This window comes from Nicotiana sylvestris, chromosome 6, assembly GCF_000393655.2.
Source record: "Nicotiana sylvestris chromosome 6, ASM39365v2, whole genome shotgun sequence".
In the NCBI taxonomy this organism is placed as follows: domain Eukaryota; kingdom Viridiplantae; phylum Streptophyta; class Magnoliopsida; order Solanales; family Solanaceae; genus Nicotiana; species Nicotiana sylvestris.
The window spans coordinates 5,466,961-5,539,049 of NC_091062.1; the positions used below are offsets into that span (position 1 = coordinate 5,466,961).

General features: G+C 40.3%; 2 protein-coding genes across 2 annotated transcripts; one reads left to right on the top strand and one right to left on the bottom strand.

The window, feature by feature from the left end:
- The first annotated feature begins 22,371 nt into the window (after nt 1–22,371).
- On the top strand, nt 22,372–23,016 carry LOC138870213 (uncharacterized). The gene is made up of 2 exons (XM_070148005.1): nt 22,372–22,652; nt 22,770–23,016. The coding sequence occupies exons 1-2, from the start codon at nt 22,372–22,374 to the stop codon at nt 23,014–23,016; spliced, it is 528 nt and encodes a 175-aa protein (XP_070004106.1).
- A 3,663-nt stretch (nt 23,017–26,679) lies between these two features.
- On the bottom strand, nt 26,680–27,255 carry LOC138870214 (uncharacterized). The gene has a single exon (XM_070148006.1). The coding sequence runs from the start codon at nt 27,253–27,255 to the stop codon at nt 26,680–26,682; it is 576 nt and encodes a 191-aa protein (XP_070004107.1).
- Nucleotides 27,256–72,089: the final 44,834 nt, after the last annotated feature.

Genomic DNA, 72,089 nt, shown 5'->3' on the forward strand with positions numbered 1-72,089 from the left:
ATAAACCTAGTATAACAAAACTTCATGCCGGATCCCTAGTAGGAGCGCTTATTTGCATCATGTTGCATTTGACATAGGGGACTCAACACAAGGGTTGGGTTCGTCTAGGACAGGCAACCTGAAATGAAAAGACCATCCTGCTGCATCCCATTTGTTTTGCGCATTTATTTGCTTCAGTTATGCGTGCTGACCGGTTTCTAAAAAAAAAACTTAAAAAAAAAAAGAAAATAGCAGCGTAGGGAGATAATTACTTATTTTTTGGAAAAATAAAATCAATGTCCAAGTAGTATCAAAACCTCGCCGGAATTTTCTTAAACAAAAAAAAAAGAAAAGAAAAAAAAATGAAAACAAAATTTGTCTTCTAGTTTGATTTATTAAAAAAAAACATATAAAAAAATAAAATTTTTTAAAAAAAATGGGTATGTATTTAAAAGTAAAAAAAAGGGAGAAAATTCAAAATTCAAAATGTAGTATCTCTTCAAAAGATTTTCGAAATTGCAAAAAAAAAAAGTTTTAAAATTCATAAATATTTCCTTAGTCTTTTTTCAAAAAAAAAAATACAAAAAAATCTAGAAAAATAGTTTTTCTTCCTTTTCTTTAAAAGATTGTAGTCAGAAGGGGTTTAGTTTATTTACTTTACGCCTGATCGGACCGAACTACACCGGTTTGATTCTCACCGGATGTGAGATACGTAGGCAACCCCTATCGGGTTCAACCCCACCTTTTTGCTAAGATAGCCAAAACCAATAAACAAAAAAATGTGTCAAAATAAGTCGAGTGATGCTGTTTTGTCATAAATAGCCGAATGTTCCCAAAAGGGACGCCGGAAGACTGACTTTGCATAAACAGCCACTTTTTGGGTCATGTTTAGGATCTTGTCCAATTGACTCACACAACCTTAAAATCTTCATCCCCGAAGTGCTGAAAGGCCGTGTTCGAAAATCTGATCTTCCTTTTGAAAAATAGTCGAAATATTTTTTTTTAAAGTCACCTTAACAAATATGCAGGATGAGCACGATGCAAAATGAACACTTTTCGATAATGACTAAAATCCCTGTCAAGTTACGGCTATGGTGGAATGATTTAGGTGCTGAGGGGCAAGGTGAGGTCAAGAAATATCTGAAAAGTCTCACGGGTTTATTGGAAATCCAGCCTCGCGGAATATCATAAGAGCTTTGGTCATCTACTGGGACCCGACACACAATGTTTTCCACTTCTCCGATTTTGAACTCACCCCGACTCTAGAAGAAATGGCTGGGTACATCGAAAATGCTGAACTTCTGTTAAGGCAAAAATACCTGGTCTCCCCAAGAGCTGTCACGGTACATCGATTCCTAGACTCACTAAAAATACCCAGGACGGTCCGCAACCCAGATTTGGCCGCCGGTTTTTGTAATCCGTGCTTCATATACGACAGGTATGGTCATGTAGGAGGATTCAACAATCCGGTTAACAAGATATGCAGCAAAGGTAGTCGTCAGAAGTGGGATAAGCACAGACGGGTGGCTTTCATGATAACATTTTTGGGCCTTTTAGTATTTCCAAGGAAGGATGGGAATATTGATCTGAAAATATCCGGGGTAGTCAGTACTTTGCTCACCCAGAACGATAGCACTCTCACGCTATGGTGGTATCTGATATCTTTCGATCTCTCACAGCTTGCAAAGCCGGGGGAATTTCTTCGAAGGTTGTAACTTGCTGCTACAAATGTGGATGACTGAACATCTCTGCCATCGTTCCGAGCTCTTGAGCCATGGTTCCTCGGAGAAAACTTGCATAGAAGAATTTTACACGAGAACCAAAGAGATCAGTCTGCCCAAAGGAGTTATGGCATGGACCTCATTCTTTCAAGCTCTTACTGCCAGCCAAATACAGTGGACACTGGGATGGCTGCCTGTTGATGAGGTCATATATATGCCAGCAACTAAAACTCATTTCCTACTGATGGGACTTAAGAGCATTCAACCTTACGCGCCCTACCGAGTCTTGAGACAGCTCGGAAGATACCAGATAGTACCACACAAGGAGGATCTTAGTGCTCAAACAATTGAGATAAGTCCTGACGGACAATTTCCTGAAGCAAAAATCCGCCAGATCTGGAATGAATGTCAATATTTGAAAGCAGATACTTGCGTGCGGGATCGGGCAAAAAGTGAAACGGCACCAGGCTACCTTACATGGTACAGAAGAGAACTCGAACATGAAAGGCCGGCTAAAAGACCCCACATCCTGAATTTCGCCGAGTCATCCCAAAAGCAGTGGGATTGGTTGGCGAAAGAAAGAGGCTATCATACCGAAATCAGCAGGTTGAAGCAACAAGTGGAAAGCCTGAAATATGAGCACAACGTGCAAGTTGCTACCGATCTGGGAGAACATAACAGGTTGACTCAGGAAAACGAGATGCTTAGTGCCCAGATCAAACAGATGAGGATGGATGCTGATAAACAACCAAGGAGTCGATCAAACGAGCAGTTGATAAAAAGGTTGAAAAGTGAAGTCAGGGAATGGCGAGATGGTTTAGAAAAGTCTGAAAACGTCATGGCAGAGCTCAGGGCACAGTGGGATACAAGAGTAGATAAGAATCGCCGATACTTGCATCAATTGAAAGGCGACCACGAGAAAACTGTGGCCAAAATGAAGAGAGAGATGGCTGCACTTGAGTTTAAAGCAGTTAATCAGGCCAAGGATTTCCAAATTGAGAGCAGATACTGTTACGACTTGTTAGCCCAGATGAAGGTAGAAGTGCGACAACTGAAGGATCAGCATATACAGGATTCTCAGGTATTCAAGATGTGTAGTGATCAGATAAAACGCCTGCTCATAGAGAAGAAGCAAACCAGAGATAAGATCAGGACCATTGCCCATGCCATCATCAGGCGGTGTCTACGGTGCGAGAACATGACCAGCATTATCGTTCTCTCGGCAGTTATGGGTTATGTCAAGCAGACCATGCATGAGTTGGAACAACTTGAAAGGGATCTCACACCTAGGACCACGGTGAGGCCGAACGATGCCCCGCGAGCACCAATTTTCAAAACCATAATGTATTCATAGGTCGAGTCTGTATCTTAACATCTTCTGTCTATCTTTCCGCATCAGGGTGTTTTAGTCTGTTTGAGTCTATGTTTATTTTCAAGGTTTGCTCTTCCTTTTTCAAAAAATGTTGGTTGTAATAGACCGTTTCAGTAATAAAAGGTGTGCTTCTGTTTTTCACTCATTTGTTTTTGAACTACGTAATGATCTAATTCGCATGGCATCGTGATACGTAGGCAATCCTCATCGGATCCGGTCATATTTTAACCACAAAAAATAAAAGGAGAAATAAAAATATAATAAAAAGAAAGCCGGAATGACGCATGCTTTCGTCGCAAACATGTAGGGATCCACTTAACTGTATAGGCGCATCATGACCCAACGTGAGATTGCCTATCTGTTATTTGTTTCGAACTAACCGTTCGTTTGTCGTTGAGTTCCTCCAGGTTTTAGAAAAGGCGGTTGATTTGGTGAAAGTCTGGCCTCACACTCATACTTCACGAGGTCGAAAGGGAGTGTTCAATTACCTTTTGTTAAGTTAGGAGGCAGTGCTCACACTTATTTCACAAGGTCAAAAGGAAGCATAGAAATGTCTTCAGAAATTCCTTTGCCGACAATTCCTGTTTCCGAGGAGAGTTCAATCTCGGCCGTCCTCACGCCCGAGTCCGCAACTGCGGAGGAAAATAGAATCCTGTGGCTCCGCATGTTGGAAATGTTGGATGATTGGAATAACGGAAAAGAGCCACCAAGTGTCGTCCCTGGATTCCCTGAGTTATTCTCTAGGACAAGCGGGACTTCTAATGTCCCCATAAGCTATTCTGCTACCCCATTCGGGTATCCAGCCATTTCGGCTTTCTCTGCTGGATCGCCCTCTGATTCTTATCCCTGAGTGTCAACAACGGATGTAAACACAAACATCTTTACTGCACCACCCTGCCCGATCACGGCACAACCTGCTACATACAAGCCAAATTTTGACTCATCCTCGTTTACATTCCAAGCACCATCTTTCTCAATGGAACCAACTCGGTTCACCACCAGCACTCATCCTCCACAGCCTCAGTGCGAGTTCGCACCTGGGCAGGATCAGAACCCCAAAATTGCTGAACAAGATGAGATGGCCAAAAGAATGAGAAGCCTTGAGCAGAGTTTGAAGAACATGCAAGGTTTGAGCGAACAGAAGAGCGTCTCCTATATCGATCTATGCATGTTCCCTCACGTGCACCTACCAGTGGGTTTCAAGACCCCAAAGTTTGAGAAGTACGACGGGCACGGTGACCCCATTGCTCATCTCAAAAAATATTGCAACCAATTGTGGGGAGCCGGCGGAAAAGAGGAATTTCAAATGGCATATTTCGGGGAAGGTCTTGTAGGAATAGCCTCAGAATGGTACATGGACCAGGACATATCCCGATGGCATATATGGGATGATCTCGCCAGAGATTTTGTGAGACAATTCCAGTATAACATCGACATTGCACCAGACCGAAATTCTCTGTCAAACTTGAAGAAGAAACCTTCAGAAAGCTTCAGAGAATATGCTATTAAGTGGCGCGAGCAGGCGTCGAGGGTGAAGCCTCCCATGGACAAGATAGAAATGGTCACTACTTTTCTCCAGGCTCAAGAGTCTGACTATTTCCAAAATATGATGTCAGCCATGGGAAAGCCTTTCGCAGAAGCGATTAAGATTGGGGAGATGGTGGAGAATGGTCTGAAAACGGGTAGAATTTTGAGTCAGGCAGCCATAAGGGCAACCTCCCAAGCCATCCAAAGTGGGTCCGGAGGAATGGCAAGAGGAAAGAAAAAGGAAGAAACGGCCATGGCAACATCAGAAGCAAGGGAATATCGTAATCCCAGGCCCTGTTTTCCAGAAAGGACCCCACAACACTACTACCCCCACCCAAATGTGGCATATGCTCCTCAACCCTACATGGTCATGAACACCCAGCCTTATGTCCATCCACCGCAGCAAGCCAATCGAGGCCAAGCTCCACCTCCCAGAAATCAGCCTCCCTACCGCAACCACTATAACCCACAACCTCCTCAAAATAACTTCCGCCCTCAGGAACCACCTAGAAGGCGAACTTTCACACCCATCGGTGAACCATACTCTACTTTGTTCCCGAAGCTAGTCCAGTTGGGTTTCCTGCAGCCGGTCCCTCAGACAAGGCACAATCCGGCATCACCTTCTTACAAAGCCGGTGTTAGGTGCGCCTATCATTCAGGAGCAGAAGGGCACGATACCAACGACTGTTGGGCTTTGAGAAGGGTGGTCGAGAATTTAATAGAGCAGGGGAAAATAGTGCTAAGGGATGAGGAGGTCCCAAACGTGACTAATCATCCATTGCCAACTCACAATAACGGGCCGCTGATTGGAATGATTTGCGAAGACAAAGAATTTGACCCTACTTTGAAAGCTATAATCGCCATCGTCGATGCAGGGAAAAAGCCTGAAACAGCCCAGAAGCTAGAAAAAGGGGGAAAGAAGGTCAGTACTGTGAAGTGCGAGCCTGAAAAGAAGGTGGAGAAAAAGACGGTGCCTGTGAAGAATGGAGTTCTTTACGTCCCGCGAGGTCAAGCGGAGAAGACGCAGAGTTTCGAAGTCAAAAGGGCAAGGCCAATGTACGTACCAAAAGGGGCTTATGTGGTCCGGGGAACGATTCAACCACCTCGGCTGAATGAGCTAGTGGTTATCGGACGCGTGCCACAGAAGCCGATGACCAACCCGTCCACAGTGCCATGAAATTATCAGAGAACGTTGGTCACGTACAAAGGTAGAGAAGTCACGGGAGAACTTCCGGAAAATACTTTCATTGGAAGGTATTCGAACAGCCAAGAGATAAACAACGCCACACAGAGACGCTTCCCACCAAAGAAGCCTGTAAGCGTTGAAGAAGCGGAAGTTTTCTTCCAACAGATGAAAATGCCAGACTACGAAGTGGTAGATCAACTACGCAAGTACCCTGAGCAAGTGTCCATGCTATCTCTGCTGATGAGGTCAACCGAGCATCAAAAGATCTTACTCAAGACCCTGAACGAAGCATACGTACCAGTTGAAACCTCGGTTGAACAACTAGAACGGATGACGGAGAGGTTCTTCGTCGTTAACCAGGTCTCTTTCAGCAAGAACGATTTACCCCCAGAGGGAGCGGCTCACAACAAAGCCTTGCATCTAACAGTTAAATGCGAAGACTACTACGTCAAGCGGGAAATGTTGGATGGAGGTTCAGGTGTTGACATTTGTCCGCTCTCCACGCTACAGAGAATGGAAATTGGGACCCGAAGAATCCGCCCCAATAATGTCAGCGTGAGTGCTTTTGACGGCATCAAGAAAGACACCCTTGGGGAAATAGACTTGGTGTTGACCATAGGATCAGTGGAGTTTGAAATAACCTTCCAGGTGCTTGACATGGATACGTCCTACAATTTTCTCCTCGGCAGACCTTGGATTCATGCGGCAGGAGCTGTGCCTTCCACTCTTCATCAAATGGTGAAGTTTGAGTACGAAGACCGGGAAATTGTGGTCCACGGAGAAGACGAACAGTCTATTTATCGGGACCCATCCATCCCATATCTTGAACCAAGGGAAGGGAGCGAGCACACAGTCTATCAGGCTTTCGAAGTTGTGTTAGCAGAGCAGTATGAAGAGGGAAGACCGTGCCCCCAACCTTTCTTGTCTAACGCCTCGATCATGGTGGCTAAAGAGATGATCCCGCACAGATTCAGGCCAGGGAAAGGGCTCGGACGAACATTGCAAGGAATAACGGAACCCATCACTTGCCTTCCGCCAAGAAACTTTTTGGGATAGGTTTTCAACCCACTCCAGAAGATGAGGAATGGGCAAAGAAGAGGAAGAATGGGGGATGGAAACTGCCTCGGCCACTGCCGGATTTATATGAAACCTTCGTCGGACCAAGATACACTGAAGAAGAAGACGATGAGGTTTTCACGGCTGAGGAAATCGAGGAGATATGTGGGGCAATGAGAGAAATGCTCTACGAGGCTCACATGGTTCAACCAGGAGAAGGCACCAGCACCGCCGAAATGCTATATATGGGGCCAAACGCCAAACTTCGAAACTGGGAGGCCACGCCATTCCCGACTAGGCAGAAGTCCGGGTAGACCTGTCCTGCCACCTTTCCTGCATCACGAGTTATCTCCAGGATATAACTTGGATGTTTTCTTCCCTTCAATTGTTGTTTTGAATTCCTGAGTTGTAAACATTTGTTGTCTTCCAAATTCCGAAAAAAAAATAATAAAAAAAAATCATCATCATTGTTTTCTCATTTTTTCCTTTGTTCTGATTTTTGTTATTTTTTCTTTATCTTTTCTTTCAGTTATAATAATGCGGCTTTAAATATGATATGCTTGCGAACTTCACGCCCAGATCACAACGAGCTATTTAATTGTGAAATAATGAACCCAGAACCAGAATATGATGAAGAAGAGGCTTTTAGGGAAATAAACCAAGAATTGGAACACTTTGAGAATAAACCTAAGCCAAATCTGAATGACACCGAACCGGTTAATTTAGGAACTCCTGAAGAAATCCGAGAGACCAAAATAAGCATTCACACGGACGAGAAAACGCGAGACGCGATAATTCAACTCCTTTTTGAATTTAAAGATGTGTTTGCTTGGTCATACGATGACATGCCAGGACTAGGTGTTGATCTAGTGGTTCATAAATTGCCAATTCACCCTGATTGTCCTCCAGTTCAACAAAAGCAATGAAAGTTCAAAACTGAGGTCAGTGACAAAATTAAAGAGGAGATCACCAAACAGCTGAAAACGGGAGTGATTCGGGTAGTCCAGTATACAACATGGTTGGAGAACGTAGTTCCAGTGCCGAAAAAATATGGGAAGACTCGGGTATGTGTGGATTATCGAGACCTGAATAGAGCGAGTCCCAAAGACAGCTTCCCACTGCCCAACATCCACATCCTTGTTGATAATTGCGCCAAACATGAGATACAATATTTCGTAGATTGTTACGCTGGGTATCATCAGGTGTTGATGGATGAAGAAGATGCCGAGAAGACTGCCTTCACTACACCTTGGGGCACTTACTGTTATCGGGTTATGCCATTTGGTCTGAAGAATGCCGGGGCAACTTACATGAGGGCCATGACTGCCATTTTTCATGACATGATGCATCAGGAAATAGAGGTATACGTGGTTGATATGATAGTCAAGTCCAGGACGCAGGATAATCACATCCAAGACTTGAGGAAGTTCTTCGAGAGATTGAGAAAGTACGATTTGAAGCTGAACCCAGCCAAATGCACTTTCGGAGTCCCATTGGGCAAGCTTTTGGGTTTCATAGTGAGCAGGAGAGGCATCGAATTAGATCCAACAAAGATAAAATCTATCAGGGATCTACCTCCCCCAAGAACGAAGAAAGACGTGATGAGTTTGTTGGGCAGGTTAAACTATATCAGTCGATTCATTGCCCAACTAACTAGCACGTGTGAGCCCATATTTAAGCTGTTGAGGAAGGATGCAGCGATCAAGTGGACGGATGAGTGTCAAGAAGCTTTCGACAAAATCAAAGAATATCTTTCAAATCCCCCAGTTTTGGTCCCGCCAGAGCCAGATAGACCCTTGTTCTTGTACCTGACAGTTTTGGAAAATTCTTTTGGTTGCGTCCTCGGGCAACATGACGTGACCGGAAAGAAGGAACAGGCGATCTACTACTTGAGCAAGAAATTCGCCGGCTACGAGGCCAAGTACACTCTGCTGGAAAGAACGTGTTGTGCTTTGGCGTGGGTCGCTCAGAAGCTGAGACATTATCTCCAAGCTCACACTACTTTCCTCATAAGCAGGCTAGATCCTTTGAAGTATATATTTCAGAAACCGATGCCTACTGGAAGACTGGCCAAGTGGCAAATCTTGCTTACTGAATTCGACATAGTCTATGTCACCCACACGACAATGAAAGCCCAGGCATTAGCAGATCATTTGGCCGAAAATCCAGTTGATGAGGAATACCAGCCGTTGAGTACCTATTTTCCAGATGAAGAAATAAACACCGTAGAAGTAGTCTCAGAAGACACTCATGTTTGGAATATGTTCTTTGATGGGGCCGTAAACGCCAAAGGTGTAGGAATCGGGGCAATTTTGATTTCGCCCTCCGGTCAGCATTATCCTGCCACAGCTAGACTGCGTTTCTTTTGCACGAACAATACAGCTGAGTATGAAGCCTGCATCATGGGCATGCATATGGCAATCGATCAGGATGTCGATGACTTACTGATTATGGGAGATTCTGACCTGATTATCCGGCAAGCCCAAGGTGAATGGGAAACTCGGGATGTCAAGCTTATTCCTTACCGACAGGACGTGGAGGACCTCGGCAAGCGTTTTAAATCAATAGAGTTCAGGTATATCCCGCGGTGTCACAATGAACTAGAAGATGTGCTTGCTACCTTGGCTTCAATGCTACCTTACCCAGGCAACGCCTACGTCGATCCCTTGGAAATCCAAATCAGGGAAAGACACGGCTACTGCAACACAATCGAGATAGGATCGAGTACACAGCTATGGTACCATGATATCAAGAGGTTCTTAAAGACACAAGATTATCCCGAACATGCTACTGGAGATCAAATGAGAACCATTAGGCGACATGCAAGTGGTTTCTTTTTTAGCGGCGAATTGTTGTATAAGAGGACCCCGGACCTCAATCTACTAAGATGTGTTGATGCCGAGGAGTCAAGGAGGATCATGCACGAAGTACACGCAGGAGTGTGCGGACCTCACATGAACGGGTATGTTTTAGCAAAGAAAATCCTTCGAGCAGGTTATTACTGGATGACCATGGAAAAGGACTGTTTTAGCTTCGTTCGGAAGTGTCATCAGTGTCAGGTGAACGGTTATTTGATTCATGCACCTCCCACGGAATTGCATCCCATGTCTGCACCTTGGCCATTTGTTGCTTGGGGCATGGACGTCATTGGTCCGATTGAGCCGAAGGCCTCAAATGGACATAGATTTATACTGGTTGCCATCGACTACTTCACAAAATGGGTAGAGGCTGTCACTCTCAAGTCGGTCACTAAAAAAGCTGTAGTGGATTTTGTACATTCAAATCTTATCTGCCGTTTCGGCATTCCTGCAACTATCATCACAGATAACGCAGCGAACTTCAATAGTCACTTGATGGGAGATGTATGCAAGCAGTTCAAAATAACTCATAGGTATTCCACTCCTTACCGGCCCAAGGCCAATGGCGCTGTAGAAGCAGCAAACAAGAACATCAAGAAGAGTTTGAGGAAGACGATCCAGAGTTCCCGACAGTGGCATGAGCAGTTACCGTTTGCATTGTTGGGATATCGCACTACGGTACGCACGTCAGTAAGGGCAACCCCTTATCTTTTGGTTTATGGAACCGAGGCTGTAATACCAGTAGAGGTAGAAATTCCTTCGCTTCGAACCATTGTCGAAGCAGAAATCGAAGACAGCGAATGGGTTAAGACTCGATTGGAGCAGTTGACTTTGATTGACGAGAAAAGAATGGTTGCGGTTTGTCACGGGCAGTTGTACCAACGAAGAACGGCTCGTGCTTACAACAAGAAAGTCCGACCCAGGAATTTCAAAGTGGGTCAACTGGTACTGAGGCGCATTCTGCCACATCACCAAGAAGCAAAAGGGAAATTTGCTCCAAACTGGAAAGGCCCATACATCATCAGGAAGATTTTGCCAAGAGGAGCATTGTACCTAGGTGATATTGAAGGAAATGATCCCGAAACAGCGGTGAATGCGGATGCAGTCAAAAGATACTACGTTTGAGTGACACCCCAGCGGTCCTGACACATTTGAAATGATGAAGGTTTATTCCCACTACCCCAAACATTATCGACTCTCGCTACAAGCCCTTTGAGCCGATCACATTTCTTTGGCTATCTTCGAAAAAAAAGAAAAAAGAAAAAAAAAAACAAAACAAAACATTGATCGATGCCTGAACTACGTCTGACTTGATTCCGAAAGGATACGTAGGCAGCCTCTCTCTGAGGTTCAGTCACACCAACAATAAAAGTCGTAGTATCATCTACTTTTCTTTACCAAGCACAAGCCCTTCGGATCAATTACCAAAGGTAGGGGGGAAGCCAAGAAGTGTCACGAATGGAGGCAGGTACATTCCGAATTGAGAGAGTTAAAATGAGAGAGTCTTGTCGGTGAAAACCTTCGGGCACCGCAAGGCGACGGGAGTAGAGAAACCAAATGAGAGAGCTTGTTTAGTATAAACTCGCAAAGAGTGCTATCAAGCGACGACAGGAAGAGAAATGAGAGAGGTCGACCCGCAAAGGGCGCTGTCGGCTGAAAGGATGGATCCACCCCAGGAAGTCTCGGCAAAGTTCCACCGGTTTTGGAAGCATAGGTCCATTGTGGTTCATGAGAAAATGCAAGTTCATTGAAGGTCAGGCGTCCAGTCCAAAAAGCATGTCATGTCCATTTAAAGTCAGCATGTTCCCTTCAGATAAGTCTTTCTTGTCCCGAAAGGGACAATTCCCTTCTAAGATTTGTTTCCTCCTTTCTTTGTTTTACTTTTCTTCGAATCCCCTTCATTTTTAACCCTAAGTTCCAGATATACCGGAAAGGATAGGTGGCAGGATTGGCTTCACGGATTTCCGTTTCGCAAAGGAAATTGCCTCCCTTCGTTGGTACGTTCGTCCAACCTGATGGATCATGATGTTGACTACATTCTAAGTAAAGCACGAAACAAAAAAAAAAGAGGAAAAAAAGTCCCCACAGGTTTTCCCTTTGTACAAATCCCCACAGGTTTTCCTTTTGTACAAATCCGCACAAAGCCTCCCTTTTGTAAAAATTCCCCAAGGAGTCTGCCCCAGCAAAATCCCCACAGGTTTTCCCTTTTGTACAAATCCCCACAGGGCTTCGCTTTGTAAAATTCCCCAGCAAGCCTGTCCCAACCAATCCCTAGCAAGTCCGTTTAGTAAAATTCCCCAGCGAGCCTGCCCCAACAAATCCCCGGCAAGTCCGCTTTGTAAAAATCCCCACCGAGCCGAGCCGCCTTCGGACAAATCCCCACATAGTTTCCCCTTGTACAAATCCCCACAGAGTCTACCCAATAAAATCCCCATTGAAAATCCCCAAGCAAAATGGGAAGGAAAAACCAAAGCCTTACAAGGCAAATCATCACAGAATCTGGAAATGCAAGCCTGAATAGTCTAAAAGGGTTTCGCCGTCTGAATCCAATCAATGGCAGAATTTCTCAACAGAAATAAAGGCGCAACAAAGCAACCGGAACAATCAAGGTAACCAAACCAACCACCAATTCCGAGCTAACAATTGTTCTTTGTTTGAAAAGTTAAAACAGGTATGATCCAAGACAACCATGCAAGAAGCAGGTGTCGCCCAAAGAAGAAAGTACATGAGTGCAAGAAACAGTTTGGCAATAAGGAATCCACTCGGAAGGGAAGTTTCCACGAAATTCTCTTTTACATTTTACTAAAACAAGAAAATTCAAAAAAAAAGGGTCGGTTAGTACCCCTGAACTTTTTCCATTTAGTCAGCATTAGGGCTCCAACCCTGAACTGAACTTTTTTCATTTAGTCAGCATTAGGGCTCCAACCCTGAACTGAACTTTTTTCATTTGGCCAGCATTAGGGCTCCAACCCTGAACTAAGCATTGTCTGTTAGTCAGCATTAGGGATCCAACCCTGAACTGAACTTTTTCCATTTGGCCAGCATTAGGGCTCCAACCCTGAACTGAGCATTGTCTTTTAGTCAGCATTAGGTCTCCAACCCTGAACTGAACTTTTTCCATTTGGACAGAATTAGGGCTCCAACCCTGAACTGAGCATTGTCTGATAGTCAGCATTAGGGCTCCAACCCTAAACTGAACTTTTTTCCATTTAGTCAGCATTAGGGCTCCAACCCTGAACTGAACTTTTTCCATTTAGCCAGCATTAGGGCTCCAACCCTGAAATGAGCATTGTCTGTTAGTCAGCATTAAGGCTCCAACCCTGAACTGAACTTTTTCTATTTGGCCAGCATCAGGGCTCCAACCCTGAACTGAGCATTGTCTTTTAGTCAGCATTAGGGCTCCAACCCTGAACTGAGCATTGTCTTTTAGTCAGCATTAGGGCTCCAACCCTGAACTGAACTTTTTCCATTTGGCCAGCATTAGGGCTCCAACCCTGAACTGAGCATTGTCTGATAGTCAGCATTAGGGCTCCAACCTGAACTGAACTTTTTTCCATTTAGTCAGCATTAGGGCTCCAACACTAAACTGAACTTTTTCCATTTAGCCAGCATTAGGGCTCCAACCCTAGACTGAGCATTGTCTGTTAGTCAGCATTAGGGCTCCAACCCTGAACTGAACTTTTTCCATTAGCCAGCATTAGGGCTCCAACCCTGAACTGAGCATTGTCTTTTATTCAGCATTAGGGCTCCAACCCTGAACTGAACTTTTTCCATTTAGTCAGCATTAGGGCTCCAACCCTGAACTGAACTTTTTCATTTGGCCAGCATTAGGGCTCCAACCCTGAACTGAGCATTGTCTGATAGTCAGCATTAGGGCTCCAACCCTGAACTGAACTTTTTCCATTTAGTCAACATTAGGGCTCCAACCCTGAACTAAACTTTTTCCATTTAGTCAGCATTAGGGCTCCAACCCTGAACTGAACTTTTTTCATTTAGTCAGCATTAGGGCTCCAACCCTGAACTGAACTTTTTCCATTTAGTCAGCATTAGGGCTCCAACGCTGAACTGAACTTTTTCCATTTGGCCAGCATTAGGGCTCCAACCCTGAACTGAGCATTGTCTGTTAGTCAGCATTAGGGCTCCAACCCTGAACTGAAGTTTTTCCATTTAGCAAGCATTAGGGCTCCAACCCTGAACTGAGCATTGTTACCTTGTGGCAACATTAGGGATCCAATCCCGGAGTCGCATTTGGTAGACTGAAATTCTCCAATCCATTCAATCACTCTATAAACTTCCCAGCATTTAACTCACGAAATTTTCCTAGTGAAACTGGGGCAGAAAATTTCGTTCGTCTGTTTTTCCCCGCAGGCCTGACCTCGAGGCACACGGATCGAGACGACCCACGAGATAAGTCTCAACCCAGAATAAAGAAAAGAAGGAAAAGACAAAAAGAAGATGTTCCGAGATATTGGGAAAAATGAAGGGCGGATCGCTCCAAGATTTGTTCAAGGTCCCGAGTTCTACCAATCTCGTCTTACTCAGTATCGCAGAAATAAACAGGCGCCTACGACTTGCAAGCATCAAGATTCGGATCGAAGTCTACAAGCAGAATCAGCTAAGACCCAAGATCAAGTTGCAATAGAATCATAGATAGGAATCTTGTAACTAGCGGTTGACAGGCATACGTAGTTAGTTCAGTTTCAATTTTCCTTTGGTTGTAATAAGGGAGTCGGTAAGCAGCAGCGGCAACAGCAACAGCAGCAACAGCAAGCATTGCAATCCCATGGTAGTCCCGGCTACCAAAGTTTCCCGAACTACATTGACCTGATTCCTGTTTAGCCCAGGATATGTAGGAAATCTTTGAAGCAAAGATTCGGTCAAATCTTTCAAAATGTGCTTCACACGGAGTGTTCCAATAGGCAAAAATCGCTCGTATCCGCTCACTTTAACTTTGCACGAAAACTCTTCATGTTTTCGAACAAAGAGGGGCAGCTGTGAGCACGTGATTTTTGTTTTACGCGACAATCACTCCAAAAGAAATAAAAATAATAGCAGATGGTCTTGCTATACAATTTTTTGGAATTTACGTGGAATTTTTGGTAGTTATTTGTGATCTTGTCCATTTTTTATTTTTTATCAAACAAAATTAAAAAATATATGTCGTGTGTAGCTTGAACCGTAATCCGGTTATTAAAAGGAAAATCACAAAAATGCATTTTTATTCTATTTGTCGCCATGGTGTGATTTTTACCTATTTAAATATGTTAATATGTGTGTGATAATTGTGTTAAGTACTAATTAGTGGGTGTTTAATTTCATTTTTTTTAATTAGGTTTTGTGTTTTAAAAATTAGAAAATAAAAGAAAAGGGTGCAAATTGGTTCAAAATCGGATTGGGCCCGTTTTTGTTTCTAAATCTGAGGCCCAAAAACAGCCGGTCCAAATAGCCCATCCCCATGCCTCCAAAACGACGTAGTTTGACACCAAAACTATGTCGTTCCAAGGCCAATCCATCTCGGACATCAAACCAAATTGATCTAACGGTCCAGATCTCTCACCCATAACCCCATTACCCGACCCATTCGACCCCGGACCAACCCAACCCCCTTTAATTGAAACGACCCCGTTTTATATAGTTAAGGTGATCCAAACCGTTGATCTCATCAGATCCAACGGTTTGGACTCACTCACCTACCCCGTATATAAACCTTCCCCCCTTCACCCCGCGCCCTAAGACAAACCCCCCCTGCCTTTAGGTCGTCCTCACCACAGACCCAATCCCTTAGAACCCTAACGCCGCCCCCTTTCCCCTCGCCATTAAACCCGGCGGCATGGACGCCGGTGACCACCACCTTAACACCCTAGGACCACCTCGACACCCTGAACATGGATCTGCAAACCATTGGTCTCGAACCTTCCCCCATCGTCTTGAATCTTCATTTGAAGATTCGAGCCAAACCTCAAACTATGCCAAGCCACCTTAGGTTCATACCAGGCACTTCCCTGACCTCCCTCGTGACTAAACCAGGCTTGGTTTGGTCCGAATCTAACCAGGGAAACATAAATCCCAAATCTGCCTTTAGGAACCCTATGAGTCCTAATGTCTGATCTGTGTCCGTTTGAACCAAATGATTAGGGTCTAATGGACCTTAATCGAAGTGTTCTCAGTTGAGAACACTTCGATTAAAGTCCGTTCAACCCCAAGAAAGGTCGATTCAAATCCGAGCTAGGGTTTGCTGATTTTTCAAGATTTTAAGGTATATTTGCTTTCTTTTTTTATCAGTTCATGTGTTTTGTTGTAGTTAAATGTCTGTTTATTGCCCCAAATGTTTAGTTGATTTTATTTTTGAATTGTTTGTCGACTGTTTCTGTCCACCTTGCCCGGACCTCTGTATTTGGTCAAGTCTTTCTTCATTTACTAATAATGTGTGTATGTGTAAACTGTACAATCGACTAAAATTGAAATTGGTTGAGTAATTAGTTCCCAGGGTCATTTTTGTTTTGACAGTGCAATCTGAACCCCTTGTTCAATACTGTTCGTTTCTGATCCTTGGCTGTTGATTGTATATGTTATAATTAGTATAGTCGAATCGATACGTGTCGTCGAATAGTTTCAGCTGTTTGAATGGTAACAATTTGATTTGTTTCCTGCTGAAACTTTGTTTGAGTCAACTTAGGAATTGAGTATAGCTACTTATAGTTGATTTATTTGAATCAGAAATTTAAGGATTGGTTTGTTAGCTGCAGTCTGAATTGATGGCATGTGCACTTGTGGACAACATGTGCATTAGGGCTTTTTTAGAAATTAAAATAACTTGACAGCATATGCTGTCAGGCCATCTTCAGGTTGCCCATACCGTTGTTTTAGTTTAATAAGGTGATAAAAGGGCTGTCAGGGAATCTCATGGGAAGGGTTCTACTTTTAAAAGATGAGTGAAAAAATAGCAGAAAGGGGGGGGGGTTCTGATTTGTTTAACAGGCTGTAAATGGCCTGATGCTAGGCTATAAAGAAGGAGAGCTTCCATTAGTTAAGGAGGACATACATAGGACTGAAAAAAAGAGAGATATACAAAAGGAGATAGACAGAGATAGAGAGAGGAATACAGAAATACAGAAATACACACATACACAGAGAGATATACCACACAAACAGGCACATACAGATACACATTAAGAGAGGCATATATACAAGAGACAGTTAGAGAAAACACACAGATAGATAGAGGGGGAGAGATAGAAATCACACAGACAAAATCAAAAACTGTTCTTCCCATTGATCGTCTTGATTTCACTTGTTTCGACCTGTTTAATCAATACTGATCTTTCCAAGTCCCAACTGAGTTTACTGGTTGTGTGTTTCATTGGTTTATTACTGGATTTGGTGTGTGTGGAGTTCTGATTCTACTCCACTACTTTGCTGCTGTCATTTTGCTACTTTTTCCATCGGCTATAGTTGCATCTTGCACTGGAACTTGTTCTGCTGTTACTTATCTGTTATTGTTGTTGTTCGTTTGCCACTGTTACTCTACTGACCTCTCTTCTTCTTCAATTGTAAGCACTTATAGGTATATACTTCTGAAACCATGTGTTGTTGAAAGCTTGAAGTTTGAAGTAGAAATAAAGAAATGAACATCGTTTGCTTCACAGTACTTGTGTTCAAAGTATAGCAATAGGTTGAATGATAGTTAGCTTGTATTTGTTTAAGCTCATTCCAACTGCATTTGTTCTGTATGAATTAATACATATCCTAATTGAGATGGACTATTAGATAGTATGATTAGATCAGACGTACCTCCATGTGTATAACAATTTAGCCTGGATTTAGTGATGACAGTATAACATAGAATCATGGCAAGTATCTGTATGTATTCCTGTCTGGACCTTTGAACTGTCAAACCTGTTATAACCGGTTCAATTTGATTTCAAGACAAACGTATCCCAAACAAATTCTCATATGGTGTTACGTTAACGGGTTAGCCATGTATGCCGACTCTCTTGTTAGATTCCTTGCTTCAACATAGGCTTGATAATAACTGATATTGGCATCGGCCCACCCTTTAGAGAAAATGGCTATTAATAGGTTCAGCAGGTTCTTACCTATTGTTAAGCACGAAATAACATAACAATTTTGAGAAACACTAATTTAATAGGCACGAGCTGGGTAAGATGGTCCGGCGCTTAGATCAAATAAACTCCCAAATGAGCATTAATAATTAAGGTTAATCTCAGCACTAATAGTCGCGAACGATTATTCGTTTGTTCACATAATTATGAGGAGTTAATTTAGCTATAGGATAATCAATCATGTCCGGATATATTATTTCATCGTTCTCGATTTTGTTTATAATTTCTAGTAATGTTCCTTTCAATAAATATGCGTCTCAATCTAGTATTTAATATGGTATGCCTCTTTTAAGCTTGTAACGAGTTAGGATTTTCTCTCATTTATTTCAGAAAACAAAAAAATAGAAATGTAGTCATGCTAAGGTTATCCTTTTAAAAATAATGAGACGAGCCTCGCCAAATGAAAGACACAAACTGCGGGGCCCTCATATGTGTATATATATTGAATATTTAGAATTTGGGATGGACTGTTTAGTAAATCTCACTGCCTTCCCTAAATATAATAACGCGTTAGACTCTTTAGGCGCGACTTAATTAAATTACATTCTTAAATTCGGGTGCGCATTTATGTGACCCAAATCCAAATCTCAACGGAGTCGAAATGTGTTAACAACTACGGGTGCATTGATTGTGACGTGGTTCGAGATGCATTTTCACGACGTTGCAATTCTATAAAAATAAATGATAATAATAAAAGCGGTTTTAAATTCAATAAAAGCACATAAGTCACAACATGTATTTAAATCAGATATTTAGTCATTATAACAATTTAAGCGACCGTGCTAGAACCACGGGATTCGAGGGTGCCTAACACCTTCCCTCGGGTCAACAGAATTCCTTACTTAGAATTTCTGGTTCGCAAACTTCATTTGGAAAAGTCGAAAATTTCCTCGATTTGGGATTCAAGATAAACCGGTGACTTGGGACACCAAAAACAAAATCTTTCCCAAGTGGCAACTCTGAATTAAATAAATAATCCCATTTCGAATATTGTCACTTAAATTGGAAAAACTCCCTCGCGCATTTATCCTACGGGGCGGGCGCGCAAAAAGGAGGTGTGACAACAACAACCAGAGAAATACATCAACATATAACTATCAATAACAAGACACCATATAACGACAACAAGTCACAACTACTTCACGACGAGCGGCAAGCTTCAATTGGAATCCGTATAACCCATATCACCCCTTATAGACTTCTTACATTAAATTAACAGCATCATTAACATGATAATGAATTAGTTCATCAATGATTCCACCCTTATACCATATATTTATAACAAAGGAAACAATCCACAACTCCAACTATCTTCAATTAGAAACTTTATTCACTAGTTCATGTCTAGTCCAACCATTTAACTTAATCAACACCAAGATAACCTTAAGCACCTGCAAGAAAACAATACACATACCTCCTACAGTAGCTTCAAGTCGAAATCCAAGTTATTTTTAGCTTACAACAACCCTCGATGGCAATACAACACCATAGAAGTGACTTAAGCTAATCCAAGTATTATCTTGTAGTTTATCAGCCTAACAACTTAACCAACATACAAGCAAGCTTAAGCACAATTAGTAGGTTGTTATACTCACCTTAAACAGTAGCAACAACTTGAAATTTCAACACAAAACAGCCCACAACTATCCTCAATGATAACACAACCTCAAAGAGGTGTTATTCTTCATTTTTGATGTTGAAATATGGTGTAATCCATTTGCAAGACTTGAAATAACCTAGGGTTGACATGAAAACCATGGGAGAGTATTTTACAGAACATAAACCACTTAAAAGAACCTCCCATATGAGCTGGAACCACCCAAAAATCAGCAACAACAAGAAGAACAAGAAACTTACTAGCACCACAGGATTCCCGACACTTGATTTGTGTTGTTTGCCCTTTGTTTGGGTCTTGGATCATGAGAGAACCTTGAGAGAGTTTTTCTAGGGTTCTAAGGTCTGAATATACTGAAAATAATGACTTAAAACGGGGTTGAGGCATCTTTTATATATATATATATATATATATATATATATATATATATATATATATATATATATGTCTTAAACTGCCTATGTGGGCCCCATAGAGAGCTGTTTGGTGTAGTCTCACAAAAACACGAATATCTATCTAGTACGATGTCATATCAATGAACGGTTTAATGAGTTAGAAACTAGACTCGTAGATCTTCAATTTTATATGTATATCATCCCTTGATTCCAAGTATATTGGGCGAAAAGTGCAGCCACATTTGACCTAAATTTCAGCACATTATGAATGCAACTTGTGATGACCTTTGCCAACTTTTGTTCCACAATTCGCTTGACTTAGAAACATAACACACGACTATCATACGACTAAAATAAATCATAACTTAAACTACTTATCATGTTAAAGACCCTAGTCTCACCCCAAAAGTATATGTTATAACATTCCAAACTTGTCGACTTTCGACGAAACTTATTTTTTTCAGTTCGTTTAGCGTCTAAGCTTTCCAACCCTTTTGGTACTTGTTACTCATGATCTTAATGATTTGTAACCTCCAAGATAAAATGATCAACTTACTTTATGTACTTTCAAAAATGATCTCATTTCCGAGCTTACATCAATTGGCTTACGACGTATTCTCACGTACGAAAACATGGGATGTAACACGTAGCTTCTCCGTTTGGTAGGTTATTATAGGAAACTTGTAACAAAATTTTCTTCTTCTAAGCACCTTCGACCAAAGTGGTATGTGGTCTCGCTTAATGTTCCGGAATAACATAAGGAAATCTATGATGCAAGTAAGTTGAAGAAAGGTTGTGAATAATTATAAATAGATATATGTAGGTCGCAAGCTAAAGTATGGTAGAGCGGTAAGGTTTTAGGAAGATAGGAGGAAGGATCAGAAAAGATGAGTGAAAAGGTGACGAGAATGGATAAGTCCTTGGGAATAATTTCATGAGAGAGCTAATGGTTTCTCTAAATTATAGAAGGCTCAGTATAGCCTGAAGGAACTCAAAGGAGTCTAAGACTAGTTATTTTAGAATAGATGAAATGTTGCCCTAATAGTGGGATAAAGGCGTATTGTGATGGATAAAGGATAAAGTTTGGGCCTCCGAAGAGGGGAATTTCCTGAATCGTAAAATATTAGGATACCCATGTAAGTTAATTCAGAAGGGAACTAAGTTTCAATGGACCAATCCTTGCGAACAGAGTTTCCGGGCATTGAAGGACAGATTAACTTCAGCACCAGTTCTACTGCCTCCAGAAGGGACCGATGGTTATGTTATCTATTGTGATACTTCAGGCATTGGATTGGGTCAAGTGCTGATGCAGCATAGTAAGGTTGTAGCTTATGCTTCTAGACAACTAAGAAAGTACGAGAAGAACTACCCGACCCACAATTTAGAGATAGCCTTGGTGATTCATGCACTAAAGATGTGGAGGCACTACTTGTATGGCATTATGCGGATAAGAGCCTCCAGTATATCTTCAAGAAAAAACGAATTGAATTTACGTCAAAGAAGATGATTGGAGTTACTTAAAGATTATGACATTGATATTTCATGCCATCCGGGGAAAGCAAACGTAGTAGCCGATGCCCTCAGCTGTAGATCTATGGGTAGCCTATCATATTTACAGCCAGAAAATAAAAATGAGAATAGCCCATGAGGTTCACCAGCTAGCTAGTCTTGGAGTTCGGTTACTGGACTCAGGTGATATTGGAATTACTCTTCAGGATACGGTAACATCCTCTTTAGTAACTAAGGTAAAGGAACGCCAGTACGAGGATCATGTGTTAGTTCTTATAGGGATACCATCCTTCAGAAGGAGAAGATGCTGTTTGAAATTACAGAAGATGGGGTCCTCAGATATCGGGGACGATTATGTGTGCCTAATGTTGCAGGGATGCATCGTCAGGTTATAGGAGAAACTCACTATTCTCGTTATTCCATCCATCCAGGAGCAACAAAGATGTTTCATAATATTAGGGAAGTGTATTGGTGGGACGGAATGAAAAAGGATATAGCAGAATTTGTTGCTCAATGTCCTAACTGTCAGCAGGTTAAAATTGAGCATCAGAAACCCGGTAGATTATTGTAGGCTATGGAGATTCTGACGTGGAAATGGGAAGTAATCAGTATGGACTTCATTATAGGCTTACCTCGTACCCAGCATAAGTTTGATTCGATATGGGTGATTGTTGATAGGCTTACAAAGTCAACCCATTTTCTTCCCGTTAGGACTACCTATTCCTTAGAGGATTATGTAAGACTTTATATTAAGGAAATAGTACGACTGCATGGTGTCCCTGTATCAATTATCTCGGATAGAGGAGCTCAATTTACAGCTAACTTCTGGAAGTCCTTCCAAAAAGGATTGGGGGCTCAAGTAAGTCTTAGTACAACATTTCATCCCTAGACAGACGGACAAGCTACAGGTACTATTCAAATACTGGAGGATATGTTACGAGCTTGTGTAATAGACTTCAAAGGTAGCTAGGACGATCATCTGCCACTTATTGAGTTCGCGTATAATAATAACTACCATTCTAGCATTCAGATGGCTCTATACGAAGCTCTTTACGGACGGAAGTGTAGGTCGCCGATAGGGTGGTTTGATGTTGGGGAAACTACGTTAGTAGGACCAAAATTGGTGCAACAGGCAATCGAGAAAATTAAGCTTATACAGGAAAGGCTATTGGCAGCTCAAAGCCGTCAGAAGGCTTATGCGGATAATCAACGACGAGACTTGGAATTTCAGGTGGAGGACTGGGTATTCCAAAAGGTATCATCGATGAAAGCTGTTATGAGGTTCGAAAAGAAAGGAAAACATGGCCCTCGGTACATGGGACCATAAATACGCAAAGTAAGCCAGGTAGTATATGAATTAGACTTGCCTTCAGACTTGGAGTCTGTACATCCAGTCGTTCATATGTTTATGCTCCATAAATGTATCAGAGATCCTTCCAGAATCGTGCTAGTTGATGACGTGCAGGGCACAAAGCAGCTATCATATAAAGAAACTCCCATTGCTATATTAGACAGACAAATTCAGAGATCGAGAACGAAAGACATAGTTTCGGTGAGAGTACTTTGGAGAAACCACAATGTGGAAGAAGTGACTTGGGAGGCCGAGGAAGACATGAAGTCTAGATATCTCTACGTATTTCCTCCTCAAGAGAAGGATTCGACTGAGACGTCATAACCTTGAAGTACATGTATGGATTCTGGTGTTAGTTATTGTCATTGGTCATGTGAGGCACTGTCGTTATTGATGTTCGTGGTGTTATGTGGCATTAAATTATTAAGTTTCTACCGGAAGAGTTGGTTGTAGCATTGTTACCAAGGGAGACTCTTATATAGATCCCGGAGAGTTAAACATTCGAGGACGAATGTTTCTAAGGGGGGAAGAATGTTACATCTCGCATTTTCGTATGTTAAAAGTTTTGACTTCAGTTAATTGACGTAGACTCGGGGATGAGATCATCTTGACGTTAACGTACTTACGCTATTTATAACAAGCAATAAATAAGTGTTATGAAGGATAAAGGAGTACACGGATTAAGAAAACGAGTTTCGTTGAAAGTGGCCAATTTGGAATAAAATACGGGTCGAGCGGTAATACCCGATAATTATGAACTAGTACCATTAAAGGTACCATATGATCACGATAGAATAATATATAAATTATATATGAAGTATATTAAAAAAATAAATAGAATTTTTAAAAAAATTGTGGTAATTTTTAAATTATGCGGGTAATTGGTTAATTAACGGGTAACAGAATATTACCCAGTTAACTAATAAGTGGATAAAGATTATTAATCTTCACCCACTCTCCACGTGGCACAAGGCCACCAAATTAAAAGATGACTCATAACAAATTATACATAGGTGTCTACACATAAAGAGTAAATAAAGTAACTTTAAAAAAATAAGACTTCTAAGTCTTATCTCCTTGTTATCTGACGCTGGTGGAATTCACTTTACACGATGAAATTTCTAATACTAAATTAGCAAAAAAAGTCATGCATATCCAGAAAGTAAAGTTAAATCTCACCAAAAGAGTAGTAGAATGAAGGCAAGTATTGAGAACCAATCAATAAATTAGACAGACTGCGCAATCACCAAAAATTAGTATCAATCCATTCAAAAGTTAGTATCAATCCATTCAAAAGTTAGAAACAGACACAACTTCAATAAAACATTGGAATTTTGGATTAAATTCATTCCATCTTTGGTTCACCAAACGATAGAACAGAAGCAGTTCGAAGCTAATTTCGCATGGTCCGTAGCTAAATTCTGGTGAAGCAAATTTCAAGCTTCTAAAAGAGTATGGTGCAGTCTTCGCCAGGAATATTATACGGAGTTTTTCCTATTCCAGGTATGTTAAGGCCCTCCCTTCTTTCTTTTGGCATGGTCCAAATTATACAAAAGAAACGAGCAGACGCACAGTTTTCATAAATTACTCTATTCATAAAAATACTAGGGGTATCTATACTATTGATTCCCCATGAGAATTATTATTATTTTCTGTTCATGGGTATCAGAATAATACGCAGTTGGAAAAGTTTATCCGGAAGGAATATTGAGATTATTATGTATTTTTCATGCATTTTACTCATGTGCATTGACCCATGACCAGATGGCGTTATATACGCGTATATATGTAAATATATGTATATGGGATATGGAAAAAAGGTTACGGTGTTATATATGCACCACCACCTGATCAGCTGGTATACGTTGATGATGTTGTCCACAGTGGCCGAGACGATATGATGGGATGCCCTCAGTGGATTGATGATATTATGTACACTCATACATATGCATGACATGACATTTATACGCACGTGCATGACATTATAAATGTTTTAGAATTTATAAAGTTATTCAAATTTAAAGATGTGTTTCTTCATTCTATGTTTAGTCTATGTCTTTTACATACTAATTTTTATGCCTTACATACTCAGTACAATTTTCGTACTAACGCCCTATTTCACGGGGCCCGCGTTTCATGCCCGCAGGTGCAGGTAGGCAAGCTGACGATCCCCCTTCTTAGGATCCCTGATCAACGAGAGTTGGCATGCTCCACTTGATCCGGAGCTGCTTTTGATTTTGGTATGATACGTTTATATATATATATATATATATATATATATATGTATATGTATATATATATATATATGTATATGCCTTATATATATGTATGTATATGTATATGTATATATATATATATATATATATATATATATATATATATATATATATATATATATATATATATATATAGTCTTAGGATCCCTGATCAACGAGAGTTGGCATGCTCCACTTGATCCGGAGCTGCTTTTGATTTTGGTATGATACGTTTATATATATATATATATATATGGGTGTTTTAGAATTTATAAAGTTATTCAAATTTAAAGATGTGTTTCTTCATTCTATGTTTAGTCTATGTCTTTTACATACTAATTTTTATGCCTTACATACTCAGTACAATTTTCGTACTAACGCCCTATTTCACGGGGCCCGCGTTTCATGCCCGCAGGTGCAGGTAGGCAAGCTAACGATCCCCCTTCTTAGGATCCCTGATCAACGAGAGTTGGCATGCTCCACTTGATCCGGAGCTGCTTTTGATTTTGGTATGATACGTTTATATATATATATATATATATATATATATATATATATATATATATATATATATATATATATATATATATATATATGTATGTATATGTATATATATATATATATATATGTATGTATATGTATATATATATATATATATTTTCACATGCATTTCATGCATTTACATATGCACATTGACTCATGACCAGATGGTGTTATATACGTGTATATATATATATATATGTATGTATATATATATATATATATGTATGTATATATGTATATATATATATGGGTTTGACGTGGCTCAGTCCCGTCATTGTACAGTTATGTTTCTATTAGAGGTCTGTAGACAGTATGTCTAGTTGGGTTGTATGTAGCCTTGTCGGCTTTCAGTTTTGGATGTATAGTTGTCTATATCAGCTTTGCTGGCTCGCCCATTGTATTCTGCCTGTATACATACATATGCCTTGAAGGCAGGTTTCCTTCTTGTATGTTATTTTCGTAATTCAGCAGACGTTATTCAGGTTCATATCTTAGACGCATGCTTACGGGTGTTTGACAGGTAGGACTCAGGCACCCGTCGCGGCCCATCGGTTTGGGTCGTGACATACGCGGCCACTAGCGCGAGCGCGCTCCTGTACCTCAAAATTTTTCCACTTTTTTTAGCTTTTCCTTTAGCGTCTGATGGACTTATTACTTGCCCAAGCTCACCTACACTGGTTAGTACTTACCAAAATAAAAAATAACAAATACTAACTATACTAAAGTCACTACGCATTGGGTTGCATCCCAACCAGCGCCTTAGTTAATGTCGTGGAACAATAGTTATAACAAGTCAATGGTTTGCCTCCCATGCAGCACCTGATTTAATGTCACGGCACGACGCAGATGAGCACATTTAAGGATCGCTCGACCTCTGAGGTTCAGTCAGATGGCTCACTAACACTTCCTTGGTTTCATCCATGCCCACATATGGTTTCAATCTTTGCCCATTAACTCTAAGTGTGTGGGAGTCTTACTTTGAGGCAATCTCTACGGCACCTGAAGGGAGCACTTCGACCACCCAAAATGGCCCAGACCATCGTGACTTGAGTTTACCCGTAAATAGCCTTAATCTTGAGTTATAAAGCAACACCATGTCACCGGGATTGAAATTTTGCTCAACAATGTTCTTGTCATGCAACCTCTTCATTCTCTCCTTGTATAGTCTCATGCTCTCGAAAGCAAGATATCAGAACTCATCTAGCTCATGTAGTTCTGTGACTCTATTTGTTCCCGCAGCCTCAATGTCTAGATTTAGTTGTTTCTTTGCCCACCAAGCTTTATGTTCTAGTTCCACTGGCGAGTGACAGGCCTTCCCGAACACCAACTTGTATGGTGACATACCAACTGGTGTTTTGAAAGCAGTTCTATAGGCCCAGAGTGCTTCATCTAGCTTTTTTACCCAATCAGTTCTTGTGGAGTTCACAGTCTTGGTCAGTACACTTTTTATTTCTCTATTCGATACTTCTACCTGTCCACTGGTCTGAGGATGATATGGGGTTTCCACCTTGTGGTGCACATCGTACTTTGCTAGCAATTTCTCGAAGGCTCGATTGCAGAAGTGAGTGCCTCCGTCACTGATAATAGCTCTCGGGATCCCGAAATATGTGAATATATTCTTCTTCAAAAACCCTACCACCACCCTTGCATCATTGGTGGGGAGTGATGCAGCTTCTACCCATTTGGACACGTAATCTACAGCAACAAGTATGTACTTATATTGCCAAAGGAGCTGACGAAGGGGCCCATGAAGTCTATCCCCCATACATCGAACTCCTCAACCTCTTGAATTGGGTTCATGGGCATCTCATGGCGACGGGAGATGTTCTTGGTTTGCTGACATTCATCACAGCCCTTTACCCATTGATGTGCATCCTTAAACATGGTTGGCCAGTAGAACTAGGCTTTTAGAACTTTTGTTGTCGTCCTGACTCCTTCAAAATGTCTGCCATATGCCAATGCATGACATGCCTGCAAAACAGAAGATTGTTCTATCTCGGAGACACACCTCTGGATCATATTGTCAACACAAATTCTAAACGGATAAGGTTCATCCCAGTAATACATGAGGCAGTCACGGTAAAACTTTTTCTTTTGCATAAAAGAAAGGTCATAGGAAACTATACCGCTTGCCAGGTAATTTGCAAAGTCTGCATACCATGGCACTTTCTCAAGGCTAGTGGTGAGTAGCTGCTCGTTTGGAAAAGTTTCTAGAATATCCTCTGCCTCAACTGCATTTTCAGCTCCTTCAAGTCACGATAGATGATCAACAACCTAGTTTTCCGTTCCCTGATGGTCATGAATCTCCAGGTCGAACTCTTGCAGTAACAACACCCTACAAATAAGGCGTGGTTTGGACTCCTTCTTTTTAATAAAGTACCTGAGAGCAACATGATCAGTATATACAACTACCTTAGATCCAATCAAGTATGATCTGAACTTGTCGAATGCGAACACCACAGCCAGCATCTCCTTTTCAGTCACAGTGTAGTTTAGCTGGGCTCCACTCAACGTTCTACTGGCATAGTAAATCGGGTGTATTAGCTTGTCTTTCCGCTATCCTAGCTGTCGCGCCCCCTTTTTCCCTCCGCGGAGGGGAGTCCAAGTTTCAACATTCATGGGGTGTAATGACTCATTTCCTTTTGGGAATTGGGTATTGCATTTTTTAAAGAGTCGGCACCTAAGGATTTTTTAAGGTACGTTAGAGCACCTACAGGGTTTATCTAGAACTACGTTTGATAACCAGAGATAGGATAAGAGCTTGAAATTATCCTAAGGGGAAGGTGTTAGGCACCCCTAAGGATCCACTAGTATGGTTCCCGGCCAGACAGTTTTTGTGAATTTGTGCAATTAGCAAATAAACAAGTATGGCTCAAATAATAGGGGATTTGAGTTTAGATACAAAGATGTTTGAAAAGCAATTAATGAAAAGCAAGATTATAAAAAGAATTACAATCTAAGCACATTTATGAATGTAAAGGGGGGTGTCCTAGGTTTATCTATAATATGGATCACATCAATGCAATACCCGATATGACACTCCTCAAAAGAGGGGATACACGTGGTATTAGCGCACCGGTCATCATATCCATATCTGTCCTTTCCCGCCCCATAAAGGTAATTAAGTGAAGGTTGGTCTCGATTCTTATTGCATGTTGTTACCCGTCCCTTCCTATCAGTCCCGGAGGAATTTAGGACTCCTATCCTATAAGGAGGTTCTAAGCAGACCCTCAAAAGGCAAAATACTAAGGCGACATACAAAACAAGTAGGACTGCATTTAAAGGGGGAAAACACATAAAACAAGCAGAAGGCTCAATTATACCTCCACAAATAATGCACATAGACAGCATGACTTATACACAGTTAAGGTCTGAATTTAAAATCCTAAAGCACGGTGTTTAAGTGGTAACATCAGAACCAGATTTGTTACATGACTCAGAAAAGAAGTCTGAATCAGGTTTGCCTACTTATTTTAACAGTTGATAATTAAACATAGGCAATTCCAGTTTTACTTAAGTTATTACCTAAGGCTTGCCTAGGCGCAAAGTGAGATGCAACAATTGTTCCAAGTCATTAAGGCAGTTTGGAGATTATTTTATTACCTAAAACATGTTGCTCTAGTTGCAGAGGTTGTTGCCAATTTTATTCAGAAAATGTCACAATGTGAAAATTATTACTTTACTACCCTTTTATGAATCAGTAGTTAACTAGGCGTTTTTTAAACAAAAATGCAAACAGGATCCTAGAACATGGTATCTAATATGCACATGCAAATTGCAAGGTTGTTAAAAACAGAATCCTTAAGGCATGATTTCTGAATGTACACAAGAGTTGCAGAATTTTTGAAATAACAGCTTTTTATACTAGTGTTGTTATTGCCCTAGGAGCAGGATTTCAAGGTAATTGACATAAAGCATGGATTAATAAATGAAGTGCTGTAGTAAGAAACATAGGTCCTAAGAACATGGTTTTCTAATGCATGTATGAATCCTAAACATGGTTTCTATTGCACAATTAGGAATATAAACCTAATAACATGCTTTCTACCCTTTAATGACTATAGCATGCATATTTCCCCATCCCCTTTCACTAGCCACCCCAATACTTGTTTATAAATTATTACAAACCATGTGATAGAATTACATAAGAAATGAAGAATAAGAAGTTACAACTATAGGAAGCCTGATTCTGACTTCCTCTTTGAGTTATGTAATAAACCATCTCAAATGCCAATATTGTTCCAAAGCCTTTCCCATATCTGGGTGTGTCAGAGTTCCCTAAGACCTCATGGGATCCCGGGCAATGCTCACACCCAGATTGCATAACCAAGAGTAAGTGCAATGTGGAAGGGCCACCTCTTTTGTGCCCAGGTTCAAAGAGAGCTCAAGGGTCCCAAAGCAAGGCTCACACAAGAGGGGCAGAACCTAATGATCTAAGAGTGCATGTGAGAGTGCTTGACATAGATTTAAGAGAGTTGAGCAGGAAGACAGTTTTGAAAATGATTGATTTGAAATAAATTTGCAACAGCAACAGAAGAGTTGCTTAGGGAAAACAGTTTTTTGAAAAAGAAATAGGAGCAACAACACACATACAGAACGGGTTCAGAGAGTAGTACAGCTTCAGTAATTACAAGCAGGGAGTAGGGGTTGGGGACATAGAGGACCCAAATCAGAAACACACAATTAATCATGAATCAAGTACATTAGGAGACATACTATATGAGGGACATAAACAGGAACAAGTAAACATGCTGATTACATTTGAACAAAGGAGGGCAGAATTTTAAGCATGTTGAGTAAAGCAGTAAACAAGAAGTACAATTTAACAACATGAGCCATTAAATTAGTGCAGAAAGAGACAAGGATTGACAAATAAGGGAACACATAGAGTTGAGTTTCAGTATGTAAACTAAGAACATACCAGTTGAAGAAGCAAAGTGCAGAAAAGGTAAAGCAATCAGAGTTCTGCAGTCTAGCCCTGGCTTTCAGCGGGCTAGACAAAGCAGTAACACAAGTAGTAGTAGATAAAGAGAGATTTTGAGCGTGTATGTGTGTGTTCTGAACTCTATGTTCGTGTCTTTGGAGAAGAGAGGGTAGAGTATTTATTGCTTTGAAAAATAGGTAGAAAAAAAGGTAACAAGTAAAGGTTTGGCACAATTATGGAAATAATCATCATCAGAATCAATTAATACAAGTACTTCCCCCTAATCAAGGAGTTACAGCTTAACGGATACTAACAGGGACAATTAAGGAAAGGAATCAGTTTGAGAAAGATTGATTTTTACTATATAAGGGATAGTAAAAATACAAAGTATACAATGGAGTCTAGGTACAGAATATACTTAATTTGGGAAAAGGATTCAGCTGGGGTGAAACATCACAGCAAATAAACGAAGGGAATCAATCAACTTAAACAAATGAGTAAAATTAGGGGTTTATAAGAAAACCTTTACAATCAGTCGTAACTTGAGGAAATCAAGATTAATTAAGAAGGAATCATGATTCTGCACTTAGACATATAAATAGAGAAGAATGAACAAGAGTATTAGACATGCACAACCAACTATATTGACAAAAGAAGCAACTAGATGAACACAAACATACAGCAGCAACAGGAGTAGGCTAAGGACTCAGTAGTGAAAGTACCTACTCGAAGCATAGTAGTCAACAAACTCAAGTAGTCATTTAGAACCAAAAATGAAGAAACCAGTCTAACACATAGCAACAGGTAAAGGAGATCAGACCAACACACGAAAATAAGTAAAGGAAGTCTTTAAAAACCCATAGTAGCAAGCGAGGAAAATCTTTAGGAAATTAGGGTTTTGACAGAGTCGAGTTAAAAAGTGTTAAGAACTAAGAATCAGTCAAGTCAAACAAAGAAAAAGGATTTAACCATAAAGAACCCTAATCGAAACAAGTACACATACAAAATAAACAAGGACAGTTCCAGGACCCCGAATAAAACCAAAGATACTTAGGGTTTTCAACACGTTGAATCAGGTAGAAGAAAAACATAAACAAACCATTTAAACATTAAAAAATCAGAGGAGAAGTCTTTTTAAAAAAAATTAAGAAACCTTAATCTTGAAGATGAAGAGTCATTTTGAAAAAGAATCGGAGAAATCTTTGAGGAAAACATCAAAAGGTTCATAACATACACAGATCTAAGACAAATCTGAAAGAAAATCGAAAAATCTTTAAAGTTAGGGTTTCGAAGAACCCAGAAAAAGTGAGAAGACTTCGAAAAGTTACCGATCTAGCCGAAAAAGCCATGGATCTGACTCGAACGGCCATGGATGGCCGGAATAAGACCATGAATAGAAGTTGAGCAAGTTCTGGACTAGATCTCTTCGAGATCTTTCCATGGAATCACGAAAATAGGCAACCAGTAGATATAGGAGACCGACATACATCTCAAACAACCATAGGAGTTCATGGATTGAGTGAGGATCGAAGGGGATTAGGGTTAGTTTGGGTGGCGGTGGATAGGGTTTGAGTGAGGTTGTAGAGAGAATTTGAGAGGAAGGGGATTCAAAGGCGGCGGGTTGGTGGGAAATGAATTAGGTTAGGGGGGTCATTTGGGTTAATTTTAGGAAGGGTGAACGGGGATCATTGATCTCTATGATCAACGGTCCAGATTGAACGGGATAGGTGGGTATCCGGGTTTGGGTAGGTTTTAGAAGGGTATGGGTTGGGTTTAAATCAAAATTTGGCCGGGGAATTGGGAGTTTGATTTGGGCTAGATTTGAATGTCAATTTTGGCTACAATTTAAATAGCCATTTTTTCCCTTTTTATTTATAAAAAAAGCAAATAATTTCTGAAAATAAATTGACGTACTAAAGTGGTTTATAATATATAATTAGCAATTTAAAAATACAGGATCTAATTTTATGAATATAAAAAATAATTAAACCTTAAAAAGGCCAGTATTGTAATTATGTGCAATTTAGATTTAAAAATACTAAATATAATTGTAAAAATATGTATAAATTATATTAGCCATATTTTGGCATAAATATAAAAATGCAATAGATGAATTATCAAAACAATAATTTTGAAAATAATTATTGAGTATTTTATGGATAAAAAGGTGGAAAAATAAATCAATTTAAACCTTTAAAAATATGGAAAAAATAATAAAAACTTGGACATGCTCATATATGCATATATATGTTATTTTAAAGGTATTTTGCACATTGAAAATATATAAGAAAAAATTGGGTATCAACAGCTGTCCCTTTTTACCCAGGAAGGATGAAAGAGTTGTGGGTAAAGATATGATGGCCAATTTTGACCGAGCGAAACGGTTTGAAGAGGTTTAGGCCGCTCCCTTGCTTCTGAGCTTCCTACATATTCCTAGTTTTACAGGAATCAGGCCGTATGTAGTTCGGGATCCATCGGCGGAATATACCGATGAAGCCATTTCAAGAACGGACACAACATCTAGGGTCGGGTAAGTGAGAGGTTTACGGGAATGGTTAGGTTTGATATGGCTACAGTCACTGGAGCGGGACCGCTCCCATTAGGATGGACATTGCTCGCCGTCTTACCTGTAAATAGAGGTAATACAAGCATATACTGTGCATAAATTTAAACATGATGCAAATTCCTGTTGGACCATGAATGTTGTCTTTGGATGGTTAGGATGACGTCCTTAGACCATGATGTCCTGGGCCATGAAGCGTATGATAAGGGATTTGCAGGCCATGAAATGATGTTCTTGGGCTATGAGGATGGTGCCTCCGAACCATGACGCCTTTGAATAATGATATGCAAAAGATTGAACGAGATCCTTAGGCCATGACATGGTGTTCTCGAGCTATGAAGATGGTGCCTCCGAACGATGACGCCTTTGAATAATGATATGCAAAAGATGGAAAGAGATCCTCAGGCCATGACATGGTGTTCTTGGGCTATGAAGATGGTGCCTCCGAACGATGACGTTTTTGGATGAGTTGGCGATATTTCAGCCCATGAAAGATGCAGTAGTATGATGCAGACAAGATAGAGCTTAGTATTGCGAATTGAAGGGAAGAGCTTAGCCCGTAAGAGAAAAGCGTAATAAATAGTGTTTGGGATAGTGCTCAATTTCGAAGAAACTAGAAGGCATAACTTAGCTCGGAAGGCAAAATGATAGCCTTATGCAATGTAGATGCAGATGGAGACAGCGTTTAGTCTCGGAAGGCAAAATGGTAGCCTTATACAAATTGGAAGGCAGAATGGTAGCCTTATGCAAGAATGCAGATAGAGACAGCGTTTAGTCTCAGAAGGCAGAATAGTAGCCTTATGCAAATTGGAAGGCAGAATAGTAGCTTTATGCAATGCAGATGCAGATGGAGACAATGTTTAGTCTCAAAAGGCAGAATAGTAGCCTTATGCGATGCAGATGCAGATGGAGACAACATTTAGTCTCGGAAGGCAAAATGGTAGCCTTATGCGATACAGATGCAGATGGAGACAACGTTTAGTCTTGGAAGGAAAAATGGTAGCCTTATGCAAATTGGAAGGCAGAGTAGTAGCCTTATGTAAGAATGCAGATGGAGGTAGAGCTTAACCTCGGAAGGCAAAATGGTAGCCTTATACAATGCAAATGTAGATGGAGACAACATTTAGTCTTGGAAGGCAGAATGGTAGCCTTATGCAAATTGGAAGGCAGAGTAGTAGCCTTATGCAAGAATGCGGATGGAGGTAGAGCTTAACCTCGGAAGGCAGAATGGTAGCCTTATGCAATGCAGATGGAGACAGCGTTTAGTCTCGGAAGGCAGAATGGTAGCCTTATGCAAATTGGAAGGCAGAGTAGTAGCCTTATGCAAGAATGCAGATGGAGGTATAGCTTAACCTCGGAAGGCGGAATGGTAGCCTTATGAAATGCATATGTAGATGGAGACAGCGTTTAGTCTCAGAAGACAGAATGGTAGCCTTATGCAAGAAAAAAAATAACCAATAGCAGTAAAGTTTTCTTAGCTGATAGCAGATTGCGGTGTTGTGATTACTAGGAGCATTTGTGACATACGGGACATCACTAGTGTATGCTAATAGCAAATGTTGGCAAGTGCAATGGTTCTGAGAATCGTATTTTCGAACAATGTTTGTTCCATGGCGTACAACATGTTTAATGATTTTGCAATCCTTGTGGCTGCATCCAAAGAAAAATCGTGAGTTTTATAAGGGGGAAGGTTAGTTTGTATCCCCACTGGCTTTGCTTGACTCGTTCGGCTTCGATCTGGTGATACCATTTGTATCATTGGGGTAGCGTTGCTAAACAAATCAGTTTCAATAATAAACATGCATGATTTTATAAAAGTATGGCATAAGTGTATAATTAAAATAGCTTTTAGCTGAACTAATGACTGTGGCTAAATTTAGGACCTTGCAACCTCTCCTGCTACGAAATTTGAGGGTCCTCCTCAAAATTCTGCCCCAGTTTGATGGGTTGACGTTCCTGACTGTTGCTTATGTGGCGATCGGCTGAAATTACTTCTGAATTTTGAGGGTTCCCATCAAAATTCTGCCCCAATTTCCAATTGCGTGGGGAAATGAAATTTTTATTTGAATTGTGACCGAACCCATAGGGCTGCCTACGTATCCCTTCTTAAACAGGAATCAGGCCAGGCGTAGTTCAAGTTACATCATATAAGGAAAGCATAAAGATTATACATAGTAACGCTTGACTGCATCTGAATTAATCGGCTTTGGCCAGACTTTTCCATCCATTTCTGCAAGTATGAGGGCTCCTCCTGTCAGAACCCAGTGAACCATGTATGGACCTTGCCAGTTGGGAGAGAACTTCCCTTTGGCTTTATCTTGATGCGGAAAAAATTTCTTTAACACCAACTGCCCTAGTGTGAACTGTCTAGACTTGACTCTTTTGTTGAAGGTTCTGTACATTCTGTTCTGGTAGAGTTGACCATGGCAGACTACATTCATTCTCTTTTTGTCTATAAGGGCTAGTTGCTCATAACGACTTTTTACCCACTCTGTGTCGTCGAGCTCAACTTCTAGTATGATCCTTAAGGAAGGAATTGCTACCTCAGCGGGAATGACAGCCTCTGTACCGTAGACCAGTACATAGGGGGTTGCCCCTGTTGATGTGCGGACTGGGGTGTTATACCCCAATAGAGCAAATGATAACTTCTCGTGCCACTATTTATGATTCTCTATCATTTTCCTCAATATCTTCTTGAGATTCTTGTTAGCGGCTTCTACAGCTTCATTCATCTGGGGCATGTAGGCTGTAGAATTCATGTGTCTGATCTTGAAAGTTTCACACATAGCTTTCATCAAGTCGCTATTGAGATTGGAGCCATTATCAGTAATGATTGACTCTGGAACCCCGAATCGACAAACAATGCGGTCGCGGACAAAGTCTGCCATGACTTTCTTAGTTATTGCTCTATAAGATGTTGCTTCGACCCATTTGGTGAAATAGTCTATGACTAATAGGATAAACCTGTGTCTGTTGGAGGTAGCAGGCTCGATTGGTCCAATAGCGTCCATTCCCCGGGGGGCGAACGACCATGGTGAGCTTGTTGTGTTGAGCTCGCTCGGAGGTACCTTTATCATGTCTGCATGTATCTGATAGTGGTGGCATTTCCGAACATACTGGATGCAGTCCATTTCCATAGTCATCCAAAAGTAACCAGCCCGTAGTATCTTCTTTGCTAAGACAAAACCGTTCATATGTGGACCGCATGTCCTGGCATGGATTTCCTCTAGCAGCTTGGATGCTTCCTTTGCGTTGAAACATCTTAATAATCCCAAATCGGGAGTCCTGCTATACAGGATTCCTCCACTATGAAAGACGTTATTGGACAATCTCCGAAGTATGCATTTCTGAGTAGGATTTGCAAGCTCTGGGTACTCTCCTTTTGCCAAATATTCCTTGATATCATGAAACCAAGGCTTTCCGTCTGCTTCCTCTTCAACATGGGCACAGTAAGCTGGCTGATCATGGATTGTCACTGGAATAGGATCAATGAAATTCTTGTCTGGATGATGTATCATAGATGATAGGGTAGCCAATGCATCGACGAACTCATTCTGGACTCTGGGAACATGCTGAAATTCCGTCTTTGTGAACCTCTTTATTAATTCCTGTACATGATGCAGATATGGGAGTATCTTAGAGTTCTTGGCTGCCCATTATTCTCGTACCTAATGTATAAGTAAGTCTGAATCTCCGATCACTAGCAGTTCTTGAATGTTTATGTCAATGGCCATCTTGAGCCCTAAGATGCAGGCTTCATACTCGGCCATATTGTTGGTGCAGGGGAACCTAAGTTTGGGAGACACCGGATAATGCTGACCGGTTTCTGATACTAGGACTGCTCCTATGCCAACTCCTTTGAAGTTTGCTGCCCCATCGAAGAACATTCTCCAACTGTCATAGGATTCTGCAATGTCTTCTCCTATGAATGATACCTCTTCATCAGGAAAATACATTTTTAGGGGTTTGTATCCTCCATCCACGAGGTTTTCAGCAAGGTGGTCTGCCAATGCCTGTCTCTTGACTGCTTTCTAAGTTATGTAAACAATGTTGAACTCTCTCAATAGGATTTGCCATTTGGCTAGCTTGTCGGTGGGCATGGGCTTCTGAAAGATGTACTTCAAAGGATCCATTCTTGATATGCGATATGTAGTATCGGCACAGAAGTAATGTCTCAGCTTCTGATCCTCCTAAGTCAAAGCACAATAGGTGCGCTCCAATAGAGAATATTGGGCCTCCTACGGGGTGAACTTCTTACTGAGATAATAAATGGCTTGTTCCTTCCTTCCCGCTTCATCATGCTGGCCTAGAATGTAGCCGAAAGCTCCATCCAACACTGTGAGGTAGAGTAATAAGGGTCTACCTGGCTCAGGTGGGACTAAGACTGGTGGTGTTTACAGGTACTCCATGATTCTGTCGAAGGCCTTTTGGTAGTCCTCACTCCATTTGGTAGCGGCGTCCTTCTTTTAACATCTTAAAAATTGGTTCACAGATAATTGTAGACTGTGCTATGAATCGGCTGATGTAGTTAAGCCTTCCCAAGAAACTCATCGCATCCTTCTTGTTCTTTAGCAGTGGTAGTTCTTGAATGACTTTGGCTTTCGATGGATCCAGTTCTATTCTTCGGCGGCTCACAATAAATCCAAGCAATTTCCCAGCAGGAACCCCAAGTGCGCATTTTGCGGGGTTTAGTTTCAGGTTGTACCTCCGCAATCTATTGAAGAACTTCCTCAGATCTTCCATGTGGTCAATGGCCTTCTTGGATTTGATAATAACATCATCTACATATACCTCTATCTCTTTGTGTATCATATCATGAAAGATGGTAGTCATGGCCCTCATGTAGGTGGCCCCTGCATTCTTCAGGCCGAATGACATCATCTTGTAACAGTACACTCCCCACGGCGTAATGAATGCCATTTTCTCAGCATCTTCCTCATCCATCCAGATCTGATGATAACTAGCGAAGCAATCCACAAATGATTGTAACTCATGCTTGGCCCAATTTTCAATCAGGATGTGTATATTTGGCAAAGGAAAGTCGTCTTTTGGACTGGTCCAGTTGAGATCCCGGTAGTCGACACAAACTCTGACCTTCCCATCCTTCTTTGGTACTGGCACAATGTTGGCTAACCATGTCGGGTATTCTACTACCCTGAGAACCTTAGCTTTGATCTGTTTGTTGACTTCTTCCTTGATTTTCAAAGTCATATCAGGCTTGAACTTTCTGAGCTTTTTCTTTACCGGTGGACGCATTTGATCGATTGGCAGTTTGTGAGACACAATAGACGTACTCAGACCAGTCATGTCATCATATGACCAGGCGAATATGTCCTTATACTCTTTTAGAAATTATGTATATTCTTTCTTCTCTGATGGCGATAAGTGAATGCTGATTCACATTTCCTTGACGTTTTCTGCATCCCCCAGGTTGACAATTTTGGTCTCGTCCAGGTTGGACTAGGTATGTTCTCAAAGTTCTCAACTTCTTTGATAATCTCGTCAGGTATGTCATCTTCCTCTGAATCAATATCTATTTGTTGCGTTGTCTCGTTACATGTCACAATCATTGGTTCATCAAGATAAGTGATAGTAATGTTCTATTGGTAAAGTAAGGAGAGAAAATGATAGTAATAAATATTAATTCATAAGAAAAATCAAAAACGCTTTTGATAAATGGAATAACTATTTTGAACATTGAAGATCTTATTGCGGGAATTAAAAATGCAAAAAGAAAATCATTTAGTAAATAAAATAGTAAGTAATGCTTGTTTTAGCCTTGCTACCCCGAAGCTCGTCGGGCTTTGATTGTCCTAATGGTCTAATTATTGAGATGTGCACCTCTGCTCACAGCTTGTATGGAAGGGCATTCCTTCCCCTCCTCATCGAGAATAACATAACATTCCATATCACTGTCCTCTAAAAATAAGTTCTTCACTGCTACAAGTGCTTCTTCTTTGTCTGACCCATAAATAGTGTCAGCCTGTTGGAAAGTCTGTTCCAGATGCGGTATTGGCTACTCTAGTGGATAATAAGGACCGCGCTATGGTGGCGACCAGTTGTTGAATTCTTCCCAGGTGTATTCATATCCCAAACTGAAGGTAGTGCCATGTTTTTTGAGTTTTATGGGCTTAGAGATTCCTTGGAGGTTCTTGCCGAGCCCTTTGCCAGGTTCGTACCCACTCCAACTCAGTATACTCTCGATTTTGCTATCCCACCATTTGTCTTTGTTGATAGCATTGACCCGCTCAATGTGGTGGTAAGTTTCTCCACCCAGCTTCCTTCTTCCCACGATCGCCAGAATGGTCTGGCGACTGTATATAGGGTTGCTACCATCGTCGTGAATGATCACTTCCTGGTGATTCCATTCGAACTTTACTGCCTGATGTAGCATTGATGCTACGGTCCCAGCAGCATGAATCCACGACCGTCCTAGTAGCAAGTTGTAAGACGCTGGTACATCTATTACCTCGAACCTGGTTGGTCCCATCTGTAAGCATAGACTAATCTCACCGATCGTGGACCTCTGAGAACCATCGAAGTCTTTCACATTGATTGCTCCATCCTTTATCTCATGCAACCCTTTACCCAACTTCTTGAGTGTTACCAGCGGACAAATGTTAAGACTGGAACCTCCATCGATCAGGATTCTAGTGATGAAATAATCTTCGCATTGCACGGTGATTTACAGTGCTTTGTTGTGCCCCAACCCTTCAGGTGGCAGCTCATCCTCATGAAAGGTGATCTTGTGTCTTTCCAGTACTTGCCCTACCATATTAGCTACTTCCTCGCTAGTGATGTTACTTGGTACGTACGCTTCATTCAACACCTTCAATAAAGCATTCTTATGTGTCTCAGAATTCTATAGCCAAGAGATGATGGATATTTGTGTTGGTGTCTTGTTTAACTGGTCGATGACCAAATATTCCTTGGCCTGTATTTTCCTCCAAAGGTCATACGGACCTGTCTCAATGAGGTGTGGCCGATTGGAAGCCTACTTTCTTGATTCAGCTAGATGTTCGGGGGTATAGACTCTACCAGTTCTTGTCATACCCTATACTGCAACGATTTCTTCAACCCTGACCTTGCCTTTCCTTCTTGCCTCGGTTATATAGTCCCAAGATACAACATTTGTATAGAATGGTGTTATGGTTAACATCGTCACTGGTATCGGCGCGGCTATCCTCACTCCAAAAGGAACATGTGCCTTGGGTGGCAAGACTGCAACCTCAAATGGTACGGGTGCATTTGCCGGAGACATGAATTCAACCTTAATTGGTGCCGGTGTCTTTGCAGATGGTGCTGCTTCAAACTCGAGAGGTACAAACACATTCACCTTAGCTTCCTCAGATGGTTGGATTTGGACTATGATTGGATTGAGAGTAACTATCAGTTTCTTTGGGTCATCACCTTCTGTGATCAACCCGATTGATCCCTCGGGATCCCAATCATCTTCTATTTCAATCATGTGGATACCTCCACCTTTATGGTCTGGCAGAGGGTTGTTGCAGACATTTGGAGCAGGTTCCTTTACCACAATAATCTTGTTATCAATCAAGGACTGTATCTTGTCCTTCAAGGAGCGGCATTAATCGATGGTGTGACCTTTCATACCAGAGTGGTATGCATAGGACTTGTTTGGGTTAACCCACTGAGAAGGATTCTTAGGGGTTGCAGCAGTGATGGGGGTGACATAACCAGCAGCTTTGAGCCTCTCATACAGCTGGTCGATGGGTTCGGTGATGGCTGTATATTGTTTTGGAGGTCTGCGATCAAAATTAGGTTGAGGTCTAGGGAAGTTTTGGCGTGTAGGGGGTGATTGATAGTGGGATGGTTGAGCATTATAAGTTTGGTAGACATGAGCGGGTTGAGAGTATCTAGGTGAGGCAGGTTGATATGTAGGAGGTGGAGATGATTGATAAGTTGGTGGCGGAGCTTGGTATGAAGGTGAGGGTGCTTGGTAATTTGGGGTTGGCTGGTATATGAGTGGAGGTGTTGGATAAGTTTGGTATTTAAGAGGAGATTTGGTCCTTTGTGCAACCATCATGGCCCCTACGTCCCTTTTCTTGGACACACCATCGGACTGTAAAGCCTTATTTGTAGCTTGCAAGTCCTCGAAGTTTGTAACCATACCGCTTTTAATACATTTTTCAATTCTTTCACCCAACTTGATAATGTCGGAAAACTTGTGGTTCTCAATCATCATCAATCGTTCATAGTATTGCGGGTCCTGAGCCCGGACAAAGAACTTGTTCATTTGCTCTTCTTCTAAGGCGGGTTTGACCTTAGCAGCTTCGGACCTCCAACGAGTAGCATACTCGCGAAACATCTCCATGGGATTCTTCTTCAAATTCTGGATATAGAACACGTCTGGTGCATTCTCTGTATTAAACATGAATCTATCCATAAAGTCGGATGTCATGCCTACCCAGCTTGACCATTTCTTGGGATCTTGGCTGATGTACCAAGATAATGTATCTCCTTTCAAACTCCTCATGAACAACTTCATGCAAATTCTTTCATCCTTCCCTACTCCAACCAGCTTGTCGCAATATGTCCTCAGATGGACCCTTAGATTACCCGTACCATCAAACATCTCGAACTTAGGAGGTTTGTACCCCTCGGGCAATTCGACATCTGGTTGTATGCAGAGACCATCATAGTTCAGTCCCTCAATTCATTTGCTTCCCTCAATGCCCTGAATCCGGCTGGTCAATTTCTTAAGTTCCTCGACCAAGTTCCTGATAAGTAGATCATTTTCATTAGACTCAGGTGTGCCTGAGATAGGTTGGGCAGAGTGTGACATGGTCTCCACGTAGATGGGAGTGTTATGGTGGCCTGGTGTATGGGTGTGGAAATGGTCATTTGTTGAGTTTTGAGGTTCTGGGATGAGTAGTGGAGTGTATTTTGGGGTATAGTAGGTGTTTCATTGGTTCTTTGGTGGAGCTGCGTGATGGTGAGGACCGGGATTATTCTGTTATTTTGGGATATTTTGAGGAGGTGTAGGGTTTTGAGCGTTAGGGAAGTTGATATCTAGGGTGCTAAGGGAAAATGGCAGGTTTACCATATTCCGGACCTGATCGAGCTCTTCCTGGAATTTCAACAGTTTCTGTTCAAGTTGTGATACATTCTCGTTAGGAACCCGAATATCCTGTCCATCAGTGGCCTCTACCCATTCTGTTGCGTTCTCCTTCCTGATGTTGCTTAAATCTTCCATTTTGCCTTTGTTCTTGCCTTTGATAGGACTAAGAGGAGAAGTGGGTGGAGGTCACTTGGATCTTGTGAAATAAGATGATGATGTCAGAGTGCACGAACTAACCTTTGCGGAGGGGAATAAAAAAATAAAAAATAAAAGGTAACCAAGTCAGTGAGGATTATAAAAAGTATTGCAATATTTAAACATATAGTACGGGAATGTAAAATGTGTCCAAATTTGGGAACTTATTTATGCCCAAGGTAGGTCTAGAGACAAATTGATTTGGAGAACTTAGAATGCTAAATGCCTCATTTTATTGATAAAATAGGCGAATCCCAAAATGACACTAAATGAACAAGAAATAAAAGTCACTAATGGCCATTGGCCTTATTACATTCACAAAGCGAAAAAGTAAATTTCTATCTATATGGTCCCAGAAGGACCTTCCCCTGATTTGGCATCCTTGGCTCCGTCGAACAGCTTCCCAATTCGCGAAGTCCCAGCAACAGGTATGCTCTGGTTAGATGTCCGCCTTCGGTCCCTTCAGCCTTTTGACAATCTTCAGCCCTTTTGAGAAATTTTCTCTCTAGGTCTACTATGCCTCGCTCCAAGTATCCTAGACTTTTGTTGGCACTGATAGCCATATCCTTCCATTCCTCAATCAGCTTCTGGTTGAACTCTTGTATCTCGCAGTGTTTGCTCTTGCACTCACAGATCCTTTTGCGCAGCTGGTTGTACTTAATTTGTGCCTCGGCCTTTTCATCCATAATTCTATGACCTTGAACGAACCCTGGGTGGCCCACACCATCATGATTGTCTTCCAAACAACCAAAATAGAAAGGGGTACACCAGCATGATATATGTTTGGCTCGATGGTATCTTTCCCCATTACAATCTTGCAGTGCCACATATGCTGGGCTTGGCACTTATAGGGACTATCATCATTTTGGAAGTCAGCTCTGAAATGGCTCATCTTGTCGACCCTGGGTATGACTTGCCTCATAACTCGAAGAGGGACGTAAGGGTAGGTTCCTCTTAGACCAATCAGGATCAGGAAAGGTGCATCTCTAGATCGGGCGATGAACTCTTCTGTCGGAAACCACTCGAACATCCATTGAACTTATTCTTCAGTCAGATTATCAAAGAGCTCAACTCATTCTTTGGCACTCTCCAGCTGAGCGAACATGTCGGGGATGTAATTCATTCGCTTTGGATGGTGGAAAGCGATGTGATTATCCCTGTCCCTCTGCTGAATTTCTTGTCGGTATTCGCCTTTTTGGAGATGTTCCATGAGCCAAAGCTGAAGTAGTAGATTGCATCCTTCGAAATGTTTTGCTCCTCGTTGACATTTCTCCAAGGCTCGGTACATATCTGCAATGATCATGGGTACAATGTTGAATGTCTGCCCACCAATCCCCTCCATTAGGGTTTTGGTTACCATAGCCAACCTAGTATGGATTCTACCTTTCTTCATTGGAAACACGATCAGGCCCAGGAAGCAAAACATGAAGACGAACACCCTACGATGAATATGTCCCAAGGACGTGATGGCAAACTCATCAGGGTAGGTATGGTAGGATTTGTTGTGATTGTACCTTTCATACAGGTAGTCAAAGGAATGTATGACTCCTTAAGGCATGTCAATTTGGCATTCTTCTTCAAACCCATCATTTTAAGGAAACCCCTGCCTTTTCGGTTCTCAGGCATTAACAAACCCGAAGTTTCCCATACCAGACCGGCCAATCCTCCTATCTCCTCTAGCAAAGGTGTCATTTCGATGTCCCCAAAGCGAAACACGGCCCTTTCACAATCCCAAAATAATGTAGCAGTTTCTATGATCATGTTGTTAGGTTGGACCTCCAGGAGGGATGGTAGATTGCCCAGATACTTTCTGACGAGGGTTTGGTCACTAGAGTGTAAATCTCTCCACCAGCTTAGCAATCTTGGGTGGATGTTGGTGACCATGCCGAATCTGGGGACTTCGTGACGCATATTTCTGCAAGACAAATATGGTTAGGCCCTTACCCCCACCAGACTCGACTATTTAATACCAACAATTAACATGAAGCATTTAGTTCTCCAAATAAATGCACAGAACGTGAGGATGTCCATTTGGGTCTAGGGAAACCCAGTGGACTTTGGACAAGGCTATCTTAAAGGATCATTATATGGACAACATAACTAACCCGACTAGGTTTGACCATGATGCATGCACAATTTAACAGTGTAAGGTTTCTACACAGTTTTAGACTGATACCCTTGAGCGGACAACTCAAGGGGGAAGGCACAGAATTGTCGACTGTACCGCTGATCGACTAGTTTTACCGCAAATATGCCTTTCTGAATTTAGGGAAAATGATATAGGAAGAGCGCAACCACTCATCAAGCGTTGCAATAGTATTTGTTCGGCACGAGTGAAGTATGATGTTGAGCATGATTATGCAATAATTAAAAGCATGTTGACATGTATTTGCACGTTAAGAAAGCGATAAATATAGAAGTTTTATAATTTAAAGCAACAGTAAAGGAGAGAAACAAGAAAGATATGTCAGTTTCGCTTTGAAGAAGAAATTAAATGCTTAAAGAAATTAAACAAATAATCGCACATAGGGAGGTACAAATTCACAAGAACAATCTGAAATGGTAAAAGCCTAAAATCTCCAATAGAGTCGCCATGCTGTCGCGCCTCCTTTTTCCCTCCGCGGAGAGGAGTCTGGGTTTCGACATTCATGGGGTGTAATGACTCATTTCCTTTTGGGAATTGGGTATTGCATTTTTTAAAGTGTCGCCACCTAATGATTTTTTAAGGTGCGTTGGGGCACATACAGGGTTTATCTACAACTACATTTGATAACCAAAGATAGGGTAAGGGCTTAAAATTATCATACGGGGAAGGTGTTAGGCACCCCTCAGGATCCACTAGTGTGGTTCCCGACCAGACAGTTTTTGTGAATTTGTGCAATTACCAAATAAACAAGTATGGCCCAAATACACAGATATTTGAAAAGCAATTAATGAAAAGCAAGATTTTAAAAAGAATTACAATCTAAGCACATTTGTGAATGTAAAGAGGGGGTGTCCTAGGTTTGTTTATAATATGAATCACATCAATGCAATATACGGTATAACACTCCTCAAAAGAGGAGATACATGTGGTATTAGCGCACTGATCATCATATCCATATCTACCCTTTCCCGCCCCATAAAGGTAATTAAGCGAAGGTTGGTCTCGACTCTTATTGCATGCTGTTACCCGTCCCTTCCTATCAGTCCTGGAGGAATTTAGGACTCTTATCCTATAAGGAGGTTCTAAGCAGACCCTCAAGTTTAAAGGCAAAATACTAAGGCGACATACAAAACAAATAGGACTGCATTTAAAGGGGGGAAACACAAAAAACAAGTAGAAGGCTCAGTTATACCTCCCCAAATAAAGCATATAGACAGCATGGCTTATACACAGTTAAGGTCTGAATTTAAAATCCTAAAGCAGGGTGTTTAAGTGGTAACATCAGAACCAGATTTATTACATGACTCAGAAAAGAAGTCCGAATCAGGTTTGCCTACTGATTTTAACAGTTGATAACTAAACAAAGGCAATTTCAATTTTACTTATGTTTTTACCTAAGGCTTGCCTAGGTGCAAAGCGAGATGCAGCAGTTGTTCCAAGTCATTAAGGCATATTGGAGATTATTTTATTATCTAAAACATGTTGTTCTAGTTGCAGAGGTTGTTGCCAATTTTATTCAGAAAACGTCACAATGTGAAAATTATTACTTTATTACCCTTTTATGAATCAGTAGTTAACTAGGTGTTTTTAAAACAAAAATACAAATAGGATCCTAGAACATGGTATTTAATATGCACATGCAAATTGCAAGGTTGTTGAAAACAGAATCCCTAAGGCATGATTTCTGAATGTACACAAGAGCTGCAGAATTTTTGAAATAACAGCTTTTTATACCAGTGTTGTTATTGCCCTAGGAGCAGGATTTCTAGGTGATAGAAATAAAGCATATATTAATAAATAAAGTGTTGTAGCAAGAAACATAGGTCCTAAGAACATGGTTTTCTAATGCATGTATGAATCCTAAACATGGTTTCTATTGCACAATTAGGAATATAAACCTAATAACATGCTTTCTACCCTTTAATGACTATAGCATGCATATTTTCCCATACCCTTTCACTAGCCATCCAATACTTGTTTACAAATTATTACAGACCATGTGATAGAATTACATAAGAAATGAAGAATAAGAAGTTACAACTATAGGAAGCCTGATTCTGACTTTTTCTCAAAGTTATGTAATAAACCACCTCAAATGCCAATATTGTTCCAAAGCCTTTCTCATATCTAGGTGTGTCATAGTTCTCTAAGACCTCAAGGGATCCCGGACAGTGCTCACACCCAGATTGCATAACCAAGAGTAAGTGCAGTATAGAAGGGCCAACTCTTATGTGTTCAGGTTCAGAGGGAGCTCAAGGGTCACAAAGTAAGGCTCACATAAGAGGGGCAGAACCTAATGATCTAAGAGTGCATATGAGAGTGCTTGACATAGATTTAAGACAGTTGAGTTGGAAGACAGTTTTGAAAATGATTGATTTGAAATAAATTTGCAACAGCAACAGAAGAGTTGCTTAGGGAAAACAGTTTTTTGAAAGGGAAAGGAAATAGGAGCAACACACATACAGAACTGGTTCAGAGAGTAGTACAACTTCAGTAATTACAAGCATGGAGTAGGGGTTGGGGACATAGAGGACCCAAATCAGATACACACAATTAATCATGAATCAAGTACATTAGGAGACATACTAGTTGAGGGACATAAATAGGAACAAGTAAACATGCTGATTACATTTGAACAAAGGAGGGCAAAATTTTAAGCATGCTGAGTAAAGCAGTAAACAAGAAGTACAATTTAACAACATGAGCCATTAAATTAGTGCAGAAAGAGACAAGGATTGACAAATAAGGGAACACATAGAGTTGAGTTTCAGTATTTAAACTAAGAACATACAAGTTGAAGAAGCAAAGTGCAGAAAACGTAAAGCAATCAGAGTTTCGCAGTCTAGCCCTGGCTTTCAGCCGGCTAGACAAAGTAGTAGCACAAGTAGTAGTAGAGAAAGAGAGAGTTTGAGCGTGTATGTGTGTGTTTCGAACTCTATGTTCGTGTCTTTAGAGAAGAGAGGGTAGAGTATTTATAGCTTTAAAAAATAGGTAGAAAAAAAGGTAACAAGTAAAGGTTTGGCACAATTATGGAAATAATCATCATCAGAATCAATTAATACAAGTACTTCCCCCTAATCAAGGAGTTACAACTTAACGGATACTAACAGGGACAATTAAGAAAAGGAATCAGTTTGAGAAAGATTGATTTTTACCATATAAGGGATAGTAAAAGTACAAAGTATACAATTGAGTCTAGGTACATAATATACTTAATTTGGGGAAAAGATTAAGCAAGGGTGAAACATCGCAGCAAACAAACGAAGGGAATCAATCAACTTAAACAAATGAGTAAAATTAGGGGTTTATAAGAAAACCTTTGCAATCAGTAGTAACTTGAGGAAATCAAGATCAATCAAGAAGGAATCATGATTCTGCATTGACATATAAATAGAGAAGAATGAACAAGATTATCAGACATGCAGGGCCAACCATATTGAAAAAAGAAGCAACTAGATGAACACAAACATACAGCAGTAACATGAGTAGGCTAAGGACTCAGTAGTGAAAGAACCTACTCGAAGCATGGTAGTCAACAAAGTCAAGTAGTCATATAGAACCAAAAATGAAGAAACTAGTCTAACACATAGCAACAGGTAAAGGAGATCAGACCAACACACAAAAATAAGTAAAGGAAGTCTTTAAAAACCCATAGTAACAAGCAAGGAAAATCTTTAGGAAATTAGGGTTTTGACATAGTCGAGTTAAAAAGTGGTAAGAACTCAGAATCAGTCAAGTCAAACAAAGAAATAGGATTTAACCATAAAGAACCCAAATCGAAACAGGTAAACATACAAAATAAAAAAAGGGCAGTTCCAAGACCCCGAATAAAACCAAAGATACTTAGGGTTTTAAACACACTGAATCAAGTTGAAGAAAAACATAAACAAACCATTTAAACATTGAAAAATTAGAGGAGAAGTCTTTTTTAAAAAAATTAAGAAACCTTAATCTTGAAGACGAAGAGTCATTTTGAAAAAGAATCGGAGAAACCTTTGAGGAAAACATCAAAAAGGTTCATAACATACACAGATCTAAGACAGATCTGAAAGAAAATCGAAAAATCTTTAAAGTTAGGGTTTCGGAGAACCCAGAAAAAGTGAGAAGACTTCGAAAAGTTACCGATCTAGCCGGAAAAGCCATGGATGGACGGAAAAAGACCATGGATAGAAGTTGAGCAAGGTCTGGACTAGATATCTTCGAGATCTTTCTATGAAATTACGAAAACAGGCAACCAGTAGACATAGGAAACCGGTATACATCTCAAACAGCCATGGGAGTCCATGGACTGAGTGAGGATCGAAGGGGATTAGGATTAGTTTGAATGGCGGTGGCTAGGGTTTGAGTGAGGTTGCAAAGAGAATTGGAGAGGAAAGGGATTCAAGGGCGGCGAGTTGGTGGGAAATGAATTAGGTTAGGGGGTTGTTTGGGTTTATTTTAGGAAGGATGAATGGGGACCGTTGATCTGTATGATCAACGGTCCAAATTGAACAGGGTAGGTGGGTATCCAGTTTTAGGTAGGTTTTAGAAGGGTATGGGTTAGGTTTAAATCAAAATTGGGCTGGGGAATTGGGGGTTTGATTTGGGCTAGATTTGAAAGTCAATTTTGGCTACAAGTTAAATAGCCATTTTCCTTTTTATTTATAAAACAAATAGTAAATAGTTTCTGAAAATAAATTGAAAGTACTAAAGTGGTTTATAATATATAATTAGCAATTTAAAAATGCAGGATCCAATTTTATGAATATAAAACATAATTAAACCTTAAAAAGGCTAGTATTGCAATTATGTGCAATTTAGCTTTAAAAATACTAAATATAATTGTAAAAATTACTTTAGCCATATTTTGGCATAAATATAAAAATTCAATAGATGAATTATCAAAACAATAATTTTGGAAGTAATTATTGAGGATTTTATGGATAAAAAGGGGGGAAAAATCAATTTAAACCTTTAAAAATATGGAAAAAATAATTGTGAGCACGTGATTTTTGTTTACGCGACAATCACTCCAAAAGAAATCAAAATAATAACGAATGGTCTCACTGTACAATTTTGTGGAATTTACGTGGCATTTTTGTTAGCTATTTGTGGTTTTGTCCGTGTCTATTTAGTCTTATCCAACAAAAATACAAAAAATATGTGTCGAGTGTAAGTTTAGGATATTATTCTACTCTTAGGAATTAATCGAACCATAATTCGGTTATTAAAAGGAAAATCACAAAATGCATCTTTTATTTTATTTCGTCATTAAGTGATGTTATTTTAATTAAATGTTAATATGTATGTTAATTGTTGTTTAATATTTGTATAGTGTTATTTGACAATTTAATTGGGAAATTAAAGAAGAAAAGGATCTTCGGATTGGGCCAATTTGAACTAAAACGAACAGGCCCAAACCAAAACAACCCAATCCAAAATCCCTTTTTTGCCCGGTCCAATTGAGGTGGCCACACGACCATCCAAACGGCGTCGTTGAGCTGCTTTCAATCTGGACCGTTAATCTCACTAGATTGACGGTCCAGATCACTCTCCCATAACCCCATTACCCGACCCATTACCCGGACCAACCCCGACCCCAATACTAAACCAAACGACACCGTTTGGATTAACTCTTGGATCCAGGCCGTTGATCTCGAGTGATCTAACGGCCAAGACCCAACCATCCACCCCGTATAAAAGCCATCATCTCGTACCCTGCCCCCTATCCAAGCACCCCCTCCCTCATCCTCATCTCCTTCACCCGACCCCAAATCCCTTAGAACCCTAGCGCCGCCCCCTTTCCCCCTCACCGTAAATCCGGCGGCAACAACGCCGGTGACCCCCAGATTAACACCCTAAGACCACTCAATCACCCTGAACCCAAATCCACCAACCGTTTAGTTCGAATCAACCCCTAGGTTCTCGAATCTTCATTTGAAGATTCGAGCAAAACCTCGATCTACACCAACCCACCCCAGATTCACACTAGACACTCCCCTGACCTCCCTCGTGACCAAACCAGGCTTGGTGTGGTCCGAATCTACCCACAAATCCCAAAACCCCAAATCTGAAAAAATCGAACCCTAGAACACAAGAATTTGTGGAGTCTGTTTGAATTTAAACAAAAGTTTGGGGTCTAGTAGATCCTAATCGAAGTGTTTTCGTTCGAGAACACCTCGGTTAGGATTTGTTCGACCTTAAATGGGCAAATCAAGCTCGGGCCTGGGTCATCCGTGTTAAAACTTTTCTGGTTTGTTCACTACTCCCTTTTGTTATCTATTTAGTTTAGATTAATTTATCAGTATGTTTATTTAGTTTGTTTGTCTATTTTTGGGATTTCTGTTGTCAGTCTCGTTTCCCCATCTCCATAAGACCTTTTATTTGGTCGTTTGTTTATTCTGTTATGTTGAATTCGTATAGTAGTATACATAGTTCAATGTGATTAACAAGAATTTCAATAATGCCTGGTTTTCCCTTGTATCGTGCAAAATGGTCAAGAACAGTCTATGCCTTATTTGTGTTTGTTTGATCGACTTTGTTCTATGTTATAATTAGTATAGTTGATTCGATACGTGTCGTCGATTAAGTTTCAGCTGTTGAATGGTAACAATTTGATTCATGTTGTTTTGTTTCCTGCTGAAACTTTGTTTGAATCAAATTAAGAATTGAGTATAGCTACTTATAGTTGGTGCATTTGAATCAGAAAATTTAAGGATTGGTTTGTAGCTGCAGTCTGAATTGATGGCATGTGCACTTGTGGACAGCATGTGCATTAAGGCCTTTAAGAGATTAAAAATAACTTGACAGCATGTGCTGTCAGGGCATATTCCTGCTGCCCATGCTTTGCTAATTGAATAAAAGATTAGGCCACTTTAACAAACAGAAAGACAAGGGCTGTCAGAGGAATCTGATGGGGAAAGGGTTTTCTTTTTGGTTGTGAGTGGAAAACAGGAGGGGGATGGTGAGTTCTGATTTGTTTAACAGGCTGTAAATAGCCTGATGCTAGGCTATAAATAGAGAAGAGCTTCCATTAGTTCAGGGGGAGACACATAGAGATACACAGACACACAGACAGACACAGATAAAGAACACAGGCAGAAAAGAGAGAGGAGGGAGATATACAAATACACACATACAGAGAGAAGCTGAAACTAGACAGAAAACAGTTTTGAATTAGAAAGAGAGGGTTCAGAGATCAGGGAGGGAGATAGAAAAGAAATTCTTGTTTGTTTGAAACTGAAAACACTGCTTTTCCTCATCCTTTTGTTTGGAATTTAGCATCAGTTGCTACTGGCTCTGTCAAGATTTAGGATTTTCCTTTGAGTATTTGAAAAATCGACATTGGATACTGTATCATCGGGTTACTGCTTTGGTTTATTTTGCCTGGGATTGTCATTGCTGCTTTATTGTTTGTCGTTGCTGCTATCTTCTGCTGCTGCTGCTGCTGATTTTCCCTATCTTCTTCTTCTTCTTTGCATTTCAGCATTCCAGGTACACATTTTGAATCCCACATTGATGTAACCGTAACAGTTTAAAGCATGAAATGAAAGATGTTGAAGAAGTTTAATCATTTGCTGCAATACTTATAGTATATTGATGGACTCGTGTAATTCGCTAGTTTGTAACTCAATAGCATAAAACAATAGTTAGTTTTATACTTAACTAAAGTTTTAGTCTTTTTTTTAGTATTATGATTCATAGTGTTTGGTTGTGCGAAGGATGCAATTATGCAATTCGTGGAATGCATGAATAGTTGACATAGTGATAACTAGATTCCCTTTCAGCTATATGTTGTATGTAGGGTAGAATGCTTCAACCTTGTTAAATACAACGTAGTTCTGGTTTATTTTAAGTCTCTTTTTTATCGGATCTCGTGAGGCAGTATATAGGACCACGTTCGAATTCCATTAGTAACAGTTTCTAGTAGTTAATTCCCTTAATCTATTTTAAATAAGTTAGTTAAATTCAACTCGAGAAACATTTGGAGTAAGTTTAGCATTTCATCAAATTTCGTATGCAATCCCCTTTATCAAATTAAAAGCATGTTTACCCATGGAATAAGGCACGAAACAATTCCCGCCTCGTAAATAATTAATCAGATAACTAACAAGAATCCGGGTTAGGCCAAACATGTAACTTAGTTAGAATGTATTTTCCTTCCTCCATTTATTTTAGAAAACAAAAAAAAATAGGAAATGTAGTCATGCTAAGATTATCCTTTAAAAATAACGAGACGAGCCTCGCCAAATAAAAAATGCAAATTGCGAGGCCCTCAATAATCGGTCATAATAAATACTTAGAATTTGGGATGGACTGTTTAGTGAATATCACTGTCTTCCCCAAAGATAATAACGCGTTAGACTCTTTAGGCACGATTTAATTAAATTACATTCTTAAATTCGGGTGCGCATTTATGTGACCCAAATTCAAATCTCAACGGAGTCGAAATGTGTTAACAACTACGGGTGCATTGATTGTGACGTGGTTCGAGATGCATTTTCACGACGTTGCAATTCTATAAAAATAAATGATAATAATAAAAGCGGTTTAAACTTAATAAAAGCACGTAAGTCATAACATGTATTTAAATCAGATATTTAGCCATTATAACAATTTAAGCGACCGTGCTAGAACCACGGGATTCGAGGGTGCCTAACACCTTCCCTCGGGTCAACAGAATTCCTTACTTAGAATTTCTGGTTCGCAGACTTCATTTGGAAAGTCGAATATTTTCCTCGATTTGGGATTCAAGATAAACCGGTGACTTGGGACACCAAAAGCCAAACCTTTCCTAAGTGGCGACTCTGAATTAAATAAATGATCCCGTTTCGAATATTGTCACTTAAATTGGAAAAACTCCCCTCGGGCATTTAACCCTTCGGGACGGGCGCGCAAAAAGGAGGTGTGACAGCTCTGGCGACTCTGCTGGGGAAATTCAACCCAGAACATTTGGTTCAGGGTTCAAGAATTCGAGCTTAGAATAATTGTTATATTTGGCTTTATTATCTGATCTTTATTACATATTTTGGCATAACGTGCTAAAAGTTGCCTTTTACCGCTTTGATATTATCTGAATTGTATATAAACTGTGCCGAAACCCTTCTCTTCTTACCTCCGGGGAGAAGCTCGCTGGTCGAGACTCCCTATTCTGTTAGTGTCAATACCTGAAATAAGAAAGAGGCCGGACAAGTTACAAAGCCGGACGATCTCGCGGGTCCCCGGTACGTAGCCCCCTCCTCGACTCGAGTTGTCCGCTCGGGTACACAGTCTAGAATATATACCCAGGTTATAAACCTAGTATAACAAAACCTCATGCCGGATCCCTAGTAGGAACGCTTATTTGCATCATATTGCATTTGACATAGGGGACTCAACACAGGGGCTGAGTCCGTCTAGGGCAGGCAACCTGAAATGAAAAGACCATCCTGCTGCATCCCGTTTGTTTTGCGCATTTATTTGCTTCAGTTCTACATGCCGACCGGTTTCTAAAAAAAACATTAAAAAAAAAGAAGAGAAAATAACAGCGTAGGGAGATAATTACTTATTTTTGGAAAAAATGAAACCAATGTCCAAGTAGTGTCAAAACCTCGCCGGAATTTTCTTTAAAAAAAAATGAAAAAATGAAAACAAAATTTGTCTTTTAGTTTGATTTATTAAAAAAAAACATATATAAAAAAAATTCCTTTTAATCACATTCAAAATCAAAAAAAATATATATATAAAAGTAAAAAAAAAAAGGGAAAATTCAAAATTCAAAAAAAATGTTGTTTCTTTTGTAGTATCTCTTTTATAAATTCAGACTAATAGTCCAAATACTTCCTTAAAAGATTTTTCGAAATTTCAAAAAAAAAAAAGAGTGAAAAGAAGTTAAGATTCAAAGACAAAATGTTTCTTTAGTCATCGTCTCTTTTCAAAAGATAAAACAAAAACAAAAAATAAAAAAAAGGAAATCCAAAAATATTTTCTCCTTTTCCGTGTAAGTATTTTATTTAGAAAAAAGGGTTAGTTTATTTCCTCTACGCCCGATCGACCGAACTACGCGGGTCTGATTCTCACCGGATGTGAGATACGTAGGCAAACCTCATCGGTTCCGACCCCAATTTTCAAAAAATTCAAAAAAAAATATTTTTATTAGTTCCTTCTTTAGAAATCTTTCCTTAGAAAATTCAAAAAAAAAAGAAGCAGTTTTTAAAAAAAAAAACTCAAAAAAAAAGGGGGGTAGTTTCCTTCTTTCTGAAGTATTTCATATGGAAAAAGAAATAAAAGAAAAAATAATAATAAAAAGAAATAAAAAATCAAAATCCAAAATACGGGTTTCCTTTATTTTGAAGTATTTTTCCAAAAATCAAAAAAAAATATCAGGAAGAGAGTCAATATATATATATATATATGAATTCTTTAAAAGTCTTTCTTTCGTAAATGTCATAGAATTAAAAAATTAAAGTCCAAAAATATTTTCATTTTTCTGTAGAAGTACTTTTGTAAATTAAAAAAAAAAATCCAAAGAAAATATTTTCTTTCTTATTTAGAAAAAGAGAGAACAAATGAAAATTCAAACAAAAATATTTTCTCTTTTACTTTTAAAATTCTCAAAGTTCCAATCAAAAGAAAAGGAATTGTTTTTTTAGAAGTCTTTCTTTCAAAATAAAAAATAGAGTCAAGTTCAAAAATCCAAAAAAAAAACTTCTTTTAAAGCATTTTTTTTAAATAAAAAAAAATTATTCCAAAAAAAAAAAGAGTTAGTTACTCTATTCACGATCGACCGAACTACGCGGGTCTGATTCTCACCGGATGTGGGATACGTAGGCAAACCTCATCGGTTCCGACCCTAATTTTCAAAAAAATCCAAAAACAAAAAATATTTTTTATTAGTTCCTTCTTTAGAAATCTTTCCTTAGAAAATTCAAAAAAAAAGAAGAAGTTTTTAAAACTCAAAAAAAAAAGGGCAGTTTCCTTCCTTCTGAAGTATTTCATACGGAAAAAGTAATAAAAGCAAAAAAAAATAAAAATAAAAAAATAAAATAAAAAACTCAAAATCCAAAGAAAATATTTTCTTTTTTATTTAGAAAAAGAGAGAACAAATGAAAATTCAAACAAAAATATTTTCTTTTTACTTTTAAAATTCTCAAAGTTCCAATCAAAAGAAAAGGAATTGTTTTTTTTTAGAAGTCTTTCTTTCAAAAATAAAAATAGAGTCAAGTTCAAAATCCAAAAAAAAATATCCTTTTCTTCTTTTAAAGCATTGTTTTTAGTAAAATCCAAAAGAAACAAAAATCCAAAAAAAAAAACTTTATTCTTTTAAAGCATTTTTTTAAAAAAAAAAATTATTCAAAAAAACAAGAGTTAGTTTACTCTATTCACGATCGACCGAACTACGTCGGCTTGATTCTCACATGGTATGAGATACGTAGGCAACCCTCATCGGGTCCAACCTCCCTTTTTTCAGAAATAGCCAAAATGTCAGAATTTTAATTTATGAGTCAGGTGATGCTGTTTTGTCAAGAATTGTCGAATGTTCCCGAAAGGGACGCCGGAAGGCTGACTTTGCATAAACAGCCATTTTTGGTCATTTTTTAAAACAATTGACCAAATTACCCAATGGCCTTAGGATCCTCGTCCCCGAGGCTCTGCGAGGCCATGTTCCTAATGTCGGGTCACCATTCTGAAAAAAAAAGAGTCATAAATAAATCAAGTGATGTTGTTTTTGTCAAAAATAGCCAAATATTCCCGAAAAGGACGGCGGAAGGCTGACTTTGCATAAACGGCCACTTTCGGTCATCCTGTAGAGTCTGGATCGATTGACCCTCACATCCTTAAAATCTTCATCCCCGAAGTGCTGAAAGGCCGTGTTCGAAAATCGGATCTGTCTTTTCTAAGAAATAGTCAAATCATTTTTCGAGTCAAATCATTTTTGCTTAAATCACCTTAATAAATGTGCAGGATGAGCACAATGCAAAATGAACACTTGTTTCTTTATTTTTGCACTTGTTTGTCCCGAACTACGCAAGATCTGATTCATGCGGGTCATGATACGTAGGCAATCTCCATCGGATTCGATCATAGTTATAAAATAAATTGAGTGAAAAAATAAACTGAAAAAAAAGAGAAGAAAGAAAATTGAGTGGAAAAAGATAAAAAAAAAATAGTGAAAAAAAGGAAAAAAGAGTGATAAAATAAAAATAAAAAAAGAAGAAAAAAAAAGAGTGCAAAAAATGAAAGAGCGGCAGAAACAAGATCAAGAGTGGTTAAAGAGAGGCAGGAATAAAAGAAAAGAGGTACATAGTGAAGAGGACTAGTTTAAGGCCGGGATGAAACATGCAACCCGTTCAAACACATGGTAAAAACGTTTAACTATTTTGGTGCATTGCATCCCATCGTGCGATTTCCTATATGTTAAATGGCTCAAAACTAACAAGGTTGTGCGTGTGAGTAATTAGCCAGGTTCTGTTCGGGTGATTGGTTTTGTTGGTATGCGGTGATGAGCAGCCTTGCACGCGGCCACAACATTATACACAAAACTGAGCTCCACCTCCCAGAAATGCCCATCCTTACCAAGCTCCATATAGTCCCCAATCAAATGTTCCTCAATACAATCCTCACCCAAGAGAGTCTTTCAAAAGGAATCAGTTCACCCCTATTGGTGAATCATACTCAAGCTTGTTCCAAAAGCTAGTCAGGCGAAGTCTGCTGCAGCCAGTGGCCCCAAATCGGCCAAACACCGAGTCCCCCTCCCGCATCGAGCTGATACTAGATGTGAATGCCACTCTGGAGCAGTGGGACACAGTACAAAGGACTGTTGGTCATTGGACCCTCAAAATGGCAGATGAAGACAAAATTGAAGCTGAAAGAATCGTTCTCCAGGACAAAAGGTTCCTAATATGATGAACATTCCCCTGCCTACTCTCACAAACGGGCCAATAGACGGAATGATCTGTGAAGCTGAGGAATTTGATCCGGCACTAAAGGCTATTGCAGCCATTGCCGAGATAGAAGAAAAGCCAAAAAAACAATTGCCAAGCCTGAAAGTTCCCCATCAAACGGGAGTCTCGGTAGCCAGTCTTGCTATCCTTTTTGCATCTTGATTGTCTCAGGGTGTGATCCAGATGTTTTACTTTATTGTCTTACTTTCCGATGTAAACCCTTCTATCTTCAAAAATTTTAAAAAAAAAACAAAATCAAAAAATCAAAAAAAAACAAAAAAATCAAATGAAATTGATATTTCATTTTCCCGGAATGTCTCTTTTCTTAAATCTTGTCAAATTTTCTCATTCTCTTTTAGTTCTGTTTAAATGCAGATTTCAATAATATGACATGCTTGCGGACTTTATGCCCGGATCTTAAAACTCTGTCTGACCTCGAAATAATGAATCAAGAATTGGGTCGCAATGAAGAATAGCTTAAGGAAACAAGACAAAGAGTTGGAACAACTGAAGGAAAATTGATTCCCGAAATTGGAAAGGTCCATACATTACAACAAGAGTACTGCCAAAAAAGAGTGCATTGTACTTGGGACACATCGAAGGAAATGTCTTTGAAATAGCTGTCAATGCAAATGCAGTCAAAAGGTACTATGTTGGATCCTTTATATAATAAAATCTGACACACTTGAAATGATGAAGGTTTTATTCCCACTACCCCAAATACTATCAACTCTCTCTACAAGCCCTTTGAGCCGGTTACATTTCTTTGGCTACTTAAAAAAAAAGAGAAAAGAAGAAAACAAACAAAACAAAACATTGAGAGCCTGAACTACGTCTGACTTGATTCCGAAAGGATACGTAGGCAGCCTCTCTCTGAGGTTCAGTCACACCAACAATAAAATCCCATTTACCCTGAAATTGAAACCGGGGCACACCAAACGGCTTAGAAGTTGTAGTTTCATCTACCATTCTCTACCAAGCACAAGTCCTTCGGATCAATTACCAAAGGTAGGGGGAGCCAAGAGATATCATGAATGGAGGCTGGTACATTCTAAATTGAGAGAAATAAAATGAGAGAGTCTTGTCGGTGAAAACCTTCGGGCACCGTGAGGCGACGGGAGTAGAGAAACCAAAATGAGAGAGTTTGTTTAGTAAAAACTCGCAAAGAGTGCTATCAAGCGACAACAAGGAGGGAAATGAGAGAGGTCAACTAGCGAAAACCCGCAAAGGGCGCTGTTGGCCGAAAGGATGACTCCACCTCAGGAAGTTTCGGCAAAGTTCCACCGGTTTGGAAACACAGATCCATTTTGGTTCGGGAGGAAATGCAAGTTCATTGAAGGTCAGGCGTCCAGTCCAAAAAGCATGTCATGTCTATTTAAAGTCAGCATATTTCCCTCAGATAAGTCTTTCTTGTCCCGAAAGGGACACTTCTTTTCTGAAATTTGTTTTCCCCGATCTTTGTTTTACTTTTCTTTGAATCCCTTTCATTTTTAACCCCAAGTTCCAGATATACTGGAAAGGATAGGTGGCAGGATTGGTTTCACGGAGTTCTGTTTCGCAAGGGAAAATACCCCGCTTCAGTGGTACGTTTGTCCAAACCCGATGGATCATGATGTTGACTGCATTCGAAGTAGATTCACAAAAAAAAAATCCCCACAGATTTTCCCTTTGTACAAATCCCCACAGGTTTTCCCTTTGTACAAATCCCCACGGGGCTTCCCTTTGTAAAAATCCCCACAAAGCCTCCCTTTGTAAAATTCCCCAAAGAGTCTGCCCCAACAAATCCCCAGCGAGTCCGCTTTGTAAAAAAGAAAATCCCCACAGATCCACCTTCAGACAAATCCCCACAAGGGTCTCAGCTTGTACAAATCCCCACAGATTCCCACCAGTAAAAATCCCCAAACAGAATGGGATGGAAGAACCAAAGCCTTATGTAGGCAAATCATCACAGAATCTGGAAATGCAAGCCTGAGCAGTCTAAAAGGGTTTCACCTTTTGAATCCAATCAATGGCAGAATTTCTCAACAGAAATAAGGACGCAACAAAGCAACTGGAACAATCAAGGTCACCGAACCAACCGCTATTTCCGAACTGACAATTGTTCTTTGTTTGAAAAGTTGAAACAGGTATGATCCAAGACAACCGTGCAAGAAGCAGGTGTCGCCAAAAGAAGAAAAAGAAATACATGAGTGCAAGAAACGGTTTGGCAATAAGGAATCCACTCGAAAGGGAAGTTTCCACAAAATTCTCTTTTACATTTTACTAAAACAAGAAAACTCAAAAAAAGGGGTCAGTTAGTATCCCCGGCATTTTCCATTTAGCAAGCATTAGGGCTCCAACCCTAAACTGAGCATTGTCTGTTAGCCAGCATTAGGGCTCCAACCCTGAACTGAGCTTTTTCCATTTAGCCAGCATTAGGGCTCCAACCCTAAACTAAGCATTTGTCTGTTAGCCAGCATTAGGGCTCCAACCCTGAACTGAGCTTTTTCCATTTAGCCAACATTAGGGCTCCAACCCTGAACTGAGCATTTGTCTGTTAGCCAGCATTAGGGCTTCAACCCTGAACTGGGCATTTTTCCATTTAGCCAGCATTAGGGCTCCAACCCTGAACTGAGCATTGTTCTGTTCGCCAGCATTAGGGCTCCAACCCTGAACTGAGCTTTTTCCATTTAGCCAGCATTAGGGCTCCAACCCTGAACTGAGCATTGTTCTGTTAGCCAGCATTAGGGCTCCAACCATGAACTGAGCTTTTTCCATTTAGCCAGCATTAGGGCTCCAACCCTGAACTGAGCATTGTCTGTTAGCCAGCATTAGGGCTCCAACCCTGAACTGAGCTTTTTCCATTTGGCCAGCATTAGGGCTCCAACCCTGAACTGAGTATTGTTATGTTAGCAAGCATTAGGGCTCCAACCCTGAACTGAGCATTTTCCATTTAGCCAGCATTAGGGCTCCAACCCTGAACTGAGCATTGTCTGTTACCCAGCATTAGGGCTCCAACCCTGAACTGAGCATTTACCATTTAGCCAGTATTAGGGCTCCAACCCTGAACTGAGCATTGTCTGTTAGCCAGCATTAGGGCTCCAACCCTGAACTGAGCTTTTTCCATTTAGCCAGCATTAGGGCTCCAACCCTGAACTGAGCATTGTTCTGTTAGCCAGCATTAGGGCTCCAACCCTGAACTGAGCATTTGTCTGTTAGCCAGCATTAGGGCTCCAACCCTGAACTGAGCATTTTCCATTTAGCCAGCATTAGGGCTCCAACCCTGAACTGAGCATTTGTCTGTTAGCCAGCATTAGGACTCCAACCTGAACTAAGCATTTTCCATTTAGCCAGCATTAGGGCTCCAACCCTGAACTGAGCATTTGTCTGTTAGCCAGCATTAGGGCTCTAACCCTGAACTGAGCATTTTTTCATTTAGCCAGCATTAGGGCTCCAACCCTGATATGAGCATTGTTCTGTTAGCCAGCATTAGGGCTTCAACCCTCAACTGAGCTTTTTCCATTTAGCCAGCATTAGGGCTCCAACCCTGATATGAGCATTGTTCTGTTAGCCAGCATTAGGGCTCCAACCCTCAACTAAGCTTTTTCCATTTAGCCAACATTAGGGCTCCAACCCTGAACTGAGCATTGTCTGTTAGCCAGCATTAGGGCTCCAACCCTGAACTGAGATTTTTCCATTTAGCCAGCATTAGGGCTCCAACCCTGAACTGAGCATTTTTCCATTTAGCCAGCATTAGGGCTCCAACCCTGAACTGAGCATTGTTCTTTTAGCCAGCATTAGGGCTCCAACCCTGAACTGAGCTTTTTCCATTTAGCCAGCATTAGGGCTCCAACCCTGAACTGAGCATTGTCTGTTAGCCAGCATTAGGGCTCCAACTCTGAACTGAGCTTTTTCCATTTAGCCAGCATTAGGGCTCCAACCCTGAAATGAGCATTGTCTGTTAGCCAGCATTAGGGCTCCAACCCTGAACTGAGCTTTTTCCATTTAGCCAGCATTAGTGCTCCAACCCTGAACTGAGCACTGTTCTGTTAGCCAGCATTAGGGCTCCAACCCTGAACTGAGCATTTGTCTGTTAGCCAGCATTAGGGCTCCAACCCTGAACTGAGAATTTTCCATTTAGCCAGTATTAGGGCTCCAACCCTGAACTGAGCATTGTCTGTTACCCAGCATTAGGGCTCCAACCCTGAACTGAGCATTTACCATTTAGCCAGTATTAGGGCTCCAACCCTGAACTGAGCATTGTCTGTTAGCCAGCATTAGGGCTCCAACCCTGAACTGAGCTTTTTCCATTTAGCCAGCATTAGGGCTCCAACCCTGAACTGAGCATTGTTCTGTTAGCCAGCATTAGGGCTCCAACCCTGAACTGAGCATTTGTCTGTTAGCCAGCATTAGGGCTCCAACCCTGAACTGAGCATTTTCCATTTAGCCAGCATTAGGGCTCCAACCCTGAACTGAGCATTTGTCTGTTAGCCAGCATTAGGACTCCAACCTGAACTAAGCATTTTCCATTTAGCCAGCATTAGCGCTCCAACCCTGAACTGAGCATTTGTCTGTTAGCCAGCATTAGGGCTCTAACCCTGAACTGAGCATTTTTTCATTTAGCCAGCATTAGGGCTCCAACCCTGATATGAGCATTGTTCTGTTAGCCAGCATTAGGGCTTCAACCCTCAACTGAGCTTTTTCCATTTAGCCAGCATTAGGGCTCCAACCCTGATATGAGCATTGTTCTGTTAGCCAGCATTAGGGCTCCAACCCTCAACTAAGCTTTTTCCATTTAGCCAACATTAGGGCTCCAACCCTGAACTGAGCATTGTCTGTTAGCCAGCATTAGGGCTCCAACCCTGAACTGAGATTTTTCCATTTAGCCAGCATTAGGGCTCCAACCCTGAACTGAGCATTTTTCCATTTAGCCAGCATTAGGGCTCCAACCCTGAACTGAGCATTGTTCTTTTAGCCAGCATTAGGGCTCCAACCCTGAACTGAGCTTTTTCCATTTAGCCAGCATTAGGGCTCCAACCCTGAACTGAGCATTGTCTGTTAGCCAGCATTAGGGCTCCAACTCTGAACTGAGCTTTTTCCATTTAGCCAGCATTAGGGCTCCAACCCTGAAATGAGCATTGTCTGTTAGCCAGCATTAGGGCTCCAACCCTGAACTGAGCTTTTTCCATTTAGCCAGCATTAGGGCTCCAACCCTGAACTGAGCACTGTTCTGTTAGCCAGCATTAGGGCTCCAACCCTGAACTGAGCATTTGTCTGTTAGCCAGCATTAGGGCTCCAACCCTGAACTGAGAATTTTCCATTTAGCCAGTATTAGGGCTCCAACCCTGAACTGAGCATTGTCTGTTAGCCAGCATTAGGGCTCCAACCCTGAACTGAGCATTTTTTCTGTTAGCCAGCATTAGGGCTCCAGCCCTGAACTGAGCATTTTTTTTGTTAGCCAGCATTAGGGCTCCAATCCCTAAACTGGGCGTTTTACCTTATGGCAATATTAGGGCTCCAATCCCGGAGTTACATTTTGTATACTGAAATTTTCCAATCCCTTCATCAATTCTATAAACGTCCTGGTAATTCACTCACGAAATTTTCCTAGTGAAACTGGGGCAGAAAATTTCGTTTGTCTGTTTTTCCCCATAGGTCTGACCTCGAGGCGTATGGATCGAGATGCCTACGAAATGAGTCTCAACCCAGAATAGAGAAAAGAAGATGTTCCGAGATATTGGAAAAACGAAGGGCGGATCGCTCCAAGATTTGATCAAGGTCCCGAGTTTTGCCAATCCCGTCTCACTCAATATCGCAGGAATAAACAGGCGCCTACAACTTGCAAGCATCAAGATTCAGATCGAAGTCTACAAGTAGAATCAGCTAAGACCCAAGATCAAGTTGCAAAAGAATCATAGATAGGAATCTTGTAACTAACGGTTGACAGGCATATGTAGTTAGTTCAGTTTCAATTTTCCTTTGGTTGTAATAAGGGAGTCGGTAAGCAGCAGCGGCAATGGCAACAGCAGTAACAGCAAGCATTGCAATCCCATGGTAGTCCCAGCTACCAAAGTTTCCCGAACTACATTGACCAGATTCCTGTTTAGCCCAGGATATGTAGGAAATCTTTGAAGCGAAGATTCTGTCAAATCTTTCAAAATGCGCTTCACACGGAGTATTCCAATAGGCAAAAATCGCTCATATCCGCTCACTTTATCTTTGCACGAAAACTCTTCATGTTTGTAAGCACGTGATTTTTGCCCTATATGAGAAATACTCCCAAAAAATGCAAAATAAAATGATTTTCCTTGGTGTGCAATTTTGAGTATTTTTGTGACATTTTTGGATAATTATTTATATTTGTCTGTGTTTGCTTATTTGTTAAATTAATAAAAAATACAAAAAATATGTCGCATTTTGCATGTAGGATTTAATTCTATAATTGTTAGTAATTAAGTTTGTTTACAAAAAATGAAAATTACAAAAATAGGCATCTTTTGCATTTTTAGCATTTAATGTCCAAATATACAATTTTAGGCTTAATTATTACTTAATTGTGCGTTAATTATTATTGGGAGTTAATTTGCGCTTTTATAACTTAATTTAGTTCTAAATAATAATTTAAGTATTTTCATAATTTAGTTTTAGAAAATAAAAGAAGAAAAGAGAACAAAAATACAAAGAAAAATCGGATTGGGCCACTTCTTCAATTTTCAAACAATAGGCCCAAATAATTGCCCAATCTTTCCCATGACCCAGTCCACTTCAGATCGGGTCGACCCGGTCCGCCCCATTAACACATTAACCCAACACCCCTCTTCATTCAAAACACAAAAAAGAAAAACAAAAGAGGAAAAAAACCCTAAAAACCCTAAAAGATGGTCCGCCCCCCACACCCATTTTGGCTCCTTCTTCTCCAAAATCTCAAAGACCCCATCCATGGCTGCCCTCGTTACTTCCCTTCCACCCCACGGCCAGCTTCTTCTCCTTCACACCATTGCTGCTCTTTCTGCTTCACCATCCATCGCGACTTCATCTTCGTCGTTCGACGTCAACCACCATCCATGCCATAACAGTCGACGACCAGTGATGGCCCAGACAGTCCGCCATGGACGTTGTCACTACCCCGACGTCGTCACTGCTCAAACGACCCTCCACAGCTGCTCCGGCAAACACCATTGTTTCAGCAGCTGCTGTTTCGTCTTCCCGTTCCAAACGTGTTGCGGGGTGCTGCTGTGGAGTTCTTCGCCGTTGGTTGCTGCCGCGCTGCTGCTTGAACTTCATCTTCTTCAAAGCTTGAGCTCGCCATGGCCGAGTTGTTCCATAGCTGTCTCTTCTGCTTTCAGCTGCAGGCGAACCCGACGCACCCCCCCAACTACTTCTGTTTCATCACTTCTGCCGCATCAGCTGTTGTTGTGGCTTCGGCGTCAACTTCTTAGGTTCGGGTTCGTCGTCGTTTGGTTGAGCTTTGGTCGAGGGTCGCCGAAACAGTTCGTATGTATGATTGTTCGATTCGGTTAGTAGATTTTTGAGTTTTATTTTGTCCGTATTTTGTTTTGATATTTTCGAATCTAAAATCGGCAAATGTTTGTTTTGTTCATGTCTATGGTTAGATATTTGATCTTTTGTTTTGTTCATGTTCATGTGTTTTTGTTGAATTAATTTTCAGATTTCAAATGGAAGTTAATTAGTTATTTTTCATGTTTATTTCATGTTTGTATTGTTGTTTAAGTGAATATTTGTTAGTTTAATGTTTGTTAGATTCAAATTGAAATTTAATTGGTTATTTCTTCAATTTGTTTCATGTTGTTATGTATTTTCCAGAAAATATTAATGTTGTTTGAGTCATGTGAATCCGTCATGTTTGTTGCTAAAAATAGATTTAATTCATGTTCATTTTTGTTTGAAGTTCATGTTTAAATCCAGTGATTTAATGTGAGTTTATGTTTGTCTTTGATTTGTTAATTTAGTTTGAATCATGTGTTTTGTTGTTCGTATTGTTGTGTTCTTGCTCATACATTCATGGTCTAAATTAACCAGGATTGGTTCCCGATATGGTTAATTCATTCCATTAATTTTGAGTTGTGTTGTTCATCGTGTTCATATAATTGTTGTTGAAGATTGTTGAGAAATTGGTCATCTTGATCATATTTTGGTCAAGTTATGATTAATTGAGTGTTTAGAGCTGATGGGGGTAATTTGGTAAATTGCATTGCATTCGGGGGTAGATTTGTAATTGCAATAAGGTCGGAGGGGTAGTTTGGTAATTGAACATTATTTTGATTCTTTATGTTAAGCATGGGGGACAAATATAATGGGGTGGGGTTTTTGATGTACTTGTTTAATATAATGGGGGACAAGACAAAACATAATGGGGAGGAATCTTGTACTTGTTTAATGTAGGCATGGGGGACATATTGTAATGGGTTGGTAATGTGGTATTTATTTAATGTAGGCATGGGGGACAAGGTTTAAAATAAAGAAAACATTAAGTAGTGGGACAAAGCATGCCATTGGGGGAATAATTTGGGGTTGGGAATTGAAGACTTGTCTTGCTATATATATATGGTCATTTGACATATTTTAGGGACTTGGACTTGAACATTAAGGAAGACTTAGAGATTATTGGGAGAATATTTTTGAGAGTAATACATTCTGGAAAATTTCAAGAGTGTTAGAAAGTAAAAGAGAAAGACAACTTGAACTTCTACTTGAATAAATTCCGTTTGTCTTTTCTCGAGTGTTATTGAAAATCAGTAAGCTACTGCTTCTTGTATCCGTCTCTCTTCTGCTTTGACTACAATTGCACTTTGGTATTGCTGAGTTTTCAATCTGCTACTGGGTTATTCTACTGGTTGTTACTGGTTTGCGGTGTTGCTGAACCTGCTGTTGCTGTAGTATTATTGCTGCTGACTCCTACTTCTTTTGTTCTTGTACTGCTGTTTCCAGGTACACATTTGTACAATCTCGGCTTGAAGCAAAAAATGAAATATTAATCAGGCTTTGTTCCTGTTGAATTCCTCCTATTTAGATTTGTGGTTGAATATAATTTTTCTTTCTTCGTATAAAGATGTAGTTGAATGATTAATGAATAATGAGGTTGCATATGTATACTTTCTTCATCTAATAATGTTAGTTTAAATTAATCAGAGAACAATTAATCTGTTTTGATATTATGGTCAATCTCATGTTCTAGTATTATTGCATAACAGAATATAAAATGAAAGCAGTTTTTCTTTGTACAAATTCGATCGCTATTTTCCATTCGCATTAGCCGTAAATTAATAACTAATAAGTTACGTTTTTTTTAGCATGTAAATAATTAAGAGATTTTCTTTTTATTTTAGAGACGAACTTAATAGAAAATATAGTCATTGTAGGTTTATCCTTTAAAATAAAAATGAGACGAGCCTCGCCAAATAAAACGTATAGATTGCGGGGCCCTCACAAAATGTATGGTTTAATTAGAATTCGGAAGGACCGTTTAGCGAATTTCACGGTCTTCCCAAAATAATAACGCGATAGTCTCTTTAGGCGCGTGTTTAATATTTTATTTTCTTAAGCCTGGGTGTGCATTTCATGCGACCCATATCCAAATCCCAAAACATCAAATAAAATGTGTTCCGGATTGTGGGTGCATTTCATGTGACGCAGTCCAAAGACGTGTTTTAAGCGATGTTCACATTTCTTTTAAAAACAATAATAATAAAGCGGTTAAAAGATAAAATTTGCACATAAGTTCATATTTGTATAAAATCAGATAATCAAGCCGAATATAACAGTTGAGCGACCGTGCTAGAACCACGGAACTCGGGAATGCCTAACACCTTCTCCCGGGTTAACAGAATTCCTTATCCGGATTTCTGGTACGCAGACTGTAATATGGAGTCATTCTTTTCCTCGATTCGGGATCAAAATTGGTGACTTGGGACACCCTAAATCTCCCAAGTGGCGACTCTGAAATAAATAAACCAATCATGTTTCGATTGTCCTTTAATTGGAAAAACTCCCTTGCACCCTCGCGGGTACGTAAAAAGGAGGTGTGACAGCTCTGGCGACTCCGCTGGGGATTAGACCCAGAACCACTGGTTCAGGGTTAGAAATTCGAGCTTAGATAAATTGTTATATTTGGCTTTATCTGATTTTTACATGTTTGAGCCTAATGTGCTAAATGTTGCTTTTACCGCTTTGATATTATGTGAACTGTATATAAATTGTGCCGAAACCCATCTTCTCTCTGAGTCTTCTGAATCATGAAGAAGGGTGTACTTCGTACGACTTCTTTTCTGTATAGTGTCAAGTCCCAATTTAGAACGAGGTTTGGATAAGTCGCAAAGCCGGTGAAGCTTCTGTATTCCCGGACTGCCGCCTCCTCCTCGGCTCGAGCTGTCCGCTCGGGTAAGCCAGGTCTAGAACAAACACCCAGGTTCTGAACCTAGTATAACAAAGCCACATGCCGGATCCCTAGTAGGAACGTTTATTTGCATCACGTGCATTTGACTTCGGAGGCTCAACACAGGGGTTGGGTCTGTCTAGGACAAGTGTACCAAAAATAAAAATGACCATCCTGATGCATCTTACTTGTTACTACTTGCGCATTGATTTGATTCGGACTTGTGTGTTGACTGACTTGTGAATATCAGGAATAATATTTTGAAACTGAAAAAAAAAAGAAATAGGGGTTAGGGAATTGATTGTTTATTTTTGAAAAGAACCAAATGCCCAAATACTGTCAAAACTCTGCCGAAATTTTAAGAAAATGAAAAAAATGTCTTATTAGTTTGTTTTATTAAAAGCTAAGAAAAGAAAAAAAATCGTTGTTCTGTCTTGTTGTTCAAAAAAAATATAGAAAAAATAGTTTGTCTTGCCATGAAAATGAAAAAAAAAAGTCTTATTTTTAAAAAATATTTTTTATTTTTATTTATTTGTTTATGAAAATGTCAAAAAATAAAAAAATAAAAGAGTCTGGCGTTGAAAGCGGCTTCATTATTTGTTGCAAATATATATATATATATATATATCCAAAAAGTTTTTCTTTATTTCCAAAATATATATATATATATCTTTAATTGTTGCAAAAATATTTGTCTTGCCAAAAAGTCTAGAAAAGTTTCTTTATACCCCCAATTTTCAAAACAAAAAAAAATCCAAAAATATTTTCAAAAAGAAAAATCCAAAAATATTTTTCCTTTTCATTTCAATTCAAAATTAAAAAATATTTTCGTAAGCATACCTTTCATTAAAAGTAAAATTCCAAAAATATTTCCTTTCTTCTTTATAAGTCTTTCCTTGAAAAAATAAAATTAAAAAAAAAAGGGGTTAGTTTATTTACTTTATTCGGGATGGCCCGAACTACGCGGGTTTGATTCTCACCGGATGTGAGATACCTAGGCAACCCTCATCGGGCACAACCCCACCTTTTGCTAAAAAGCCAAAAACAAATATAAAAAACAAAAACAAAAAAAAACATGTCAAAGATTTTTAATTTTGTCATAAATAAGTCTGGTGATGTAACTTCCCCCTTTTACAAAAAAAAAAAAAATAGCAAAAACATATATGTCAAATTTCTAAGAAGTCGGGTGACGCTGTTTTATTAAGACATAGCCGAATGTTCCCGAAGGGGACGCCGGAAGGCTGACTTTGCATAAACAACCACTTTTGGGTCATATTTAAAGATTTGGTCCAGTTGACCCACACAGCCTTAAAAATCTTCGTCCCCGAGACGTGGAAAGGCCGTGTTTGCAATATTGAGTTTTCTAATTTAGAAAACGATAAAAAGAGTCATGAATAAGTCAGGTGATGTTGTTTTGTCATAAATAGCCGAATGTTCCCGAAAGTGACGCCGGAAGGCTGACTTTGTATAAACAGCCACCTTTGGGTCATTGTTTTAGATTTGGTCCAATTGACCCACACAGCCTTAAAAATCTTCGTCCCCGAGGCGCTGAAGGGTCGTGTTTGCAACACCAGGTTTTATTATAATTTGAAAAGAAAAAATACCGTTTGAATTTTGTCATAATAAGTCGAGCCAGCTTCGGCTGCGTCTTAAATCGTTTTTGCCGAAATAGCCTTAGAGTATCTTTCAGTTGTCGAAAGGTTATTTTCGTAAAAAACGGACAAGTTTGTAAAGTGTTATAAAATAACCCTCCCCGGCCTCAAAATTCATGTGAAATTTGGAAGGGGCCACATTTGCAAAAATAACCATTTGGTTGCATTTGTCGAACAGAGAAAGGGAGCTAGCCTTTTGTTTTGAGTCTATAAATCTTTATTTAGAATATGTGGTTTGTTTGATTTTTCAGTTTATTTTAATATGTAAATTGAAAAAAAAAATGTTGAGTATTGTTTATCTTTATTGGTCACGAACTACGCTCGGTCCGATTCATGCGGGGACATGATACGTAGGCAATCCACATAAGATTCGACCACCATTATAACAATAATAAAATAAAAAATAAATAATGTATATGAAATAAAATACGGGGAAAATAAGAAAATAAAAGGCGGGGGTTCCCAAAGTACTCTAAGGGGCAAATAAGCAAGCCGGGATGACGCATGTTGTTCGAAGCAAAGCATGTTAGAAATGGTTAACTGCCTAGGAGCATTGCATCCTCAATGTGTTGTTATCAAATCTGTTAAACTCTAACGCTAACAAGTTTGTTGTTTTCCGACATCCAGACAGTTAGTTGTTAAATTCTGGCAACACACCCTTACCAAACTAGATCCAAAGGACCGATAGCAACAAGCATGACTACTTCAGAGAATAGTACCGAGGAAGAAAGGCCGATGAGCCAGTTGTTAAAGGAAGCGATGGAAAAAATAGAAAGGATGGGATTAGAGATGAATGCAATGCAGCTAGCTCTAGCCAAAGCACAAAAGACCCCTGAGCCACTAGGGCATATGCCGGAATACCTTCACTCTGGCCCCTCAACTAGCCTCCCGAATCACCGTTGTCTTCAGGAGAGAAGCCCCCATGATTCCCAAGCTCCACCGCCCCATCAACCTCTTCCAATACCAAATGTTCCCGCTTTTATGGGACCCACATCAGCCACCCTGCAAAGATCAAACAGCGAGCCATTGCTTCAGGCTCCCGATACGCAATACTATCCCCCTGAGCCTACATTCCATGCCTCCGAACCACATGCTTACAATCCACATTTGGAGGTACCGGTAGAAATTAAAAAGCCGGTTAAAGCCCCAGAACAAGATGAGGTATTAAGGAAATTCAAAAGCCTGGAGCAGTCCTTCAGGAACCTGCACGGATTGGGCAACCAAGTCAGCGTGGCTTACAAAGATCTATGCCCTTTCCCGGACGTCCAACTCCCGGCTGGGTTCAAGATGCCTAAGTTTGATTTATATGAAGGGCACGGTGATCCCATGGCACATTTGCGGGGATTCTGTAGCAAAATGAGAGGGGCAGGTGGCAAAGATGAGCTGCTGATAGCTTATTTCGGCCAAAGTCTGAGTGGATCGGCACTAGAATGGTATATCAGGCAGGATTCCAGCAGATGGTACACTTGGGATGATCTGGCGCAGGCTTTCGCAGGACATTTTTAATACAATCTCGAGATAGTCCCAGACCGTCTCACATTGCTGAGGACTGGAAAGAAGCCTGGGGAAAGTTTTCGTGAGTTTGGTTTCCGCTGGAGAGAACAAGCGGCCAGAGTTGATCCTCCCATGAAAGAGGGAGAAATGGTGGACTACTTCTTGCAAACACTTGATCCAACTTACTTTGGTCACTTGGTGACAACGGTTGGGAAATCCTTCAATGAAGTGGTAAAGATAGGGGTCATGATAGAGGAGGGCCTAAGGTCTGACAAAATCCTAAATTACTCAGCGCTCAAGGCAACGACCCAAGCTATTCAGAGCGGCGCGGGAGGTGTGCTCGAGGTCGCATCAGTCGAAGCAGGTACTGGGTCCAAATTCAGAGGTCCTTCCCCTCACTACCAGCCCAGGCCCCACACTCCATACAACCTTCCATACAACCTTCCACAACCCTACTACCCACCATCAGAGCCACGCTTTTCAGACCATCATGCCCAAGCCTGCCCCCGAGCTCCATATAATCCGCCTCAGTATTATCCTCCGAACAAGGTCTGGTCGCGGGGTCAACCATCAGGTCACCCCCGCTGGCGAGAGCAAGCACCACGTAATGCATTCTTGCCTTCACAACGTTTTCAAGCACCCAACGACCCTAGAAAACAGGGGCATGGGGGAAAACAAAGGCAAGGAAACAATTTCACGCCAATTGGGGAGTCCTACGCAAGTTTGTTTGAAAAGCTAAAGCTTTCAGGACTGATTGAGCCGCTCCTTGGCTATACTCCAGACCCATATGCAAAAGGATTCGATCCTGCTGTACGATGCATGTATCACTCTAATGTCCAAGGACATAGCATTGAAGACTGTCGTTCTTTGAAAAAGGAAATAGAAAGAATGATTCAGGAAGGGGCAATTGTGATCGATGACAGTGACAGGGAGCACGCGAATCCTCTTGAGAACTTGTTGACCGATGTTGATGATATTGAAGCTGGTAATGGTCTTGGCAGTATCGATGCAAAGCTCAGTGGCTAAGATGCCAGTCTTGATAAAGTGGAAGGACGCTATGTTCCTTGGTTAACAAGAAAGAAGCATTTGGTGGCTTATTTTGTTGTCATTTCTGTTGTTCGGATTATTAAGGTTGTAATTTGGATTTTGTCCTGTGTCAAACCTTCTTATCTTTCCATTTTGTCATAGCAGTTTGTTTTAAATTTTGTCTAGTTTGTGTTAGGATTTTATTCTGGTTGTTTTGTTTGTTTTATTAATCAAACCATTTCG

Bases quoted from the DNA above. Each gene is read 5' to 3' on its own strand.
- LOC138870214 (XM_070148006.1), bottom strand. From the start codon at position 27,255: ATGGGGGATAGACTTCATGGGCCCCTTCGTCAGCTCCTTTGGCAATAT.
- LOC138870213 (XM_070148005.1), top strand. From the start codon at position 22,372: ATGGCTCTATACGAAGCTCTTTACGGACGGAAGTGTAGGTCGCCGATA. The intron at 22,653-22,769 runs GTACATGGGACC...TAAATGTATCAG, and splicing joins AAAGGAAAACATGGCCCTCG to AGATCCTTCCAGAATCGTGC.